This window comes from Xenia sp. Carnegie-2017, unplaced genomic scaffold, assembly GCF_021976095.1.
Source record: "Xenia sp. Carnegie-2017 unplaced genomic scaffold, XeniaSp_v1 HiC_scaffold_6, whole genome shotgun sequence".
NCBI lineage: Eukaryota > Metazoa > Cnidaria > Anthozoa > Malacalcyonacea > Xeniidae > Xenia > Xenia sp. Carnegie-2017.
This window is the reverse complement of record NW_025813526.1, coordinates 4022481-4073668: the sequence shown is the minus strand read 5'-3', so window position 1 is coordinate 4073668 and position 51188 is coordinate 4022481. Positions and strand designations below refer to the sequence as shown.

The following is a 51188-nucleotide window of genomic DNA, read 5'->3' as shown; positions in this document are numbered from 1 at the left end:
GATGGTTGCTTTCGCTGTGGACGTATTGCAGAGAAGAGTTGGGTTTTGTGTAAGGGCGATATGAAAAATTGTTAAGATTGAAGGTGATGTCGAGGAAGTTGATGATTTTTTTGTTTGCTTCAATAGTTATGCGTAGTCCATTGTTGTTGAATATCCGGCATATTTCCTTTTTAATGTTCTCTGTTTCTCGTGGTGTGGTGTTTGAAATGGCAAGTCCGTCGTCTCGATAAAGTCCTTGGTCCTTGGACAAGACGACGGACTTGCCATTTCAAACACGCCGGATATTCAACAACAATGGACTACGGATATGGACTTAATATGGACTTAAACGGATATGGACTTAAACTGCCGGATATGGACTTAAACAGATAAATATAAGTTGCTTAATTTTGCCTCCAAAGTCGGGTACTATTTGCGAATTTTTTACGACGCCATATTGATACTTGTGACGTAGATAGTTGAACACGTCTGTTTCCGTCAATATAATATTATATTATAGAAGGTCATTTTGTTGTCGTTTTTCTTGTCTTAAAAACAAATAATGACAGTATTGTCAATAAAATATTAAAAAACAAGTTTTCCGGAAAGTATGGCCTCAAATCAGTGCTCAGATAATTCGAATTCGATGTCTGAATGCGTATCTGATTCGAGCTCGGAATCCGTGGGTTATGTCGAGCATTTAAACGACTTCGCATATGACGATGAACCGCTAGCAGGAGATGGTGATGAAGTGCATACTCCAGATGATCCCGATGGAATTCTCCCTGCGACATTAGAACAACGAAGTGATGGCGTAATTCCACTTGGTGAATGGTAAGTTGTTGTTTTCTCCTGTTTGTAATATACATAAAGTTACTTTATAAACCAGAATGCTCCCACGTTTCAGGTGTAATTGTCAATGCTGTCATACCGATTTGTTAGAAGGCGCATTAGAGTACAGATGCTGTAAGGAAATTGGACCAGCTTTGCAGAAAATGACATTCGATGGCAGCATTGAGAAAATATCATGCATAACACAGCATGCCAAATTTGGGCCTTTAGTTCATGAGGCTGTCCTTGAAAACGTCGGGCCACTATTGAGAGATAGGAATGGACGTGCTTATCGCCGCCAAGCATCACAATCATTAAATATGTAAGATTGTAAATTGTATGAGAAACAATGTTATAATCAACATTGTTTCATCAACAATAATTAGTCCAACCTTTTTATTTACTTCAGGTACTTGAGAGCTGTGGCATACAGATGGTTGATGCGATGGTTTTGTGGGTCTATGGGATGGGAGAATACTCGGCCTTTACCTGCTTGTGTTTACCACTTTATTCGGAAAGCATATCCAAGTGGTAACACAACAGGTTACATACCATCAGAGGGGCGATGATGGAATAGTCTTCTAACTTGTGCACTGTAGAGACTGTTGACCTTCTTTGCTGAGTTTGGAATGGTCAGGAAATATGCCTAGATGAAAACCAAATAGGAGATACATGGATGCACTATATAAGTTGACATGCAGTTTAATGGTTTGAAACAAGAGTAAACAATAAAAACAAATTGGTGCAACTACTGAGAGGTTAAGCTGAAAGAATTAAATGAAAGAATATCTTTTCTTCAATGAAAAAAGACAAAAGAAAAAATATATGGAATTGAATCATAGCATAAATGAAAAAATGGAAAATAGCAAGCCGTTCAAATGGCGAATCGTTTGCTTCCCCAGTGCATACTTAAACATGCTCAGCTTCATCACTAGTAGATGGTACTTCCTCATTGAGAGAACATGTTTCCTTCAGCGATGGCTTATGGAGAGTATGTCGAATAATCTACAAAACTTATATCGAATTTACATATGACAAAAGAAAAATTAACATAAACAAGCGTAAACTTACTTGTCTTCGCTTTCGATCGGTTATTTCGTCCTGTAATGGTTCAGGAATCCCAGCCACGTCAATGGTTGGGATAGCATCTTTCTTCATCCTTCTTTTGAGCTTGACTTACACGCTCAAATTAAGGTCAAAACAAGAATCTTCAAAATGCGCAGAACACAGACACGAGGTAGAGGAAGCCTCAAAACCCGGTCTATGTTTACGCACAAAATTTACCATTTTCTATGTCTTTGCGGCTCTGTTTCTTTTTTAGGAAACAGATGCATCGACATTCCTTCGGTTTTTGAATCATTGGCGCAACTAATTTCATTAGGTCCGCCAGCAACACAGCGTTTTCCTCCGCGTTTCTTATTAAGATTACTAGTAGAATACGCCATGTTGATATATGTGTTCAACTTTCTACGTCACAAGTCATTAGCATACCGATCAAAAAGTTCGCAAAAAAAATGCTGAAAATCGTGACTTTGAACGTCCGTAAAATCACTTTCACCAATCCAATTTCAATTATAATTGCAGATTTAAAATCACTGAAACAAGGTCTTTCAATTTAGCTAATAAAAAAGGGGGGCTAAAATTCGTGATATAACCACTTTAAATGCTTAAAATATATATACAAGATGACGGAAGTTAGTGTATTAATCAAGGTGTATAGTTTCAAGTTAGATGACGGAAGTTAGAGTATTAATTAAGGTGTATGGTTACAAATTAGATAGGAGTGTTTTGGATCTATGGCGACAAGAGGAAACAAGTTCGTTGCGTTTATTGAGGGATGATTTGGATGGTTGGTAGAGGATGAAGAATTTTTCTTTGGGGCAAAGGTTGCATCTTTTACAGGTGCTGTTGTATGGTTTGCTGTGTGTGATGATGTTCCATGAGATGTCGTGGTCGATATTGCTGTCTTTAAGGGTCCAAATGTGCTTACTGAGCTCGGTCGAGTTTCGTAGTTTTTTGTGGCGGAAAGAGGCAGTGTGATTTCTATGTCTAGTCTTAAATTCGTTTTCTGTAAGTCCAATGTACGTCTCAGTTGTGTTATTGTCTTTGCGTTTTACAATAGCTTGGTAAACAACGGATGACTGCAGGCAGTTTCCGTTAAGTGGGCAGTTTTGTTTTTGTCGGCAGTTGCATGTTTTTGTAAGTGTCTTTTTGTTCGCGGTGTTGTCGTTAGTTTTGTCTGATGTTCTCAGTATATGTTTGTTATGGTTGTTGATTATTTGTTCGATATTGTTCATGCAGCTGTAGCTGAGTTTGATGGTGTTACGGTTGAATATTTTCCTGAGTTTATGGTCTATGGGGAAGTGTTTGTCGATTAATGAAAGGAATTTGTTCGTGTAGACGTTTTTGCTGAATGGAGGGTTGTACCAAAGTATATTTTGTCGAAGTCTGTTTTTCCGTTTGGTAGTAGCGTCTGAGTCGAATTTTAGTGTGTATCGGTATCCGTTTTCGTCGAGTGCTTTTTGGTATGGTGCAGTTATTTGGTCAAATGATGCTTTGTCGGATGATAGTGAAGATAGACGTTTGTTGATGGCGTCGGGTATGTTCTGCGTTATGGTTGGTGGATGGTTGCTTTCGCTGTGGACGTATTGCAGAGAAGTGTTGGGTTTTGTGTGAGGGCGATATGAAAAATTGTTAAGATTGAAGGTGATGTCAAGGAAGTTGATGATTTTTTTGTTTGCTTCAATAGTTATGCGTAGTCCATTGTTGTTGAATATCCGACATATTTCCTTTTTAATGTTCTCTGTTTCTCGTGGTGTGGTGTTTGAAATGGCAAGTCCGTCGTCTCGACAAAGTCCTATGTCTGTTGTGGTGTTTTGTAGTTGAGAAAGGAGGTAGCTTCCTACGAGTTCGCATGTCTCAGCTCCGTCGAAGCTACCCATTGTGACGTCGAATGTTAAGTTATATTTCTTTTGCCAGGGTTGTTGGTTGTGTATAAGGAATGAATTCTTAGCGTGTATAATGATGTTTTTTTCGGCGTTTGTGATGTTGTCGTAGGTTGAGGCAAAATCCAGTGCTTTGTTTAGTAGGTCTTGATTAATGGATGGATAAAAGTCTACGATGTCGAAGGATATGAAGGTGACGTTTTTTTTGTGTTTGATAGATTTGAACCACTGGATCACAGATGATGAGTTTTTCCATTGGTTGTATGAGGTTGTTTTTATGATGTTGTTGTTAATTCTGTCCAGTATTTTCTTGCTAATTTTACCAACTTCAGATTTTGTTGGGTTGATAAGTCGGCAGGTTGGTTTGTTCGTAAAGTTTGGTTTATGGTCTTTGAGTGTTATGAATGCATTTTTATGGGCAGTGGCTTCTACTCTGTCAGATATACCCAGTCGTGATGTGATATTTTTGTCTTCGGTGTGGATGGCTTTTATTGTGTCGGCGTTTGATTTCTTGTATGATTTTGTGATGTTTTGTTCAAGGAGGTCGTAGTATGCTGGCTTGTCTAGTTTGTAGAAATTTGTTGTTTTGTCGGCAGCGATTAGTAGCTTCGTTTCGTGTTTCATGGTAGTGGTGTGGTCTTTCATTTTGTTAAGGAATGTGCTGTTCACGTCTTTAAACTTTATCGATTGTATCATTTTCGTCATGTCATTCTCGAAATCTTTTAGGTCGTCGATCGGTGGAGGGTTTTTAGTACTCTTGAAGCCATAGGTATCTTTATAATCGGTGGTAGTATTCGGGTTAAGGAAGAAGTAAGCTTTCCAGCGCATATTACCAAGGAAGGTCACAGATTTTTCAATAAGTCGTTGTAAGTATTCATTCGGTGATGGTAGAGGAATGTTCTTGATGCTGTAGTTGAAGTTGAATTTCTCCATTGCGGATTATCGTAGAGTGCTCAACAAAAATTTATCTTGGAGCGTAATAGGAAGTTTATAATTTATGATTTTCCGTATAAAACAGTGCTCGATGCCCGAGAGCAGAGCGTAAATATGTGTAGTGTTGTAGAGAAAAATCACAAAACTACAGATTCATCCCGACAAGCCTGTTTCGTGACACACTCCTATGTAATTTGTAACCAGTCACACTCCTGTCACACTCCTATGTAATTTGTAACCATACACCTTAATTAATACTCTAACTTCCGTCATCTAACTTGAAACTATACACCTTGATTAATACACTAACTTCCGTCATCTTGTATATATATTTTAAGCATTTAAGTATTTTATTCATTAAATCCCCTGAAGAGTGAGCAATCACGAAACAGGCTTGTCGGGATGAATTGTTTTGTGATTTTTCTCTACACCACTACACATATTTAAGCCTGTGACACACGACGTGGTCTCCGAGACTTTTGTTTCCAAGACATGGTCTCCGATACAAAACTTTGAGAAACTTAACATGACAAACGAACTAAATGTTTCTGAAACTTTGCGGAGTCATTTTGTTTGTTTTTGAAATATGGCGGGAGACGACCTGACCGCTGCTACTTGTGCTGCCATTGTTTTATACATAGCAATTAAACAACGACGCAGAAGACAGAAAAAAAGAACTGTTTGGATAAGAGAATGGATGAAAAAAAGACAGCAGTATGGGGCATGCCAGCATTTAGTGAAAGAATTGCGCTTGTCAGATTCGAATGGATACAAAAAATTTCTACGAATGGATCCGGAATCGTTTGGTGTCCTAGAAAGCTTGATTACGCCATTAATAACAAAAAAAGATACAAACATGAGACGTTCTATTCCAGCAGGTGAACGTTTGGCAGTAACCCTACGTTTCTTAGCAACAGGTTTGTAATTGCTAACTTATGTATCAGTATCGATGAAAAGTGAGCGTGGGGACATGTGTGGACTTTAGGCTAAACATGTAATGACGTTGTTTGAATAGAAGCGAGACATTCATTGTGTTTCTCTAGGTGAATCGTACAGCAGCTTACAATTCTTGTACAGGATAGCTAGACAAACTATGGGGCAAATAATCCCAGAAACATGTGATGCTATATGTGAAGTCCTCAAGGATTACATTAAGGTAATTGTTTCCTCCAAAAAATACATATATTAACATTATCCTCGCTAATTTAATTGGCAATGCAAATACTTGTTGGTTGCAGTAAAGCAGTATTCTAATTGTTTTACATGTAGGTTCCAACAACTGAAGAGGATTGGAGGAAAGTAGAACAAGCCTTTTCAAAGAGATGGAACTTCCCTAACTGCGTGGGTGCTTTGGATGGGAAGCACATATTATTGAAGGCACCCAACAATAGTGTTTCCTTTTATTTTAACTATAAAAACAACTTTAGTATTGTACTTCTAGCATTGGTTGATGCTGACTACAAATTTCTGTATATTGACATTGGTAAAAAATGGTGGAGTGTTCAGAGAATCATCACTAAGCAATGCACTGGAAACAAACAGCCTAAACCTGCCAAGTCCGACATCCTTGCCAGGTGATGTAACTCAAATCCCATATGTAATTGTGGCAGATGATGCTTTTCCACTCAAACCTTATCTGATGAAACCATATGGTCAACGCAGCATGACAATGAAACAACGCATATTCAATTACAGGTTAAGCCGAGCTCGCAGAATAGTAGAAAATGCTTTTGGCATATTAGCAAATAGATTTAGGGTATTCATGACACCAATAGCCTTACAACCTGATTCAGTTGAATAGATAGTTTTAGCTTGTTGCTCCTTGCACAACTTTTTGCGAGCCAGAAATGAAGGATGGAACATTTACACTCCACAGTCTATGATGGATAGAGAGGATCATTTTACCCATGATGTGATTGAAGGTGAATGGAGAAGTCAACCTATTGCAAGTGGGATGACTTCTTTGGGACAGCAAGGAAGTAACAGATCAACATCTACAGCCCAATCTGTTCGAGAACACATCTGCAACTACTTTAGTTCAGATGCAGGATCAGTTCCTTGGCAAATGAGCAAAATATAAGCAAACATGAGCAAAATATAAACAAACATGAGCAAAATATAAACAAAGCTTGATCTTGGGTTAGTAATATTTGATTATTTAGACCAAAATGGTACAAAGTATTGCATGATATTATAGACAAAAAAATGAAAGATTGTCAAGCACAACACCCATGTAAATTTACTAAAAGCATGTTTTTTTTACCTTCTGTGTCACCAACTTTTGTTATCAACTAGTTTTTGTATAAAATAAAAAGCAAACAACTATTTATATTTATTTTTGTTCTTGTTCTTGTTCTAAAGAGTTTGGTAGGTCTTTTCAGCCATCTGATCAAATACCAATTGATTAGTCAAAGGCTGATAAGATGTAGGACTAGGACTGTCACTAGTGCCTGATTGTACAGATGAGCATGGGCTGTGACTGTAGTGAGAACTGGAATAGGGTACTGGACTTGTAGTGGAGAAAGTTGTACAAACTGAAGTTGACTGTGCTTCAAACAAAATATTCTGTATTCGTACTTTAGCCAACCTTTTTGCTGAATCATTTTCAATACATTTAATTTCAGATGATATATACCTTCCAAACAAATCATCAGTACTTTCATCAGCAGAAGAAACATAGACTGAACTCAAGCTTGATTTTTTCCCTGATGCAATAATTTCTAGGAGATCTCCAGCTTTTTTCAAAATTCCTCTTTCTTCAATATCTCTTTTTTGTGCTTTTGTAGCTCTTGATTCCTTGTCTGAGACATTAATTGGGCGCTTTGTGGAAGATGTGGTTGAAACATTTTGATCTAGTTCATTGTTATCATCTTTTTGTTCTTGCTCTTCTTCAAGAAAAGTAGAGTTGCTAGTGTTGCTATTTTTACTTGATCTCTCTATATAAAAGAGAAAATAAATTACTTCAAAGTAAACCCTAAACATACATGTTGCATTAGCTCAAACTAAGTTCTCAAACAAGACAACATACTTTATCAAGATTGCAGCGAGATGATCTACATTCCACATGATCTTTTAAAAACAAAAGCAGTGTCAAATATTGCCATTTGGACTTTGGTGTGACATCATCTGTGGCAGAACCACTTTTGGGTTTGGTGCCTTTGGCAATTTCTTTGCAGAACTGACTTCTAAGGTTTTTGATTTTGCAAGAAACATCCATTGCTATAAAGCGGAAAATACATGAGACATATTTTCCCTTTCAAACAGGCTGAAAAACTGAATGTAATAAAACAGTGGCTGACTGCTGAAAGCCTGAAACATGTTGAAATAAATTGTCATTCTGCAATAGTTGGAAAATCGTTTATAACAATAGAAATCAGCCCTATTCTTTATTATCGTCATTTAAATGCACATAAATTTTTACTTCATAAGTATTACAACGTAATGGGATTCGGTATACTTATCAATCTGAATTCAGTAAAAAATGCTTACTCACCACTCATTTCTAAAGCATTCGCTATCTCCGCAATTGCATTCCTCCTAGCCACTCTATCATGATAGTCAGGGAGCGTTGTATTATACAATACTGGTTTAGCCTCCCACAACTCTGCCAAACGTTCAACTTTATCCCTTGTCCATTCGACCGCCATCTTGTTTTTCTGTCTCATACCACGTGACTTTAATTGTGATATTTAATTGGCCGAAAGTTTTTTGTCCCGGAGACTTCTCTCTGGAATTAGAACACGTTTCTATTTCGGAGACCTAATCTCAAAAAATCTCCGAAACAAAAAGTGTCCGAAACCTAGATGACACATTGCGAAACTTTGTGTCGGAGACCAGGTCTCGGAAACAAAAGTCTCAGAGACCACGTCGTGTGTCACAGGCTTTACACGCTCTGCTCTCGGGCATCGAGCACTGTTTTATACGGAAAATCATAAATTATAAACTTCCTATTACGCTCCAAGATAAATTTTTGTTGAGCACTCTACGATAATCCGCAATGGAGAAATTCAACTTCAACTACAGCATCAAGAACATTCCTCTACCATCACCGAATGAATACTTACAACGACTTATTGAAAAATCTGAGACCTTCCTTCGTAATATGCGCTGGAAAGCTTACTTCTTCCTTAACCCGAATACTACCACCGATTATAAAGATACCTATGGCTTCAAGACAGGGGCGGATCTAGAGTATGTCAAATCCGTCGCGCGACTGATGTTTGAAATTCAAAAATTACCTATTCATATTAATTAAAAATTCATTAATTATTCTTACTTTATTATCGCATTTACTTCGTGATAAAAATCCAGCTTTATTTATTATTGAAAACTAATGACTAATGCAATGAATATCTCCTTGCTAACCAGATCAGTTGAATTTTAATTGACCTGGAATAACCGACTGATAAGCGGGGTGGATTGACTGGTTCGACTTATAAAGGAGTCTATGAACGCCAGAAACGCTATTTTATTGGTCAATGGCCAGATCAGTGGACAGTCTGGAATAATCTCGACCGATAATAGGGGTGGCCGGACCTATAAGGGAGTCCAATTGCTATCTTACAATTGGTTCATTTGAATTTTTGTCTTACTGTGATTGGTTTGACCGATTTCGACTGATAGCCAACTGAACTAACATAGTCAAGCTCAATGTCTGAATTGAATGTTTGATCGTTCATAGTAATTTTCTGAAGCATGATAGAAACTAAACTACAATCAGATGGAATTTATGGAAATCTTTTACAAATTCATATATTGACATGAATGCTGCTTTCCAAACTGGGAATTTTTTCAAGAGGGTGAAAAGTTTATGGATGAATTGTAAATGCTTGGCAAAGACGATCTCGCGAGCGACATTTCAGTCATTGATGTTCAAAAGAAAGCCAACATTGTTTTGAGTTTTATCAGCAGAAATTTACATCGAAAATCGTAAGTAAAGGACAAGTGAAGTGTATGCATGAATGCAATATATCAAAGTCAATTTATGCGAGTGTGTGATGCGATTTATGTTAATATGGCGTATGGTAAGCAGATTGATGCTTCTAAAATTGTTGTTGCCGAAGGACTTTTAGCTATGATTTCCTTAATGCTTGGGGAATCGTGGCCGTTATATGGCAGCGAAATCCTACATTTCTGCAAATATATTTCAATGGACAAAAAATCTGTAGCCATAAGGTGCCATACTATTATTTACTTTATCATAAACAAATGTTTGTGGCTTTTCAGTTTATGATCATTGATCATTCAATCATTGGACAGTTACACTACATATTGTTTAAGATTTGAGAAAACTAACATTGATTACATGAGAAGCTGTTTACTATAACCTGTGATTTTGAGTCTTATGATCCATGAAGCTTTTTATTTTGACAATTTGACTGGAATGGTATTAAACCTGAGTATTTCACATACATGAAATGTTGTCCCATGTCACATATTGTCCCTTTTCTAACTGAACACCTCATGTAGAGATGTAAAGGTGTGTTAATCTACGGCTCATACCAGATTGTTGCCATAAATTCCAAAGGGCTATTGATGTATGAAAAGCATTTTCTATAAAGTAAAAATGTCTTCCTATGTATGCAGATAAACCTTGAAATTTGGCAAAACAGCAAAGTATTTTTCATGATCACTAGGTAATTTTTCTGATGATCATTATAATTTCTAAACTAAATTATTTTAGATTTACATTTAAACAAGCTTTGATCATATGAAAAGATATTTATCACAACCAGTAAGCATGACACATAAACCATTTTTAACATTCATGTAATTATATAATTAAAGACAGGTTGGTTACATTCTGTTTGTATTTGATAATACAATGCTACTAGTGATTGCTATATAGCACACCTTGCAGAAGATAATAGTCTAGTGAAATGCCTAATAAACATTTATGGCATTAAGCTAACCTTAACTGCAAATTTTCACTCTGATAATTTTTGCTTAATCTTTGGCAGAAAAAAATTTTGAGTTTTTCTCAAAGGGTGAATTTGCTGGCACTGATGTGGAGATGGGTAAAGAGTTACAATAAACTTGCATGGTTTGAAGTCTGAGCTTTTCTATATCTATGAACTGTCACTTGTAGTACTAAATTTCTAACTTAACTAATTACATAGAGGTTTGAATGGGGGTCTCTAGGGGGGTCTATGCCTGACAACTTGGTAGAAATTTTAAAGAATATATCTGTTTTTGAATAGCGTTATTGTAAAATAAATCTTACGTTCCTAGACATGCTAATGAGCCATATATTTGGCATGATAATGAGCCTAAATATTTGGCAAAACAATCAAGTATTGTTCACTTTATTTTTTTTTTTGAAAAAAAACGTAAGAAAAATGTGTTGTTTTTACGCAAAAACGATGCCCACAAAATACATTTTGTATTGCTCTAAAACGCTGAAAATGGCATTTTCAAAACTCTGAAATTCAAAATTTCTCAGGGGAGAATGCATCAGACCCCCGCAGTTGCGGAGCGCCTCCGACGTTTTATGACTGATGTTTGAAAAATCCTAGATCCGCCCCTGCTTCAAGAGTACTAAAAACCCTCCACCGATCGACGACTTAAAAGATTTCGAGAAAGACATGACGAAAATGATACAATCGATAAAGTTTAAAGACGTGAACAGCACATTCCTTAACAAAATGAAAGACCACACCACTACCATGAAACACGAAACGAAGCTACTAATCGCTGCCGACAAAACAACAAATTTCTACAAACTAGACAAGCCAGCATACTACGACCTCCTTGAACAAAACATCACAAAATCATACAAGAAATCAAACGCCGACACAATAAAAGCCATCCACACCGAAGACAAAAATATCACATCACGACTGGGTATATCTGACAGAGTAGAAGCCACTGCCCATAAAAAATGCATTCATAACACTCAAAGACCATAAGCCAAACTTTACGAACAAACCAACCTGCCGACTTATCAACCCAACAAAATCTGAAGTTGGTAAAATTAGCAAGAAAATACTGGACAGAATTAACAACAACATCATAAAAACAACCTCATACAACCAATGGAAAAACTCATCATCTGTGATCCAGTGGTTCAAATCTATCAAACACAAAAAAAACGTCACCTTCATATCCTTCGACATCGTAGACTTTTATCCATCCATTAATCAAGACCTACTAAACAAAGCACTGGATTTTGCCTCAACCTACGACAACATCACAAACGCCGAAAAAAACATCATTATACACGCTAAGAATTCATTCCTTATACACAACCAACAACCCTGGCAAAAGAAATATAACTCAACATTCGACGTCACAATGGGTAGCTTCGACGGAGCTGAGACATGCGAACTCGTAGGAAGCTACCTCCTTTCTCAACTACAAAACACCACAACAGACATAGGACTTTATCGAGACGACGGACTTGCCATTTCAAACACCACACCACGAGAAACAGAGAACATTAAAAAGGAAATATGTCGGATATTCAACAACAATGGACTACGCATAACTATTGAAGCAAACAAAAAAATCATCAACTTCCTTGACATCACCTTCAATCTTAACAATTTTTCATATCGCCCTCACACAAAACCCAACACTTCTCTGCAATACGTCCACAGCGAAAGCAACCATCCACCAACCATAACGCAGAACATACCCGACGCCATCAACAAACGTCTATCTTCACTATCATCCGACAAAGCATCATTTGACCAAATAACTGCACCATACCAAAAAGCACTCGACGAAAACGGATACCGATACACACTAAAATTCGACTCAGACGCTACTACCAAACGGAAAAACAGACTTCGACAAAATATACTTTGGTACAACCCTCCATTCAGCAAAAACGTCTACACGAACAAGTTCCTTTCATTAATCGACAAACACTTCCCCATAGACCATAAACTCAGAAAAATATTTCTGGTCATCCAGCTCTTAGTGATGCGAGTGCAACAATAGAATTCATAAGGATTGTTGATCAACTTTTTGACATATTAAAGATACGAAGTCCATTTGGCAAATGTTTTTAAAAAAACCACTTTTTTTATGTGATCACAACACATGGAAAAAAACTTTGGAAAAGTCAATTGAATACCTTTTTTCCCTTAAAACAAACTCTGGTGTTCCTCTGATCAAACATAGAGGAAAAACATTTGTTCTCGGTTTTGTAGTAGCAGCATCGAGCATTAAAGAGTTGGCTCACATTCTCCTTACAAGGGAACATGATCCTTTCAAATACATTCTGACATACAAAATGTCCCAAGACCACCTTGAGCTGCTGTTTGCATGCATACGTGGTAAGAATGGCTTCAACAATAATCCAGATATTGTACAATTTAAGTCCAGTCTACGAAAAATTCTTTTAAGAAATTCCATCATTGGTTCCAAGCATGCAAACTGTTTGACTTTCGAAAATGAATCTGCTGGTTCTATTTTTTCATTAAAATGGAATAAAAGAAATGCTCCAGCCTTTGAAGTAGAAGAGATGACACCAAAGGACACACAATATGCCAGTAGTTTAGTTTCTGGATTAGAATCATGTTCACTGTCATCATACAAAGAAGCAATACTTGGATATATTGCTGGGTTTGTTGTAAAAAAGATAATCAATAGAATCACCTGTACTGAATGTGCAAGAGCTCTTTTGCTTAAGTCAAAAAAATCATCATCAGTTCATGATCATAATTATTCACACTTCCAAACTACTACATCTTTATCTTTAATCAGTTTGAAGAACCGTGGTGGTCTTGTTCTCCCTTCTAATGGTGTGACCAAAATAATATTTGCATCTGAAAGAGCTTTTCAAGTCCTCATTCATGAAACTCGTTCAAAAAAGCAAAAAATTTCCAACAGGAGAAACTTGAAGACTATAATGGTTCATCTTATTAACCAAGAGCTGGCAGAAAAGAGCTTGTTTCCTGAACTCAACAAGCATGATGTTGATCACGAAGCAATAACTGAAGATCTACATTCATCACAGCTTATCAAACAGATCATTGAAAAATACATCAATTTACGACTTTCGACCTATGGTAAGCAATATAATAAAGATATCCTCCACAAAAACAAAATTGGTGTTCGCCAGCAGTCTACGAAGCTTGTTTTATTTCAAGGAATCTAGTCGACTTCGATGAACATCCACACCACAACCAAGGAAATGTAAATCCTAAAAAAATAATTAATAGTGGTTTATTGTAAATAGTGAAAATAAGCGCATTTTTACAACGATGCAGTCATATTGTTAATAGATCTAAAATTATGTTGTTAAGGTAAAATAATTCATATAAACCGTAAACGTTGTGTTCAAATTAAAGTTCTGGATAGCTGTTATGCGATTTTGTCGCTTTTTTCTGTAAATATGTTTTTGGTTTACGATAAAAAGCATAGAGAACAGCAAAGAAGATGTAAATTAATAAATACTCACGATTAGTAGTTCATACTTATGTAACTCTCAGCCTTTAGTTTATGGTCGCAAAATACACGTTAAGACCGCTCTATCTCAAGTATTTAAAAATTTTACACATTTTAACAATATTAAAGAAATTACTCACCATTTTTAATGCAACTTCAGTAGAACAGCATCATAAAAACGCTCTCAAAGTCGATTTCTCTCAGCACAGACTTAATGTTTTTATATGCCGCCATTGTGCTTTTGCCACCTTTGCAAATGGCGGCCGCGTAGAAATTTGCCTCACTCATTACTGGTGAAGGCTATTTCAGATATGGTAGAGCACCTTGTGCCCAGGCCCTTTAGCTTTAACTTGTCTACTTAAAGCTATTAATAATTAATTTCAGCATATTTACATATTACATCGCGCTTACTCTTTCGCAACATGGAAGATTATACTTTATCTGATTTACATATTCCATAAATTGACAATATTGTCAACGAAGAAAATCCTTTTTTCGGTTATGTAAGTTCTTTGGAAAAAGCGCTTGAGCTCGTGAGGGATTTTGAAAACGCGACCACGACAAAATTCACAGTCTTCACGAAAACAAAGAGCTTTGGAGCCACCGGTAAAATGCGTTTTGAGCGCGAATATTTGAAATACTCTACCGTGATGATGCAATCATCACACATTATTAAGTATTTATTTTAGTAGAATGTCGAATACATTTGTTGAACCAAGTATAAATCAATAAAATCAGTAGGTTTAAAAATGTAATGTTTATCTGCAGCTAAGTATTTACGGAAGTTGTTAGGATTCATCTTGTGCATTTCCTGCTGTATAATATCAATATAATAATCGTACATGGTCATGGCCTGTTTTAATTTATTAAAAGTGCACCTTGTTAACGAAATTAAAAATCTCCTCATCTTCACGTAACATATTATATTGCTTCGCTGTATGTTAACATAATCTATGAAAACTACTGTTACAATGGTTTTTGTGCGTTAGACCAAAATGACCTAAAACCACACCGTATTTGGTGGGAATCTAAATCCGGTACTGAAAAGCCCATCCCTTTGATGGAGTACCGTTCTATTTGGTTGGAACGAATGTCTTGGAATGCCAACACGGTGTAGACAGAAACGTTTATCAGAAAAAACATGAATCAAATCTCATGGTAATTATTCTAGATGACACCACTACTCTTCATAAATTCTTTAGGTAATGAAAGTAAATTGGACTTAAAATTAAAGTTTTACTCATATTACAGGGCGACCGTGGAGATCATACTATAAAACAGAGACGTTTCTGGAAGCAAGATAGTAAAAAACTTGATTGCACAGCCATCATACAAATGAAAGAAGTAATAAAGTTTCCAGAATACAAGGTATATTACTAATAAAAAAGAAAATTGCTTATACTGTGGCTTTATTTTTGTTCATAGTAAATCGACAAGTATACACATGTTAAATTGGTTTGTTTCTAAAAGATTAGAGTGCAATATTTTTAGGTGCCACATGACGCTAAAAAGAAGAAACGTGACACGACCTCTGCTGATTTGCGAGCCCATTTAATAAACCCCAGCTCCTCAGTAAAAACTGAACGCAGAATCTATATTTCATTTCCGCGGCCAGAAGATCACACCACGTACAGACTTGGAATGGTATATGCTCTTGTTTGACATGCTCGTCTTGCAATCTGTAGACAAGAACATCACAATCATTTGTGGCATGTGCATGATAAAATTCATGACACTAACTAGTTTTGCCTTTTGCTATTTCAGCACAGCGGAATGACACAACAACTAGATGAAAAGGTTATTAGAAAGATAGAAGAACTTGTCAGTGAAGGAGTGCGAACTGTTCATGAGATGAAACGTCATTTGAAAATATACATGAAGGATGAGTTTTTTTGAGGAAAAGAACAACCTCTGCGTGACAATCTCTCAGCGCAATGTTATTTACTGACTTTACGAAAGTATTCTCTCAGCGCAATGTTAACAATTCTTGTAAATGAATTTCTTCCTGACAAATACGAAAGGTAAGTCTGGCATTCAATTAATAGATGATCTAAGGTGACACAGTTTTTCTTTCTGAATGAGAGGCAGATCCTGGCTAGCTTACGTATATTATTTATATTAATGCCGAGAGTAAACCGTAAAGTGAAGTTGCATGAATCTCATGCATACTGGTTTTAAAACCAAAATTTTTGTATTAAATTTTGTGTGCTTGCACCAAAAAGTTGTGTATTATATTTTTTATTTCAGCTACATTAACGAAAATACAAAATGCTCCACAGCATATAAGCGTTATAACAAACAGATTCCAGAATTTCTGCATAATCGTCCTAACTACCTTATCGACCATTGCATGAAACGTCTTGTTTATGCTGAAGATGTACGTTCAATCGCTTTGGTGGATGACTCTATGGGTGCATTTTTAGTAACCAGTGAAATGGGAAAGCACAACTATCATGTATATTTTAGGGCACCTCATGACAAAGAAAAACCTTGCTGCGAGTGTCTTGACTGGCAACGAAACTATTTACCATGCAAGCACTTATTAGCGATTATTCAAAATAAAAAATTTACAAGTTGGGGATGGAAAAACCTACCAACAGCATATAAAGATTCTCCATTTCTGACCTTAGATGTCGATATAGCTATTCTTCAAACCAATTGATCATATTTTGAAAAGAGTTGACGATGCTCAGCAAGTTTGTGGTGCAGAAAGTTTTCATGACCAAGAAAAGAAACAGAAGAAGCTGACATAAAACAAACTATGACAGCTGTTCTACCTAAACCAGTGTTCCCAAAATGGACAGCTATTACTAGGTGTTGTGATCTGTTATCTAGAATAAAGAGTTTGGTCCACGAGTGTACTAATTCAACTTCACTAGCCAGCCTGGAAAAGAGTCTTCAGTCTGCACTTCAGGAATTTGAGAATAACAGCAATACTGATTCAGGACTAGCACTTACAGCTCCTGACGCCGGGAAAACGTCAATGAAACGTAAAAAAAGAACATCAAATATCAGCAAGTCAACAACCAGCAATCCTAAAAAGAAAGCCAGATTATCTAATCTACCATCTGCAAAATTAAAGAAGATACACCCATACAATAGAAGAGTTGGCCAACATGCTGCAATGATGAAAAAATTCTATAATAAAGACTTATCTCTAGAGAAAATGGAAACGCAATCATCCAGCAAAGATACACAAACAATTCCTTTCATGCCAACTCCTCACACAGGTTTCACACCTCTCATTACAGAATCTTCATCAATCACCGCAAAACTATTAAGGAATGGACCACATTCTGTATCTCTGCTAGAAATTAAATCATTAGAGCCATTTTTGCACAGAGAAACACAGATTTTACTTAGTAGCATGAGTGAAAAACCTTTCATACCTGGCTGGTTGTATGATGAAGTAATCAATTCATTTTTCTGGTGTCTACAGGAAGATCATGAATATGTTCTTTATGCAGCATCCACATCAATGCTTTCCTTGCAAAATGGTGGTCAGGGAGGAAGACTTTGGTCTGAAAAGAGCAATGAAAAAAATCTCATTATAGCACCTTGGAACCCAACTCACTGTCACTGGACATTGATTGCCATAGATCTGCAACAGAGAAATATTTTTTAAGTTGATCCATTGAATGCAGCTGATGATATTAAAAACAAGGCACAGATACAGATTATAGCAAAATTCATCTCCTTAATTATTGAAAACAAATTTGGTCTGTCAGAATTTCAGATCTCCTCACCGCCGCATACTCTTCAACAAGATACTTCAAGTTGTGGTGTTTTTGTTTGCTGGTATGCATCACAGTTTGTGCAAGGAAAGTCAATGAGTGATGGCTGTGATCCATATAAGATGAGGGTTAGAATTTACAACAAAATAAGAGGAACTTGTCTGAAACAACACTCACAACAGCCAGAACTTTCCAAATGCCCACTATGTGGAGCACCTGTTTTTGAAGAAAACTTAAAATGTATACGGTGCTGTCAATCCTACCACATATTATGTATTGACTCTGAAAATCATCCTACAACAAGGAATCCTCACTTTTATTGCCCACCATAAACTGAAAGGACTCTTCCTAAAATAAATGACAGGTGATTAGAAATGGAGAAAAACATGCAAATAGAGAGTAAAAATTATATGCCCCAAGCGGCCCTCATGTCAATTTTGATGTTTTGACACAAAATTACTAATAGGCTAATGATTGTCTAGGTAAAGTTAACACACAACAACCATTCCCATAAAACAGTCTAAAGGATGGGGATGTGTAAATACATCCACCAAAATCAATCATCATCCATTGCCTATGTAATTAGTAATACTAGTTTGTGTATCATATACATATGTATAGCATACTCCAAGTAATATGGCGATTGCTTCAACACCTAAACCAATGTATAGCCTATATAATAACAAACTTAGCTTGTGCTTTACACGTTTCCAGTGCAGTATTTGTTGTCTTATATTTTAACTGTTGCATTTGCCCTGTAATTACTTCTTGTGTAATGATTCGGGCGAAAATATCATCATCAAGAATGTTTGAATTTGAATACTAACATAACACAATTGAAAATTGAGTATTTACTACCATTTATCGTTGATAGAAATGTGCTAAAAACCGTCGCTGCAATAATTCGCACAGTGCAAGTACAGCACTACAAATTACAAAATATCGGTAAATAAATTAAAAGTATACAATACTTGCTCACCAAGTCACCTTAGTCATCTTTATCTTTAAAATGATGTTTGAATAAAACCCGCTATTATTTAAGATATTTCACTATCCCACTATCTTCTGTAAAGCCATATTAAGTATAAAACGCCATGGCAAGTTGCAAGCACGTAAGAAATAGGAATGTTATCATGATAAGGAGAATATCATTTACTCACGTGCGTGTCAGGAAAAGAAGGGCCTGGGCACAAGGTGCTCTACGATATCTGAAATAGCCTTCACCCTCATTACTATACAAATTTGGCTGAGTCAGGTATCTAGTATAATGGGTACTATATCATTGGGGAGGGCACGTTGTATATAAACTTTGTATATTACGCTCACTGCGCGTGCGTAGTTTGAGCACTGTCGGATTGTGTAGAGAGTCTCATATGGAGACGTTCACCGTGTTCGCGATATGCAAAGCTCACCTTCATAGGCTTGAGCACTGTGGTGACTTTACAATACAATCCATACAATTTTTTTCTTTAGTTGTGAGTATATGATGGGTATGTCGATATGTCTGTTTATTGTGTCGTTTTCTTTACTGTACCAAGCGTCTGGTTTGAGGTTGTTGCTTTGTTTGTTATCGAGATAGCGTTTTACGGTTCTGTTAATGAAGTGTAGTGGGAACGAGTTTCGTAAAAGAGTGGATGTGATGTTTTTTATGTCTCGTTGAAAACCAGGTTAGCACTATTTTCCACCCAGCAAACCGCCCTTTACTTTACACAATCGGAAATAAATTAAAGATGGCGGCTAATGGGAAAGAACCAAAAGCTAAAAGGAAACCATGCATGCACTGGTGCTGGGTCGTTTTGAGATGGCGAGTAATTTTATATTTTTATAATACAGTTTTTAATATCAACATATGAAAATATTTACAGATAAATGTTGCAGTATAAATTTTCATGCAACCACCTTAAGTTATAAACTTATAATCCAGGCTGGAAAATATGTCGTTTTTCGACGATTGTGCAAAATATTATATAAAATATTATATTGTGTAAAATATTAGATTGTGTATATTGTGTAAAATATTATATTTCAAAGTAAAGGGCGGTTTGCTGGGTGGAAAATAGTGCTAACCTGAAAACCATTGTTCGTATTGTTAATTTGTATGCTCTGTCGATTAGTGTGCGTATAAGTCCGGTTTTGTATGAAAGTGGTGTGAAACTAAAATAGTTCGTCAGAAGTCCTGTGTATGTTGGTTTGTGATATGTAGATGTTGTACAGCTGTCATGGGATTTTGTTAGTAAAATGTCAAGAAATGGCCGTTGATTTTGTTGTTCAGTTTCAAATGAAAATCTAATGTTTGCGTGCTGTGTGTTAATGTAATTATAAAACTTCATGGGCTCAGTTTCATTAGTAAAAACACAAAAAATATCGTCAACGTATCTGCGGTAAAATAATGGTTTAGTATCGTAGTTGTTTAGCCAGTTTCGTTCATGTGAGCCCATGAAAATGTTAGCAAGTATGGGTGCCAAGGGAGAGCCCATCCCAACACCGTTCGTCTGGTCACAAAATTTTCCATTAAATAAAAAATGCGTCTGCGCTGTTGCTATTAAAAACAGTTGTGTGAGGCCGTCCTGTTTATACTGAACGTGGGGTTGTGATTGAATATTAGGTCGATTGCTAGGTTGATGGTTTCAGTAAGTGGCATGTTAGTAAATAGGCTTTCAACGTCGTAGGCTTTCAACATCGTAGATTTTCTTTTGAAACTGAACAACAAGATCAACTGCCATTTCTTTACATTTTACTAACAAAATCCCATGACTGCTGTACAACATCTGTTAGCAATATGAAGTATGATTGATTATGTAATGTTACACTATAATATCATTGCATGAAGATAATGATCTTATCTTAGCACATGTTATGTTATACGGGAAGCCATGAACTATTTTTTTTATTAATTACATTTCTATTCTATGTATTCCTGATTTCTGATTATAATGAATCACTCAAATATCAACAGGTTATGGGCCCAGGACGTAGAAGGTCAGTATTTGAGTGAAAAAGCATTGCAATAAAAATAAAAAAGGTTATATAGTCGAAATTTAATCATAGCCACGTCGGATATGTCGAATGCGTTAAAGTTCGCGAATCTGAACGGCAGTAATTACCGCTCATGGGTTTTCAACATGAGGCTGAATTTGGAAAGTCTGGATCTTTTCGAGCATGCGGAGGGAACAGCTGAATTTCCAAATGAGGATGCTAGTGCTGAAACGCGAAGGAAGTTTAACTCTGCTGCGAAGAAAGCGTGGACGTACATTTGTTTGGCTATTGAGCCCGAGCAACAGATCCACGTGCGAGGTACGAAAACTGCCAAAGAGGCATGGGATGCAATTAGAAATCAATTCGCACGAGAATCACTTCTTCAGAAGGTGAGACTACGCCAACAGTATTATTCCTGTAAATACCATGTTGGAGATAGTGTGCTTGAACACATCAGCCATCTCAAATCGCTGCATGAGCAACTCAAGGAAATGGGAGTCAGCGTGGATGACAAAGAATTGGCTATGACGCTGTTAGCTAGCTTACCTAATCATTACAAACCACTAATAACAGCCTTAGATGCCATGGGAGAAACAGAGATCTCTTTTGAAAAAGTAAAGAACTTAATTCTGAATGATGTGAACCGTACTAATGATTTGAAGAATACTGAGGAAGATGCATATTCTGCTCATAGAGGAAATTTTATTTGTGGCAGGAATCGTGGTGAGAAAAATAATAAGCAAGGGAAGAACGATAGAAGCAACAGAAATCCTTTTCAAGGAAAATGTCACAATTGTGAAGAGAAAGGACACTATGCTCGTGACTGTCCAAACAAGAAAACTAAGAATGGTGAAAAAAGAAATACTCAAGCGCATTGTGCCGAAGGACAAGATGACAAAGTGCATGAGGATGAAGCCTTGATAAGCAATGGATCTGAACTTATTGGAAGATCAGACTGGATCATAGATTCTGGTGCTACCCAGCATATGTCATATGAAAGAGAAGCACAGAAGGATTATGTAACATTCAAGCAACTCTCGGTGGTGAATCTAGGTGATAATAGATCGATCTTGGCATATGGAAAAGGTACCTATCACTTGAAAGCAATACTTGATGATCACGTTCAGAACATATCATTACGCAACGTATTGTACTTACCAGAATTGGACAAGAATCTACTATCAGTCTATGCCATGATAAAACTTGGAGCTACTGTTATGTTTGAAGGTAACAAGTGTAAGATATCTCGTAATTCCAAACTTCTAGCTGTTGGGGACATACAAGGAAAATTGTACAAATTAAGGGTGGGACATGAACATGTGAACATTGCAAAGGACGCATCAAATTCAAGCTTGTATTTATGGCACTGCAGATTTGGGCACTTGGGAATGAACAATGTTCGTAAATTGTTAAATGGAGATTTGGTTAAAGGAATGAGTGATGTAAATGAAAATATCTCATTCTGCGAGGGATGTATGATGGGGAAACAACATCGGTGTTCTTATCCGAAAGAGCTTGCCAACCGTGCCAACCAACCGTTTGAGCTTGTACACAGTGATGTGTGTGGTCCCATATCTGTAAACTCTTTTGGTGGATCGCGCTACTACATCACATTCATCGACGACTATTCAAGGTATACGTACATCTACTTCATAAAGAAGAAAAGCGAAGTTTTAGAGAAATTCGAGGAATTTCATAGTTATGTTTGCAACATTACTGGCAAACCTGTCAAGACCCTACGATCTGATAACGGTGGAGAATATTCCACACAGGAATTCAAAGATTTCCTGACGAAAAATGATATCATCCATCAGTTAAGTGTACCTCATAATCCGGCGAAAAACGGCATTGCAGAAAGAATGAACCGTACCATTGTTGAATCTGCTTGTTCTATGCTGTCTCAATCACATTTGCCAAATGAATTCTGGGCTGAGGCTGTAAATACGTCCGTCTATTTGCGTAATCGAAGTCCTGCAACATCAGTAAAGGCTATGACTCCATACGAATGTCTATATGGAAGAAAACCGGATGTAGCTAATCTACGAGTATTTGGTTGTGTGAGCTATGTACATATTCCAGAGAACCAGAAGTTGGACCCAAAATCCTGGAAAAGTACTTTTTGTGGGATACACTGACGGAACAAAGGGGTACAAGTTTTATGACCCTATTGGATTGAAATTCATCCGTAGCCGTGATGCAATGTTTGTGGAAACACAATTCATGACTTTGGTGAAGACAAAAGACCAATGACTGCATTTGATAAAAAAAAATAGCAAAATGTTCCGGTGATTATCAAAGAAACCCCAACGCAAGCAGGTAAAGATTTTGATTTGAATCCAATTATCGAAAATGTCAACGTGGATGCAGAAATCAACGATAACGAGCCAGTGGGAGTGACGTACGAGGAAAGATTTATGAATGAAGTACAAAACATTGGTGAAAGGAGACAAAGAACCCAAAGGTTTGATGAAGAATGCTACATCGCCAATGATTTAACTGCGGAAATCAACGAACCAGCAAACACCAACGAAGCATGTTCTGGAGAACATGGACATGACTGGAGAAATGCAACCGACTCTGAATTTCATTCACTTATCGAGAACGATACTTGGGAACTTGTGCCATTACCAGATAATAGGAATATTGTTGGAAGCCGATGGGTTTTCAAGGTGAAGAAAGACGAAAATGGAGAAATACAGAGATATAAAGCTCGCCTAGTTGCACAAGGCTATTCACAAGCTGAAGGTCTCGACTATCATGAAGTATTTTCACCCGTCATACGAAATACAACTGTTCGATCGTTATTCGCTTTAGCGAATGCAAAAGACTGGGAAGTTCACCAAATGGACGTTAAAACAGCGTTTTTACAAGGAAATTTGGATGAAGAAATTTATATGCGACAACCTGAAGGTTATATTAGTAAGGAGCATCCTGACTATGTCTGCAAATTGAGAAAAGCATCTATGGTTTAATCCACCGACTCATACCTCAAGTCAAAAGGATACAATCAAATGAGGTGTGATCCATGTCTGTAAAGCCTCATTTCCACCTATCGCACGAATCAACTCGCAGCTCGCTGCGAGAACTCGCAATTGTTCGTGTCTGTTTCGAGTACTCGTTGTTTGATAACTGTTTTTCAGCGAGCTAAGAAAAAAAAATGGCAAACGCTTAAGGAGTGAAGAATGAGTCCTTTGACTAGAAAGCAAACAATTCTTTTACTCTATTTGCGAAGTCGAAGAAGACAGCGTGAAAAATACCGCAAACGTTTTTGGATCAGGCCGACATTTCAAAAGAGATCTCAACATAGCGAATTTTTCACTTTAGTGAAGGAATTACGATATGGAGACCACGAAGGTTATTTCCACTATTTTAGGATGTCACCTGATCAATTCAATTACTTACATGGTCTTGTAGGCTCCCTTATTCAAAAGAGCGATAAAAGTCGTGATGTCATTAGTTCAGAAGAACGATTAGCGTTGACACTTCGCTATTTAGCATCAGGAGACAGTCCACGAAGTTTGTCTTTCAGTTATAGAATAGGAGTGACAACTGTACACAGAATTATTTCGAATACCTGTTTGGCAATTTGGAATGCTCTTTTGTCAAAAGGATATTTGAAAGCTCCCAGTTCACCGCATGAGTGGTTAAAAATAGCTGATGAACTCAAAAGAATCTGGAAATTCCCTAATTGTTGTGGGGCCATTGATGGCAAGCACATAAAAATACAAGCACCAGCAGGATCAGGGAGTTTGTACTATAATTATAAACACTGGCATAGCATTGTTCTCATGGCTATTGCTGCAGCAGACTATTCATTCATATTAGTTGACATTGGCGATAATGGTCGTCATAGTGATGGAGGTGTGTTTCAGAATTCTAAATTAGGTATTGGGTTGCTGTCAAATTCTCTTCAACTTCCTGAACCATGCTGCATAAGTAATAGAATGAGTACTTTTCCCTTTGTCTTTGTTGGTGATGAAGCATTTCCATTAATGAAAAATCTGATGCATCCCTACCCTGGCAAATTTCTATCACAACATGAGCAAATTTTCAACTATCGCCTTTCCAGGGCCAGAAGAGTTGTTGAAAATGCATTTGGCATTGCTGCCTCAGGATTTCGAATATTGAGAAGAATAATTATTGCCAAACCTATGAAAGTTGAGAGGACTACCATGGCTGTAGTTGCACTTCATAATTTCCTGATAAAGTCGGAGGCAAAACAACCAGCATGTTCCAGACAGTATTTACCCCATGTTTTGTGGACAGTGAGGACAGGTATGATTAGATTTCTTAATTTTTTTCAAGAATACCATATTTCAAAAATTTTAATGAATCAATTTTGATGAACTCAAACTGATGTGAAATATTCTTGACTTCTTAGACAGATTTGAGAAGAGATTTCATTTGCAAGAGAATTATTATCTTTATCCCCTTATTTTAGAAATGGAAAAATTTTATTGGGCTCATGGAGAGCCTCTGTGGAGAATGCACAAGGCTTAAAGTCAATTGGGAGACAAGGCTCAAATTTTTATAAGAAAGATGCCTCAGAAGTACGAGATCAATTTAAAGAGTATTTCATAAAACCAGAGGGTGAAGTTCCATGGCAGCAAAATCATATATCTTTTAATGGGAACCTTGAATGACTATGATTTATTCTTTCAACATTCTTTTCCTCTTTGCATGGGTATTTTTCATTCTTACAAGTTTAACTATTGCTAATGTAAACTCAGTTTTTTTCTCTAAAGCAAATGACATTTCAAGTAAACTTTATTAAATTAGATGTAGCTTATGTTAATATAGTTTGGAAAAAACCCTGTCTTGTTTCTCAAAACCAAAGGTGAAAGCAAATATATAGAATATAACATGAGCAAACAGTAAAACAGCTCTCCTTTACAATTACATAATCATTTACAAAGAAATTCAACTTTATAACAATGTTTTAAGACAGTTTATGATATAGTTGATTTATTCTTTGTCTTTTTGGTCAAGGACTTGTGAAAAATTTGTCAAACTGGATTCCACCTCAAACAAAACTTGTGCTATCTTCATTTTGGCTAATGATTTGTGATAATTATCAAACTTGCTTAATGTGACTCCAACATATTTACCATATGCCACACAATCATCCTCTACTGAATTGCCTTGGTTTCCACAGGCATTTCCATTCTTTTCATCTGCTTTAAAAATTTTTAATATTTCTAGGTCAATTTTTCGATCCACAAAAGTTTTTCTTTTTATGGGGGAGTGCTTTAATTTTTTTCTTCCAACTGGACTTAACTCCAACCCTCTCTTGTTTTTCTTTGTAGTTGGAGTTGATGTTAGTGTTCCAATGCTGTGTTGCTCAATTTCATTTGAATCACTCGTAACAATATCTTCCTCATCAATTTCATGAAGTTTTTCACTGCTTTGGTTGCAACTGAGGTTGCTTGAAGTGGCTCTGTGCAATATGGTTTCCCTGATGAAATCCATGCTTCTAAACCATTTCCATCTTATTTCTTTTCCTGTTCCAGAACCAGAAGGTAAATTCTGATTTCTTACATTTTCTGAAAAAGTATCTCTTAATCCTTTCCATTTCGCTTGACATGATGAAACTTTGAAGACAAAATAGAAAAATAATTAAAAATTATACTGTTCTTTAGCAATTCTATAGCATTTTTTAGTGTTTTCGGACTGACCTGGTAGTTCAACTTCGTTTGCCACACATTGCCATGCATATTTTTTTTGTGTTTTGTCTCTGTATCCACGGCTTTTTACCATGTACAAAACGTGAAATTTTCTTACTGTTTTGATTAAAAGTTCGATCTTTTTATCGCTCCATCTTTCGTTTCGTTCTTGTCTATCCGACATTTTTTAGTTTGTTTTTTGAAAAAAATGGGGGAAATAACATAATGCTAAAAAACGATGCCACGTGATCAGTAGCCTTTCTTTAATTGGTGAATTTTTATTTGAAATAGCTGCGAGAAAAAAATAGTTGAAAAATCTGAACTATCTGCGAGGTCATAAAAAATACGAGTTTGCGAGTTCTCGCAGCGAGTTGATTCGTGCGATAGGTGGAAATGAGGCTTACGTGACATTTATTAAACAGCAAGATGGAAATGTGAATTTCGTGATACTATCTATTTATGTTGATGATATGCTCCTGTTTTCCAATTCTACGAAAATGCTGAAGGTGGAGAAGAAAGCTATTGCATCAAAGTTCAAATTTGAAGATTTTAATGAAGTCAAACATGTCCTTGGTATGCTGATCAAACGAGACAGAAAAAGAGGAAAATTTACAATTAGTCAATCAAAATATTTCAAAGGAATCTTGAAACGATTCAACATGGAACGTTGCAAACCTGTTTCGACACCGTTAGAGCCTGGAAAACATTTTCAGGATCTGCACGAAGAAGAGACCGCAACAAATATTCATGAATATCAAAAACATATCGGATGTTTGACATACGTGACAACGGCAACTCGACCTGACTTGGCATCTGCTGTAGGTATTCTTTCAAAATTTATGTCAAAGCCAGGAAACGAGCATTGGTAGGGAGCAAAGAGTGTTGAGATACCTAAAAGGCACAATCAATTATGGTCTTGTTTTTCAAAGCAAAGATTCAACATGCGAAGTGGTTGGATATTCAGATGCTGATTGGGCAAGTGATGTAAATACAAGAAGATCTACATCAGGATACGTGTTCCAGATAAACGAATCAACCGTCAGCAGGAGCAGCAAGCGACAATCTTGTGTTGCAAGATCTTCGACTGAAGCTGAGTATGTTGCACTAAGTTATGCAACACAAGAAGTCATATGGTTACGACGTTTACTAGCGTATATTGGAATAAATCAAGATCAACCATCTATACTGAACGAAGATAACCAAGGGGCAATTGAACTTTCGAGGAATCCATGATTTCACAATCGCTCTAAACATATTGACGTTGCGTATCACTTTGTTGGAGAGAAGGTCAACGATAATTCCTTTATTGTTCAATACTGTAGTACAGATCAGATGTTAGCGGATGTTATGACGAAAAGTTTACCAAAGCAAACTTTCCAAAACTTTCGAGACATGTTAGGTGTCAAAGAAATTTTAGTTTAAGAATTCGTAATTCTTAAGGAACATTTATAGTGCACATTAAGTGGGAGTTTCAGCAATATGAAGTATTATTGATTATGCAATGTTACACTATAATATCATTGCGTGAAGTATTGATCTTATCTTAGCACATGCTATGTTATACGGGAAGCGATGAGCTATTTTTTCTATTAATTACATTTCTATTCTATGTATTCCTGATTTCTAATTATAATGAATCACTCAAATATCAACAACATCTACATATCACAAACCAACATACACAGGACTTCTGACGAACTATTTTAGTTTCACACCACTTTGTCTTTCATACAAAACCGGACTTATACGCACACTAATCGACAGAGCATACAAACTTAACATTACGAGCAATGGCTTTCACGAGATATAAGAAACATTACATCCACTCTTTTACGAAACTCTTTCCCACTACACCTTATTAGCAGAACCGTAAAACGATATCTCGACAACAAACAAAGCAACAACCTCAAACCAGACACCGAAACTCCTGACACGACGATCACGACCAACACAAATGAAAATTCAAAAATAACAACTCTATACTTCAAACTACCATACATCGGACATTACTCACGACAGACACAACGCAGACTTACAAACATTATGAAACGCTTCAGTACAGATATTGACATTCGATTAATTTTCACATCATTCAAAATCAAAAACCTTTTCTCATTCAAAGACCCAATCCCTGATTCAATTAAATCTATGGTGGTATATGAATTCATTTGCGCGGGATGTAATTCCCGATACATTGGCGAAACTTCGCGCCATTTATCAATCAGAATCAGGGAACATACCACAACAGACAAAAACTCTCATATCTACCGACACCTTAAATCTCACTCATGTAAACCAACTATTCATCCTCTTGCTTCAAAATCATCGACACTGCCGACACCTCATTCTCCCTTAAAATCAAAGAAGCACTCCACTTTAACAAAACTAACCCTGACCTCAATGTTCAAGTTTTTTAATTTAATACAATATTTAGTTTATAATACGCTCGGACGCTCCCCATTAATTTATCTTATTCCCATTTTATTGTTGTAATTTATGTATGATATTACTGTATATAAACCTTGTATCATTTATTATTTCACTCATACTAAAGATGGCATCATGAGATATCGAAACATTTATATTCCAAAAAAACTCGTCGTGTATATTAAATGTGTATCATGAATTGTTGGTTTGTCTTTATGTTTGGTGAAACATGATTTGAGTTTTTATGTAGGTTTGTGGGCGACGTTAATATTAAATGGTCGAAGAAGTCTGGCAGTCATTTCTGATGTTCCGTTTATGTATGGTAATGTGACGATTTTTACTGTTTCGTCCGGTTTCTTGTTGCTTTTGTCGTTTGTGTTTTGTTTTGTATTTTGTTTATAGTTTTGTTTATGAAGTTTCTAGGGTAATTGTTTTTAATAAATGTGGAGTATAAGTAGTTGCGTTCTGTTTTTTTGGCTTCTTCCGTATTACAATGAGTGTTTATCCTGTTGAAAAGTGTTCGAATGCAGCTTATTTTGTGTTGTGTTGGATGATTGCTGTTGAAATCGAGTATTTGGTCTGTGTGGGTGGTTTTGCGGTATACTTGTGTGTTTAGTGTACCGTCATCTGTTCTGGTTAGTAGGATGTCGAGGAAGGTAAGTTGTTTGTCTTGCTCTTCGTCTTTAGTAAAGGTAATGTTCTTTGTGGTATTGTTTATGGTGTGTAGGATTTGTTCAGTTTTGTCTTTCTTGACTATGGCAAAGATGTCGTCGACATATCTTTTCCATAGTCTGATGTTTGTGTTTTTTGTGACTGATGTGACGATTTTTACTGTTTGTGTTTTGTTTTGGTTTGTCCACAGTCGGTTTGTGTTTTGTTTTGTATTTTGTTTATAGTTTTGTTTTTGAAGTTTCTAGGGTAATTGTTTTTAATAAATGTGGAGTATAAAAGTAGTGGCGTTCTGTTTTCTTGGCTTCCTCGGTGTTACAATGAGTGTCTGTCCTGTTGACCCTCTAGGGGCCACGGTTGCTCCTGAGCAACATTGAATATATTACCCTGTCTTTGTTCTTACATACAAAATTTTCCCATTCCAAGCCAATGTTGCTGCTGAACAACATCCAAAACTTGTCCCCAGCCCTAAAAAATGGTGCTCGGCTAAATACTACGGATTCTATATGTCGTCAAAATGGCTGCATCAACAAGTCAGTGTGAGAGTGTGTATAAGGTAAGAAAATTTCATCTAGTTCTCTTTTATGTGTAAATTTTATGGGAATTTTATACATAGCAAAGAATAAATATCTAAAAATTATTGAGACATATTGAAACTCAGGATTTACTGTAACATACTTGTAGAAACGATCGTGACATAAATGGTTAGCACTATTTTTCACCCAGCAAACCGCCCTTTTCTTTGTACTATAATATTTTACACAATATAATATTTTACACAATCTAATATTTTACACAATATAATATTTTATATAATATTTTACACAATCGTCGAAAAACGACATATTTTCCAGCCTGGATTATAAGTTTATAACTTAAGGTGGTTGCATGAAAATTTATACTGCAACATTTATCTGTAAATATTTTCATATGTTGATATTAAAAACTGTATTATAAAAATATAAAATTACTCGCCATCTCAAAACAACCTAGCACCAGTGCATGCATGGTTTCCTTTTAGCTTTTCGTTCTTTCCCATTAGCCGCCATCTTTAATTTATTTCCGATTGTGTAAAGTAAAGGGCGGTTTGCTGGGTGGAAAATAGTGCTAACCTTATTTTGTGGACAACAATGTGATGTCTGAGGAAGGCAAGGTTGATCGTGTGTGGAAGTTACGACCTTGGATTAAATAACTACAGACTAACTTCTCAATAATCAGCAGTGACGAATTTCAATCAGTCGATGAAATCATGGTACCATTCAAAGGACGGTCTATTCTGCGTATGTACCTTCCAAAAAAAACCTAAGAAGTGGGGCATAAAACTATGGGGTCGTGCTTCACCAAATGGCATTCTCCACACCTTTGATGTCTATCAAGGGAAAGGTACAAGATTAGAAAGAGAAAACTGCATAGGATGTGGATTAGGTGGTAATGTTGTCCTTCAATTGACTGAGACCCTGCCGAATAAGCCATATAAAGTGTTTGCAGACAATTTTTTCACCAATTTTGCTATGGCTACTGAATTGAAAAAAAGGGGTCTCCAGTATACTGGTACAATTAAGGCCAATTGCTTACACAAAGCACCCCTAAAGTCAGAAAAAGAGCTCAAAAAAGATGGGAGAGGTGCTTATAGCAGTATTTATGAAGTAAAGAGTGGTCTGTCTCATGTAAGATGGTTTGACAACAAAGCTGTAACTTTATTGTCAACATATCTTGGTCCAATGCCCACATCTAAAGTAAGGCGCTATGAACGTTCACAGAAAAGGTATGTCGAAGTTGATCGTCCTGCTGTGATTGGTGCATACAATGCCAATATGGGTGGCATTGACCTGTTTGATATGATGTGTACTCTTTACAAGCGGCAGGTCAAGTCCAGGAGATGGTACTTTTACATCTCTTACCATTCCCTGACAATGGTAATGGCAAATTCCTGGTTTTTATACTGCCGGGAATCGAAGTCCCTGAAAAGAAACAAGTTGTTACAGATGAAAGATTTTCAAATCCAAGCTGCAAAGTCTTTGATATGCCAAGGAAAAACAACTCAAGGTCGTCCATCACTGCAGTCTCCACCACCAATCAAAAAACATCGAGTGCAGCCCAAGCCGCAGCTTGTTATTCGATATGACAATGTTGGTCACTTGCCAGTGTCATTGGAAAAGAAGGGAAGATGCCGATATTGCACAAATGGTTATAGTTTTTGGACATGCTGCAAATGCCAAGTGCACTTGTGCTTGGTTTGTGGAAAAAGCCCTAAAAACTGCTTTGCTTCTTATCACCAAAAATAATAGACAGATGCTAGTACTGCATGTACACTGTTTTGTTGTAAATTTTTCAAGAGCTGTTGTAATTCATAGCATCTACTATTTTGGGAGTTGAACTAAAAATATATGTTGAAGACTTAATTAAATTTATCAAATTATATACCGTTTTTGCCAAATTTTTGCATATCTCTTTTCAATATGTTCATTGCATTTTTATACCTAAATGACAATTGTTGCTTAGGAGCAACATTTCAGAAAGCCAAGTTATACTAGCAAAAAAATTAAAATAGCCTCGTTATCTGTTATGTGACCCCAAATGTACCCACAATCCAGCTGGTAATAATTTTAGCACAAGTTTTAGAATGCTTGGCCCCTAGAGGAATAAAAAGTGTTCGAATTCAACTTATTTTGTGTTGTGGTGTGTGATTGCTGTTGAAATCGAGTATTTGGTCTGTGTGGGTGGTTTTGCGATATATTTGTGTGTTTAGTGTGGAGTCAATCTGTTCTTGTTAGTAGGATGTCGAGTAAAGTAAGTTGTTTGTTGTGCTCTTCGTCTTTAGTGAAGGTTATGCTCTTTGTGGTATTGTTTATGGTGTGTAGGATTTATTCAGTTTTGTCTTTCTTGACTATGGCAAAGATGCCGTCGACATATCTTTTTGATAGACTGATGTCTGTGTTGTTTGTGACTGATTGTGTTTTGAGGTGTTGCATGACGGCTTCTCCAAGGAAGGTGGATAGTGGTGACCCCATTTGTGTGCCTGAAATTTGTCTGTAGTACGTGTTTTGGAAGGCGAATTCAGTGGAGAGGCAAAGGTTGAGTAGGTCTAGGATGTCATTCTTGTCTAGTTGTGTTGTAGATTGCCAAGTATTGTCGTTTGTGATAAGTTACTTTGTAATTTGTTTGGCTATGTCTAGTGGTATGGATGTGAAGAGTGATGTCACGTCGTACGATATCATGATTTCGTCTGTTTTTAGTTTAATGCTTTCAATACTGGCGAGGAAAGTGATGGCATTTCTGATGGTGTGAGGTGAATTTTTGACTAATGGATAGAGAACATTATAAAGATATTTTGAAAGTTCTTACGTAGGTGATCCTGGAAGCGATACGATAGGTCGAAGCGGGTTATTTTCTTTGTGGATTTTTGGTGGTCCGTAGAATTTGGCGTTAGTCAAATTTGTCCGTCATTGGGTCGGATTCTTCTGTAATCGTTTTCGGTCAGTTTCTTTTTGTCTTTTAGTTGGTTCAGTTTCTGGTTGATGCGGTAGATGGTCGTTTTGCTGGGGTCTGCGTACAGAGGCAACGCATGGCAGCCCATGGCAACGCATTTCACTCATGGCAGCGCATGGCATTTCACCCATGAAAACCCATGTCAACGCATTTCACCCCACCGTTTACATTAATCCACCCGCTAATCCAATTAGACGCTCTAAGCGTCTACAAGCTAAAAACAAGTGTAAATAGATAATTCGCTCATTCTGATGAAGGCTCGAAGCAACAAGTCGAAAACTCCATAAAATTATTTATAAAATCCGGTGAAACTTTTATTTTTAAACAATATGCCTGGATTACCAATCTTTAAACATATAAAACTGACATATGCGATAGATATTCTCAGAAGAACGAGAAAATGGGAATTAGTCGCACGCAAAGAGTCATAGACAATGGAACAGCTTCACTTCCTACACATATGCAAACAACAACGAATCCTACAAAACAGCAATAACTACCGACCACCATTAAAAACAACTCACGCTCAATAAATTGTACAGTCAAACAGCCGCCGTATGTTAAACGTCCTCATATCAGGTGCTCACAAGCGCATACGAATCTACCGACATAAACTACAAGAACATCAAGAAACCGCAACAAGATACACTACACAATCAGAGGCCAAATCCATTAATGAAGCCATCAAAAAAGCAACATCCGCATATAGAACAAAACGACACCACCAACTTCATCGAAAATTACAAGAATCAAGAATGGACCATCTTACGGAGGCTGTAATGGTTTTCGGACTGCATCGCGCCAGACAAACACGTGTGTTGTGGTGAAAAGATTGCTCGGAAGGTGATGAGGCGATATTACGTATGAATATATTTGTTTCTTTACTAAATATGGTTACGTTACAATCAACAGGAAAGCTATTAGGAACTGTAAAAAATATTGTGATTATTGCACATAAGTATCTCATAAATATCATTTAGTACACTTGAATTAATTATTTACTAATTACAGGAAGAATATAAGAGCATACTTAACACCCCATACTTACATTATTTTTTGTACTAAACTGATACTTACCTTTGGCCTTACTCATGCGAACTTTAAAATTTCTAATGTACGTTTCCTAAAGCCTAGTTCTCATTCATCGCAAAACGTCGGCGATAGAGCTTTTGCGACGTCGGCGAGCGCTTACTATTAATGAGAACGCGTTAAAATTTATGTCGCCGATTTTCTGTTGCAATCGCCGAGCGTCGGCGCTGCCATCGCAAGAAACAAAACGGTTTGTTTCTTGGGATCATCGCCGATCATTACCGACAACTTTCATAATCTAGTACAACATGGCTGCTTTTGAAAATGACGAACAATCAGACTTCGATTCAGTGCAAGCATTAAATATTCTTGCTGTTAAAGCAAAGGACGATGATCGAAGCTTTATGGAAATTATTCGTGAATTTCCCACGATATACGACAAGCGAACAAACGGTTTTCGTGACAAACGAAAGAAAGCTAACTGCTGGCAACGAATAGCTGAATTGCTTGAAACTACAACAGAAGAAGTGGAAAGGAGATACAAGACTATTCGTACTGCATTTTCTCGTTATCTTTCAAAACAAAAGTTAAAGTCTGGATCTGGAGTAAGCGATATTCCCAATATTGATCAAAGGTTCGAGAATCTTGGATGGCTTATAATCCATATGGCTTCTAGACAAGGGACAAGTAACTTGAATCTATCACTTAGTCAACCAAACACAACCAAAGACAGTGTCTCAAATATAGTTATACTTGGTGCAGAAGATCCCGACTTGGTTGAAGAGTTATCAGATAGAGAAAATGATCAACATGAGGAAACTAATATAACATTAGATATATCTGTAGATGACAATTTTCAAGGCGAAGCAACTGAACAAATTTGTGATGTTGCAGAGGAAATAAGAGACACGGAAAATGGGACCCACCAAAAGCAGCCAACAAAAAGGCAAAAAAGAGATGGTATGAGCTGGGTTGGAGCTAAAATCAATAACAAAATGCAATTGAAAAAAACTGATGAACAAATTAAAGAAGCCATGTCAAAGTTGGACCAGTCCTTAAAATGTTTGGAGCACAGTCAAAAAGATAAACGTAATGTGGAGAATGATGAAGATTACTTTTACTGTTTGAGTTTAGCCCCCAAACTGAGAAGGCTTGATGGAAAAAAGAAGGCTTTAATTAGGAACTTAATTGAGAAGGCTTTCATGGAAGTTGAGTACGGAGGTTTTTCAAAGACAAATTACTTGAATTCATTCCCAACTTTTGTTGGATCTGTGCCAAATAGACTAGCAAATTATGGGAATAATTAAAAGTTTCATATCGGCTTTTGTCACAACAGGTTTATATCATTTAGTTTGTTATATGATGGATAAGACATTTACTTTATTGAGTTTCAGAAGAAATTGTTGCTTACAGTAATAAAACTTCATTATTTTGTATGATTACCATGAAACTACTCAGTGCACTAACTTTATGTAATTTTCCCAAAAATACAACTGTAGAACTTTCAAAGATATTAAATCAAATATAAGCACTTCAAGGAGCTCGAAATTAATCATTTCCACACAAAGTAAGTTACTGCACTGTTTAGTTTGTTGATAACTCAGTTTTTAGCAAGTAGAGTAAAATACTCATTAACTCATTATTGTTTATATTGTTTAAAATTAATGTTCATAATACATGTTAGTTGCAAATATATATTTTACAATGTCTAAAATCTTGCAATGCAGTGTAAATGTTATAGATAACATCGGAGTCAATAGTCCTGGAGCGAATAATTTCATTTGCCATCAAGCATAAAAAGATGTTGATAGGATAAATTTTAACTCAAATGTTTATTTGCATACACACAAGTATGCTAAATTATGCTGCAATGAGGTTGGCTTTTTACAAATAACTATCACTGATCTGTGAATAAAAACCATGTAGTCAACTATTGTAATAACAAGGCTATTAACAACTTAATAATTTTATTTATATGAAACCTGAAATTAGTGGCTACAGGTTATGCTAAGGTGCAGATTATGGTTAGACTATACTCTAGACAATATGTCAGTTAACTTTAAAAACTATTTACATAAGTGACTTGCCAAGACAAGGATCCCTCTTTGCTTGTAAAATATTTCTTGAATTTTTCTCTAACTTCAATAGCTTCACAGGAAGATCTATTATTTGCCCTTCCAACTGTGAATGCTTCCATTGCACCATTATCACCTGATGTAATGCTTCTCCAGTTACCAGGTATGATATTACCTGTAGTATCTTCAGCATCTACAAAACCAGCTGGGATGTAATGGGCATTGTATGTTAGCTGTAAATAATTATGCAGGCATAAGCATGCTTTTATAATCAAGTCAACTGTTTCAGGCTTGGCTTTGATTGGGCGGCGAAAAATCCTCCACCTTGCTGAAAGGATGCCAAAACTGTTTTCTATTGTTCGTCTGCAACGACTAAGTCTGCAATTAAATATTTCTTTCTTTTGTGGTAATCCTTTACCCCCATATGGCTTCATTAACCATAGTTTGAGTGCAAAGAATTATTGAAAATTTGTGCATCATTGTCTCTTCCGTTATTTCCAATATCCACTAATGTAAAACAGTACCTAGCATCACACATGGCCATCAATACGATACTATAAAACTTTTTGTAATTAAAAAAATTAGATCCACTATTAGCAGGGCATTCAATTGCAATGTTTTTCCATCCAATGCACCTCTGCAGTTTGGAAAATTCCACTGAGTAAACATTTCATTTGCGATCTCTTTCCATTCATGTTCAGAGTATGGAGCCTTCTGGTATGTGGTACATAAAGAATTCCATATTCCACTACATGTTTCTTTTATGATATTGCAAACTGTGCTTTTTCCCAATCTGAAATTAAAGGCTTGGGATTGTTGGGAATCCCCCGTAGCTAAATATCGCAAAGTAACGACAAGTCTTTTTCCTGCAGAAACTGGTATTCTGCTGTTGCATTTCTTTTTTGTAATGTAGGGGGCAACAAGATTTAATAGATGCTCTAGCCTCTCTGGACTCATTCTTAAAAATTTGAAAATTTACTCTCGATCGTGCAATTTTAACTCTTCAACCAAAATATGAAATTGACTTTCCTGCTGGCGTTTCTTCAACATTTCTCTTATCCAAAACCTTCTCTTTCGTGGTTTGTTTAATCTGAATAAATTTTGCTTTTTCCTTAACAAAGCCAATAAATACAATTGAAGCTGCACAGAAATTATAATATTCAATTTCAGATTAAAAGGAGCCATTTTTTTCACAAAGCGCTCATCGGCTATCACAGACCATCGCCGATGATGAGCGATGCTTTGCGATGAATGAGAACACAAGGTCATTGAGAGGCCATCACCGACCATCGGCGATAAACGTCGCCGATACTAGCGACGTTTTGCGATGAATGAGAACTAGGCTTAATATTGTCTGCCTAAATCTTTCCAATTTGTTTTTGCTTGTTGGTTTTGTAAAAATATCTGTTACGTTGTCTCCACTAGGTACATATTTTAAGCTAACTCTTCTTGGCTGAATTTCTGATCCGATAAAGTGGTATCTAATGTCGATAAGTTTTGATCTTTGATGATGAACTGGGTTTTTAGCTACATTCATTGCTCCTTGATTATCTATTAAAAGAAAAGATTTACCTTCCATTATACTCACCTTCATATCTAAATAAAGTGGCCTTAAAAACTTCGCTTCTTGAATTGCATTTGCTAGGGCAATGTATTCTGCTTCACACTTTGACAGGGCTACAGTAGTCCGTGATCTGTGACCGATTTTCTTTCATTCCCGTTGGACACCTCAGTAGATAAGATGCAGCTTTGTCACACTTTTGTCACAGAGCTCTTATCCGTGGCAGTTAGTTTCCAGCCTCCCTGAAGTTGATCGGTGCGCGCGCATCTCAACCGGAAATAGAGTAGAATGAACAGGGCTATTACTGGACGACATGGATATTCGGAAACACGACAGAGTTTAATATTGTTTGCTATAGGTAAAGTAACATTGCATCCGTTTTCCTGTTTTTCTTCACGAATATAAAAAAGACGGTACGTTACAAGTTAATCATGTTGGACATTGTCAGACGTTAGAAAAGAGACAAGAATTATGGCACACATGTTTAATCACATATATGCCAACAATGTTGAATTCGTAGATATCGGCCACAGTGACCTAATCAGTTTGCTTTATGTCGAGTTGTTAAGTAAAAAGATTCAGGAGCTATGAAGAGCTGAGAAAAATACATGTGTATTTGAACCTTGGACAGATCTTCAAAACTGTTTGGAATGTTGACTGAGGAGGATCGATGGTTCAATTTTGCAAATCGAGCAGTGAATGTAATCAATCGCGAACATATCTGGAATGGAATATGTGAAACCTTCAAGTTTCTTTAGAACAGTGGACCAACATCTTCTCAAAAGACATACTATGAAAAACTCTGGAAAGCACTGTGGAATGAACTTATGTCAATTTACACACAAACAATTAGACCACCATTTTTTGTAAATTTGTTTGATTATGTTGATTGTGCTTGTGAATTGAAGTATAGAACATCTGTATGAGACTATTTGTGTCATTTTAATAAATATTTCAGTTGCCAACTTGGCTGTATTTGAGATTGTAGTATGAATTACCGTGACAACAGACCAAAGCGATCAATGGACTACATAAATCAGTAAAAATGTCTCTTTCAAAAACGTATAAAGGCGAATGACAAAACGTTATAGCGTTCATTTCATTGTGAGGCCTGGATTAGCCACTAGACAAGTATGGGGGTTTGCGGGAGTAAAGGCGACAGCGAGAATTTGAAAAGAGATAAAAATCATAATCGTCAGAAAATGTTTCGACTTGGAATAAGTTTTGGACGCAATGATCTTAATCTTGAGGGGCACTTGCAAGCAGGATACACAAGTAAAACGGTTAAAAATTATGGGCCTGCCGCAATTAAACTTCCAACAGATAATGCGATAGAAGAAACACTGCCTGTAACTGAAACACATTGAACCCGTCAATAATGAGTAGTTAAAAGAAATTGACATCTAATTGCAAAATTATTATCATGAGAACATTGTCATGAGTAACATCGACCAGTACTTAGCTGGTGTATACTTCAATCCAAAACGTCCAGGAAGCTACAGGGGTGTTGAACATTTGTACCGCGATGTAAAGGCAGAAGGAATGTATGACATAAGTCGTGAAAGAATTAAAGAATGGCTCATGCAACAAGAGGCATACTCTTTGCATAAACCTATTCGAAGAAAGTTTGAAAGAAATCGTGTCGTAGTGAGTGGTATTGACGACCAGTGGCAATTAGATCTTGCAGACATGCAATCTTTGCAAAAGTATAATGACGGTTATCGCTATCGTCTTATCTGTATCGATGTTTTTTCCAAATATGCATGGGCTGTTCCATTAAAAATGAAAACAGGATCGTCATTGGTAGAAAAGATTTTGTCATCAGACGTAAACCAACACACATTCAAACGGATCAAGGCTCGGAGTTTTTTAATCGCGACTTTAAGAAACTTTTTACAGAGGAAAACGTTACCTTGTTTAATATATTTAACGAGACGAAGGCATCCATCGTTGAACGTTTGATACGTACACTGAAAACTAAAATGTGGCGCTACTTCACAGCAAACAAAACCATGAGATGCATTGACATGCTTCCTGATCTACTGTATTCTTATAATCATAGCATGCATTGCAGCATTAAGGAAAAACCGATCAACGTTATAAGTGAAAATGAAGATAGAATTCAGCAAAATTTATATGGTGATAGCAAATTAAATAAACCAACGCATGTAAAATATAAGTTTGATATAGGTGACCAAGAACGAATAAGTAAAATAAAACGAAGGTTTGAGAAGGGGTATTTACCGAATTTTTCAAAATAAATTTTCACTGTTAGTCAAAAAATACCGCGCAATCCTCCTGTATACAGACTGAAAGACATGAAGGGGACGAACTTCAAGGAAAATTTTGTGAAAAAGAACTTCAAAAAGTCATCAAGAAAGACGTTGTTTATGAGATTGAAAAAATACTTAAGAAACGTGGTAGAGGGGGCACTGTACAATATTTTGTAAAGTGGTCTGGTTACCCTAACAAATTTAATTCATGGGTACTGGCATCGGAAATACATATATAAAACGTAACCATTTTCATGATTTTTTCATTTCACATTATACCTTAAAGATGAGCGGAACACACTTCTATCTGACATTACCTAGTAATGCATCTCTCTCTGTATTTCCTGAGAATAAGATTTCGGGTTATCGCGTAAAATTACAACACGTTGTCAGGGTCAGGGGCGGATCTAGGAAATGGCGAAAGTGGCTTGAGCCACGGTCAGAATTCTGCCACTTAAGTTTTTCCAGGGTTGACTATTTCATGATTAAAAATTTTGCTCAAATACAGCAAAATTCGATCAAAAGCAAAAATTGAATGAATTTTGTAATTTTTTGTCAAAAATTTGTGTTAACAGAACACAAATTATCATCCAGTTAAACTCCTAACTGTAAAATCACCGAAAGCATCTTGAATCTTGCCGAATACGCCATGAATATGTTCGGAATATGTGGAATATGTTCGTAAATTCGAACCTGCAATCTCAGAATGAAATGCCACGGTCAGCGTTTAGTTGCTAAATATAGTAACCTTTAGCCACGGTGCAGCGTAGCACGCCAATCACAGGGAACGTTTTGGTCAGGTGCGCCACGGTGAGCCATGGTGATTGTATTTTGATTGCGCAATAAATACAAGTCATATGCAATAGCTCGATTCTTGTCTACTTGAAAAAACGCTACTTCTAGTTCTACTCAGCGATTAGGATCAATGGAAACTTCTAAAAAGATCGATGTTGTTGAAAAGCTCGTCCAAATCTTTCAGCAAGAGAACGCTTGCGAAATTATTTCTGGTGAATTGTCTAACTTGAGACAACACTGTGGTAAAATAATCAACGAGGAAAGGCTTACTCGTATAAATTCTACTGGCGATATTACAAATGCTACGAACTTGTTCATTTTCAAAACTGCAGTTCCCTGAAAGCCAAATTGAAAGATCAGGACCCAATGTCCCTGTTAGGTAAGAATTTACATGTATTGGGGTATTAATTAATATTTTTATTTACGTTTGACATCTTGGCCTGAAATTTATGATCAATCCGTTAATTTTCAGCTATTCATATTTAGTGCATCATGTAAAATATATGTCTAAAGCTGTCATTATTTTGCATACTCTGTCTAATGTACGGCCTAAATAATTTTAATTGTTACTGTCTGTTAAAAAAATGTTTTACTTCAATATTAGTCAAAGCTAGTCCTTTTCAAAATTTAACCCAATCAATAATGTATTATCCTTGTGTTCCTGGCATTTTATGTTATCCCCTGGTTAAAGAAACTAACATATCATTTTGAATAACTGTTACTTTCTTTCGCGGGTTATATAGAATATTGATGCTATAGTAGATGGAATTAATAAGTCGTCTGAATCCTGTTCAACATGCCTAGACTAGTTCCAAATCTTAGACTACCTGCCTGTGACTTTGACTTTATCATGATGTTACCAAATTAACACAAAGACAAAATAACTTTCTCAATTTCAATATCATTAGTCTATCTTTAACAGGATTGGTTATCCTTATTTATTCTAATGTCAGAGTCAGTCTAGCAGATTTGTTTCCAGGTATAACTTGGTATGACAAAGCAGCCATTGATACTTAAATACTAATTTTTCTTTTACTACTTTAGCCAATGGGAATTGTCTGTTCAATGCATGTTCTATTGCATTAGTTGGGAATGAGACTCTCTCTATTTACTTGAGATTCCTAACTAGTGTTGAAATGTTTGAGAATGCAAAATACTATTCTACCCATCCTCTCATCGAGTCCCAGCATAAAAATGGTGCGTTCGCTTAACTTAAAACTGCCTTTGCCATGTGTATATCCGATGCAGCTCTTAACCTCTTTAGAAAATGCGAATGAAAGTGCAGCAGTTTTACAAGAAGCAGTGGAAACAGCGAATAATTACACCTTTTCATCCTTGATGTGTATGTTTGCTTTGTCCACAGTATTCCAGTGTGCTCTTCAGTCATACTACCCAATTACTAATGATGCTGAAGTGAAAGAAAATTGGGATTCGTTGGCTAAAATGTTCAATTTTACAATATATCCAAGAGATTTTGTTGATGGGAGTGCAATTGACTATGTCCATATCTTTCGTTGTGCTGCGATGCCACCTTCTTATTTGGTAGATCAAAAAATCCCATCCACCAAAAATCATTTTGTTACTTTGTGCAAACCAATTGAAGCACTTCAGCCCGGAGACCATTATTTTAAAACACACTTTCCAACCTTATTAAAGTCAGCTATGCCAATATATCATAAAGTTCCTTGGCTCCTAAAGTTTTTTCAGCTCCGTCCTCTTCAAAAGAAGCTACAGTAACCAAAAAACAGACGTAAGTTGCAAAACGAAAGCAAAGTAGCTCAGACACTCTTCTAGTGAAATGAATTTGCCAAACAAAAGAAGGTGAAGACAATCAAGTCAAACATCCTAGCACTATTATATGTGAAGGAATTTCATCCGTAACTTCCAACAGCGGTCCTACTTCAACTTACACTAATTCGCGGGCAGATGATATTTGCAACTACATAAATCCGGTTTCCAATCTTTCTGATGCAAAAATGTACGAAATTCTATGCCATCGGAAACCTGGTTCTGATTACTCTTTCCCCCCTCACGAAAGTACTGGAAGACTTTTTAAGTTTGCATTGTTATCTCGATTTCCACGGTTGGCTTACTCTGCTGTGGAAAACGGTGGTTTTTGCGTCACTTGTGTACTGTTTGGCGGTGAAAGCACGCATATTGCAAGTAAGCTCAAACGTTTGGTGGTAAGTGCTCTTCCACAAAGTGCATCAACCCTTCAGAAGTTATCTCAACATGGCGAAAAATCTAATGTTCATGCAACTGCAATTCTCTGGGCTACACATTTCAAGCAAATGATTGAGAACGAGACACTTGGGATCAATGTGCAGGTGAATACTGCCAGGAAAGAACTTATTAAATTATTGCATCATTACGTGTGCACGCCAAAATCTAGCGTTAAGAGGTCATCGCGATGATGCTCACTATTACCTTGATGGAGAAGATCCCGCTAACCCTGGAAACTTTATTTAAATATTAAAGTATGGCGCTCGATGTGGTAACTTAATGGATGTGCTTTTTGAAAACTGCCTTTCAAACCAAACCTATAGATCAAAAACTATACAAAACGAAATAATAAATATATGTGGCGACTTAACTGAAAAAATTGTCGAAGACATTAAAGATGCGAAATTTTTTGCTATTTTGGCAGACGAAGCTACTGATTGTTACAACGCAGAACAGATGGCCTTTTTTTGCGGTTTATGGACAATAATTTTAAAGTGAGGGAAGAATTCCTCGGTTTTATTACATGCATGAAAGGTCTTTCTGGTGAAGCTCCATCCACTGAAATAAAAAATTTCATTCAAAGCATCAGCCTACGTATGGAAGAATGTCGTGGTCAGGGCTATGACGGCGCTGGAAATATGGCAGGAAAAATTTCTGGAGTTGCTGCCCAAATCATACAGAAATAAATGACAATATTCAATTGAGCTTTGACCCCCTTACAGAAAAAGTTAAAGTCCTTGTAAAACAAGATTACAAAGTATTATTTAATCAACAATTATCAATCTTACTCAGTTTGGAGGAAAAGAAGTAGAGATTTCAAAAACAACCGAAAGCCCTTATGCTTGTGATTTGCACGGATCCATCATGATGTATGTATATTGAAACATTGTACAACCGCAAGTTGTTGGAGGCGTCAATGTAAAATTACTAAAGGCAGTTGCTATTCAAGGAAAATATGGAGACATTGTTTCAAGAACATTCACTAATATCCAATACTTACCCGTGCAAACAAAATCTTTTGAGGACATCGAAATTCTCTTAAGGGATGAGTTAGGAAATCCCATCGCATTTGAACGAGGAAAGTCGATAGTGACACTTCATTTCAGAAAGCAAGCTTCGTCTTATTTTACATAAGAAATATGACTATAACAAATCGTTACGTTCAATATTATCTCAACCAACAACAAGGATACGGTTCATCACCAGTGTTTAAAGGAGCACCTTGGCAAAGAGGTAATGGGCAAGTGGGTTATGGTCTTGGCGGCTTATTTCGCAGTTTGGTTAGAGCTGTAATACCTCTGGCAAAAACCGGTGCAAAAGCTCTGGGTAAAAAAGCTCTTAACATGGGAGCAAACGTTTTAGGCGATGTTATATCCGGGAAAAGTGTGAAAGAGTCTGAAAAATCGCGAGTAAATCAGGCTGCTAAAGATGTGGGAAAAATGGCTGTAAATAGAATGCAGCAGTTTGCTCAAACAGGAAGAGGAAAGTCTTCAAAGAAACGGACAAGGAAACCAGCTAAAAAGAGGAAAGCGACGACTTTCATTGCCATTCACAGTTCAACCAAGAGACGCAGAGCAGCTAAAGAAGCAGAGGACATTTTCGGCTAAATATGGATTTCGTTAATCCAAAATCTGTAGAATGTAGAAAAACCGAACTTGATTTACTTTCTGTCGCACCAACACAAGTCACTTTAGAAAAGAGGCATTGGATTGATCATCAACCTGTGTCCAGCGTATCTAAAAATGGACCAATTTTATCGCCAGGCACAGAAGATTATGATGACATGTCTAAGACAATATTGGTAACTAGAGCGAAAGTAACAAAAGCCGATGGTGGGGATATCGATGATGACACTAAAGTTGGACCTGTAAACAATTTCTTGCACAGTTTGTTCAAGCAAGTTGACGTGTTTCTAAAAGGAAAGTTAGTTACACAAGCAACAGGAACATATCCATATCGTGCATATCTCGGCACACTTTTAAATTATGGTCTGCCAGCCAAATCACGAGGAATGTTTATTTTTGATAAAACGCGAAAGAATTCTCTAGAACCTATAGAATTGAAATTCTTTCTCCGTCTTACGGCGTCGCTAATCAGGTCTGATATATTTGATTGAGGGATAATAACACCGTCAAGTTTGACTTGTCCTGAATCATCCCAAATCATTATATCCGGATATGCTTTAAGACGCTGCAGTATTGCTGTCGCGCGTTCACGCATCGTCTTCGGCACACTTTGTACAATGACGGAGTCAGCTAATGTACGCACTTCGTTGTTTATTACTGAGTTTCTTTCTTTCCCGTCGGCAGTATCCACCACGCGTACTGTGGGTATCTGAATATCCTTTTGTTGCTTCAAATTAAGGAATTGCTCAAAGTTTGCGTTGAAAAGTTTTTGCCTTTGATCGTCACTTAAACTGTCTTGGTGAGGGATGTGTAAGAGTTGAGTATCTTTTTGCATCATGTTCATCGTAATCGGTGAAACTTCAAATTTTTGCTTTTGTTCATATTTATTATAAACGTCTTCAGGTACTAAAATCATTCGCTTGACATGCTTCATTATTTCAGCAAACTCCCTAGTACGCTAAAACCGGCGGTAGGAAGGCGCTCAGTAGATTGCCTCCTTTTTGACTTAAAAGTTTTTTCTTTTTAGCTCTTGAAATTCTCTTGTTCGCTAAGGCTCTGAGATGTTTCTTATACCTCGACAAGCGTCGTTTTTGACTCGCAGATATCGGTACAGTTCCTTTTAACGCATTAACTGCGCATTCACAAATGCACAACATGACATCAGATGGTCCATGTTCGATGATAACCTTTCGAATTTTCGGCTTAGATTTTGCAAGTAGTTGCAGGTACAGAAGATTGCTCCTAATTCGTTTAGACATGATGCTTAAATGATTGTTGATGTCGATGCTTATCACTTATGTACATAGACAATCTGCTTTTCACCGGGCAAGATATTTGTTGTGACACGCATATTGTCAGGTGTGAGTTGATGCAAATCGAGGAAAAGATAACCGTAAGGGCGACATGTGGCGTCTTGAAATGACTCCAAAAGGTAATTCGTTTTCTTGTGGTCCATTTGGCATGCCAATGTTGCAATACCTAGCGAATCTCTGGGGTTTTTAATAGTGATCATGTAGTGGGAATTTAAGGTGATTGTTCGGGATTGTTTACCCAGAGGAAATAAATTTTGTGTTAGATGCATGACAGAGGCACCACGGTGATGCGATCCACGGGTAAATAAATCGGACATTCGTTGATCGCTAGAACATTCATACATCAAATCGTCAATGACCACTAAAGAGTTCTGGCACCCCTCTAGTATATCAAATAAGTTGTCTGGGAACCCTTCTACAAAGTCGATGTTTGGAATTTTTGATTCCATTTCATCAAATTCACTTTGTCGTTCACCATAACAGTAAATAATTTTACTTGGAACATGATTAAAGAGCTCATCCAAATTATGAAGGATAGACCTAACCAGAAAGCTCTTACCCGACTGGCTTTGCCCACAAATATAGAAGTTAGCAGGCGTTTTGAAGCGCGCGTCCATTGTCTCGTAAATGAAAGCAAAGTTGTTTTACAAACACCTATATAGCACTCGCATGTAATCGTCTTCTGTAAAAACACGATAAACAAGAAGCTGACTGAATATGAATGAATTAGTTAAACATTGAGCATATGTACAATTGCACGCATTTTCTTTTATCTGTTGTCTGCGAAGGATGTCGTTCACACGGCAAGACATTGTGAAAACTTGGGTTTGTGCAACTCAAGGGGGGAATAGTCAGCACTCTATTATGGATTTAATAACGAATTTGGCATATGCCGATATTATCCCGACAAGAATAATGAACAGCGAAACTCTCCAGTATATTGTAGTAGCGCAAATATCGTTATACAGTACCTGGAACACAGCAACTTCGCTCTCATTTTGTTTATCGCGCAAATGCAAAAGAAATTATGGTCTGACATCTTCAACAAAAAATTGCAGATGCTGTCAAAAAGTTGGAAAGTGAAGAGGGCATAAACATCTATCATTACCATAAAATGAACATTAAAAATGATATGGACTTAGAAACTCATATGACATGTTAAAATTGTTTAATAAAACACATTGTTTTTACTGTACTATTTACATTCGACAACAAAATCTTTTTTCATTACACATCAACACTTCCTGCTCTAACAAATATTTTTGACAGAGCATGCAAAAGCACTACAAAGGTCTCACAAGCATAGGCCTGTTTTCAAATTTTTCATTCATTTGTATTGTTTACAGCATAGCTATTTTTTACATTTTGATAAGATGAGTTTTTCGTTGCTTTGGGGTTTTTTTTGCGGTAGTGGGAGAAATCCACACTGAAAAATGTAAATATATAAAAATGTACCATTTGTTGGATTGTTCCAATTTAAACCTTAATGGTGTTCCAGTAAATGAAAGAGATGCAAGAGTGAAAATATCAGCCAGAAAGAACCTTATCAGAAGTGTTGACGAGACATCTGTAATTCGTGCGTTCCTGAACATTCTATATATAGATCTTTGTAAAAACCCACTGTCCTGTCCTGTAAACTTCTCATTGTTAAACATTCTTCACGATCCATGTCCAAAGTCAAGAACTGTTGTGCTATTGTCGTCATCCGTCAACTCTTTAACGTCCATATTACCATCAGTCCAATTTATTCCCACAAATTTTTACATACATCCCCCCACGACCTCTTTGAATTTTACATCGTCACTGTCGTCGTCATCATTGTCGCTGTCTTCGTCGTTTTCATCGTCACAGTCATCACGGCCGTTAACACCTTCCTTGTTACATTTACTGCACTCCTCTTCGTTGCCGCAGTCACAGTTGTCACAATGTCGCCCTCGCCGTCATCATTATTTTCAGAATCGTTATCACTGTCTCAGCTATCGCTGTCATCTTCCACGTTCATGTATCACCCCACGTCCAACAAAGAAAAAAATGTTAACACTCGTGTTTTGGTATCGTCCATCATAGCTTCAATCGTTGTTTGTATAATCTTTTTATTTCTCTTTTTCTGCAATTGTCGTCGTCGTCGTTACAATGTTCATGCTCCTTCACGTGTTGAGCAAGTTGATATGCCACAATACAGTAGCTACCTTCGTTGTCATTCCATGTCTTTGTCAAGATCTAGTGAAGAAGAGTTTCGTGTTACCGCCGTCTAAGTATAATCACCTTATATATTTTGTTTGCTTGTTTTGTCCATTGATTCAACGCTGTTTGGTTATATGCATGTCAGTCCGTGATCTGTGACCGATTTTCTTTCATTCCTGTTGGACACCTCAAGGAAGGTCGTGAAAAGTTCAAGACAGAACGACTTTTACATGCTTAATACAATTTTACTTCTTGTCATCTCCAAAACGCTGCAGTTTTATGGCTACATTACATTGAAATTTTAAAATTTGTAGCTCATTACAATTTTGAAATCCGCCATTTTTCCCTGGAAACTTCATGTTATTTATATTTTGTGTGCTAGTGCCAGACCTAATAGAGAGCTATTCCGCACGATAATGCTGGCAAACATAAATAAAATGCCTAAAAGAAATACATATTTCACTCGTGCATTAGGTTGGATTTTAGCAATTGTTGCGAAGATAATATTTTGCAAGTTATTATCGTATTGTGCAAGACAAGGCGCGCTTTTTTTAAAGGTCTGCCTCGAATTCGTCGTAAATGTCATCATCTAAAAACTCCTCTTCCTCAACATCATTGTCGTCATTAATATCTACATTCGTGTTTGCAGTACACGACCATACATCTGTGTACTTCACTCCTGCTTTGTTACATGAACAACGTTGGGAGTTACAGCCACGTTGCAGCCACTGTTACAACCACAATGAACGTTATCAAGTAGGGAATCCGGCGCTAGGGGAATGGTCATCCATACGATTTCAGACTTGCAATTTCCCGTCACTCGTTTGCCACCCATTTTCATCCGGAGGAGTAATATCCATTTGTGGTTGTAAACCAAAAGGCCAAAGCGCAGCTTGGTACAAAAATGAAGAAGGCTGTAAGTTCCATAAACTTCCATTGCTAATCAAGAGTTAGTGTAAATATTGCTAAAGTCATTCTTATTGCATTCTGTATACAACTGAGAGGTATTTTGCAAAAAGAAGTTAAAAATCTCAGTTAAGAAGCATAAAATCTCAAAACACCGAGCTAGAACTCAACATTATATGATTCTTAGAACAAACTTAGCTACTATTTGTTTACAATATGTCAGAAGTGGTAAACTTTTGTATTTTTCAACAATCTCTTTCATAGGTTGTGATTATTGTTAATCTTCAGTTAAGGCTTTATGCTCAAGATCATGTTTTACAGTGAGCCATTTCAGAAGCCAGAAAGCTGGGGTTTTTTGCTTGGGTTGAAACTTTGTTTTATGGTAAATTTGATTAGCAAGGACTTTCATAGATAAAGTTGTCTTTGTCATACCATGAAAAGGAGAGTGAAAGAGTTCTGGCACATTGATTGAAAAAGTGATCCTGTATATATATTTCTCAACAAGAAATGTAGTTATGATTCTGATCTATACATACTAATTTACTAATTTACTCTGTGTCCTTTGATAAAAGTTTATAATGTTGATTTAAAATAAAGAATATCTGAATTATTTTTGAAGTCATTCTTTATATAATCAATGCATGGAAACAGCAACTAAAGAATGACAACAAGATCCTCTGTTAGAAGTAAGTGAGCAAGCACTTTAATGTTTAGTGCAGCTTCTAAAAGACCAAAAAAATGTTGTCCTTCTATATTTAAAAAGAGAAATTTCAGTATTCTAATCTTCCAAAGTAAAGAATGGACTTCAATTATCCTATGTGGAGTGACCTTGTAGAAAGAGTGGTCAAAACATTGAATCAAAGTAATTCTTGTGTTTAGTGAGTCTAATAGCCTGATAGCAATACTTTTAAAACATTATTTTTGCTCTTGCATCACTTTAAGCAGGTTAATCAGAAAGGCATGTACTTTATGGCATCTGTAACATAGCTGTAAGCTGCTAAATGTTTGTTCTACAATTTTTACATTTATCTTAGGCCTATGCATAATGATGTGCCTCTTTAAAAGCTTATTAACAAAAAATTCTTTAGTGCTAATGATCAATTTCTTACCAAGTTTTAGTGTTTAAGGAACAATTTATGGAAAGATGCGTTGCCATCCTTCGAAAAGTGAAGTTGCGCACGATTTAACCATGAGTTCTTAAAACTGAAAAGATTTAGGTCTAAAACAGGCTTCTCCTATGTTGATACATAAGTGCAAAGGTGACAGTTTAGGTTTGCTTCCAAAATTTTCGACAGAATTCTTCATTTCAAACTTACATTTTACTTGGAATTTATTAAGAGTCTCGCCTTTTTGCCACCTTTCAAGATGGCGAAATTTGCCTCATCATGACAACGGCAGTTAGATACATGGAGTTCCGCACCAAAAAAATGGCGACTTTCAAAATTGAAGGAGCGAGGAATTTTGAAATTCAACCGCGAAACACTAAAAAAGTGCAGCTTTTTAGAAGTGACAATAAAAAGAATATCAAACAAGTGACTTTCTATCTATTTTGAAAATTTTGCGTCCTTCCTTGAGGTGTCCAACGAAACTCATTTTTAAAGCATATTTTTGAGGCACAGATCACGGACTATGTCACTTTATTAATTTACCTGAGTCGACTCTATACTTGATTATCAATCTGCCTGTAAAACGAACGTTCGCTGTCGGAGTGATCAATGTCGTCAAGAAACTCCACATCGGATTGTCCTTGGGAAAAGCTTTCTTCGACTTCATAGTTGGTTTCCATTAAATCAATCAACTCGCTACATTCACCTTGACCTGCCATACATTCCTTGTAATTTTCTAGTGCGGTAGGATGCACGGATGTGAATAAAACATTAGCCACGGCTTCGCGTGCGATCTGAGGTAAACTGTTGGAAATTTCCGCTGTCGGAAACCAATGATAGCCGTATGGAATGGTATTGGCACCTCCGTCTGTTATTATACGTTTGTCAAAGACAACTTGATATTTCTTAATTTGATTTCTATTTACAAGTTTATGCGACCATTTCTCCCTATTTTACATTCTTCTATTTTTAAAACTGAAGGTTTTTCTACATAATTATAAATCATATCTTTTAACAAATCGAAGTTTAAAAGCAAGCTATTTTTAAAATTCAATG

At 36.6% G+C, this 51188-nt stretch overlaps 4 protein-coding genes across 4 annotated transcripts; 1 reads left to right on the top strand and 3 right to left on the bottom strand.

The window, feature by feature from the left end:
- Window positions 1-7651: 7651 nt before the first annotated feature.
- On the bottom strand, window positions 7652-8369 carry LOC124457650. Its single transcript, XM_047007868.1, has 2 exons — window positions 8182-8369; window positions 7652-7907 (listed from the first exon to the last, which is right to left on the bottom strand). Exons 1-2 carry the CDS (start codon window positions 8351-8353, stop codon window positions 7699-7701), a joined length of 381 nt encoding a protein of 126 aa, XP_046863824.1. The 5' UTR covers window positions 8354-8369; the 3' UTR covers window positions 7652-7698.
- Window positions 8370-25759: 17390 nt separating this feature from the next.
- LOC124456925 (transcription factor Adf-1-like) lies at window positions 25760-26696 on the bottom strand. The gene is made up of 2 exons (XM_047007231.1): window positions 26470-26696; window positions 25760-26385 (listed from the first exon to the last, which is right to left on the bottom strand). Exons 1-2 carry the CDS (start codon window positions 26639-26641, stop codon window positions 25760-25762), a joined length of 798 nt encoding a protein of 265 aa, XP_046863187.1. The 5' UTR covers window positions 26642-26696.
- Window positions 26697-34379: 7683 nt separating this feature from the next.
- On the top strand, window positions 34380-35378 carry LOC124456924. The gene has a single exon (XM_047007230.1). The coding sequence runs from the start codon at window positions 34380-34382 to the stop codon at window positions 35376-35378; it is 999 nt and encodes a 332-aa protein (XP_046863186.1).
- Window positions 35379-35733: 355 nt separating this feature from the next.
- On the bottom strand, window positions 35734-37740 carry LOC124456923. Its single transcript, XM_047007229.1, is given in 3 exon segments — window positions 35734-36606; window positions 36609-36783; window positions 37735-37740. Coding segments are annotated over 3 exon segments (657 nt in total). The 3' UTR covers window positions 35734-36130.
- Window positions 37741-51188: the final 13448 nt, after the last annotated feature.

Excerpts from the sequence above, each read along its gene's own strand:
- LOC124457650 (XM_047007868.1), bottom strand. The coding sequence starts at position 8,353 with ATGAGACAGAAAAACAAGATGGCGGTCGAATGGACAAGGGATAAAGTT. Across the intron at positions 7,908-8,181 it reads GAATGCTTTAGAAATGAGTG|CAATGGATGTTTCTTGCAAA; the intron begins GTGAGTAAGCAT and ends TCCGCTTTATAG.
- LOC124456925 (XM_047007231.1), bottom strand. The coding sequence starts at position 26,641 with ATGTCGGATAGACAAGAACGAAACGAAAGATGGAGCGATAAAAAGATC. Across the intron at positions 26,386-26,469 it reads AAACGAAGTTGAACTACCAG|TTTCATCATGTCAAGCGAAA; the intron begins GTCAGTCCGAAA and ends TTGTCTTCAAAG.
- LOC124456924 (XM_047007230.1), top strand. The coding sequence starts at position 34,380 with ATGGCTGCTTTTGAAAATGACGAACAATCAGACTTCGATTCAGTGCAA.